The sequence below is a fragment of the Triturus cristatus genome, chromosome 3_2 (genome assembly GCF_964204655.1).
Source record: "Triturus cristatus chromosome 3_2, aTriCri1.1, whole genome shotgun sequence".
Classification (NCBI taxonomy): domain Eukaryota; kingdom Metazoa; phylum Chordata; class Amphibia; order Caudata; family Salamandridae; genus Triturus; species Triturus cristatus.
Window position 1 is genome coordinate 1,098,410,096 of NC_140584.1, and position 72,089 is coordinate 1,098,482,184.

Consider the following 72,089-nt stretch of genomic DNA (forward strand, 5'->3'; position numbering starts at 1 on the left):
CAGCTCCCCGAACATGCTTACTGCGCTCGCGAACAAGAAAAAGCCATCGCGAACAGGTTGCCACAAGCAACTACGCAAGCTCGCGAAGCTTCGCGAAGGTCGCGTAGTGCAATGACATCTTCGCGAAGCTTCGCGAAGCGCGACTACGCGAACTACGACGATGCGGGCCCTTTCCGTTGTCTCAGTTGGAATCGGGATACTCCAGGAATCCTGTGGTCCGGGAAGACTCCCTCATGTTCGTCAGGTGATATGGCTTGGCCTTTCTCTGTATCCAGGATGTCCCGATGGTCGATTAAGGCAGCAGGATCCACCAAGGTAGACGGCACTTTCTTGCAATGGGTGGAGTGCACCCAGTTCCTCCTGTTCGTCACTCGGACCGCAGTTCTCGTTGAAAGGAGCACCTGCTCTGGGCCACGCCACCTCGGTTCCAAGCTGCTCGACCTCTGGAATGATCGGATCAACACCTGGTCTCCAGTTCGAAGTCCATGGCCTTCACCTGCAGACCTATCAGGAAGAGCTTCTCGAACCTGTTGATGAATAGAAACCAAACTGTGAGTCAATTGTGATAGGTAGTCACTCATCAACACACATGGTACATCATGTATGGGGCGTGGTTTAGGAATTCCCCAAATGTTCATATTTTATTTATTTTTATTTCATGTCATTTGTAAAGCGCTTGAATCACCCCGAGTGAGGTATCTCCGCGCTGAGGACGAAGGGGATGAGGGCTAGAAGAAATTAGAAGAGTGTTGTTTTAAGTTTTTTCCTGAAAGACAGGTAGTTGTTACAGAGCCGGATGTCCAAAGGAAGCTGGTTCCAAAGTTGGGGGGCAAGGTAGGAAAATGACTTGCCTCCCAGTCTGGTTTGTTTTATCCTTGGAATGGTAAGGAGACCTTTTCCTTGGGAACGGAGGGTTCGTGAGGGGGAATACCTAACTAGTTTGTCCGCCAGGTATATCGGTCCCATATGATTGAGGCCTTTGAACACCAAACAGCAGATTTTAAACTGGATCCTCTTACGTATGGGTAACCAGTGTAGTTTTCGGAGTAAGGGAAGAGAAGGTGAACGGTAAGGTGCACTGGTTATCAGGCGGGCTGCCGTGTTCTGGACCACCTGTAAGGTGTTTAGGGAGGATTCCTTTGCGGCGATAAGTAGGGCATTGCTATAGTCCAGACGGCTAAGTACTAGAGCATGTATCAATGTTTTCCGAGTGGAAGAAGGGAGAAAATGGAAAACTCTACGAAGTAGGCCCAGGGCATGGAAGCATGCACGTTTAGTTGAATTTATGTGTTCGTCCAGATTAAGTTTGCTGTCAATTAGAACCCCTAGGTTTTTAATCACTGGTTTAGGGGAGGGAGGAGGACCTAGTTCTTCGGGCCACCAGCTCGGTGCCCAGCTAGTAATTGCATCCTTGAATAGCATTATTTCTGTTTTTCCTGCATTGAGCTGTAGGAAATTGTTGCTCATCCATGATGTTATAGCTTTCATGCCTTCTGAAAAAATATTTTTAGTGTTAGGGGAGTCTTTATCAAAAGAAAGAAGAAGCTGAGTATCGTCAGCATAAGAGAGTGGAGTGAAACCAATGTTTCTCAGGAAAGTGGCCAGAGGGGCAACGTACACATTAAAAAGGGAAGGGCTGAGGCAGGAACCCTGAGGAACTCCCTTTGTGACCAACGTGGTCTTGGAGCTAATAGGCCTTCCAAACACCACCTCATATGGTGGAAGACCAGATCGCGAATGTGGCACTGATCTAATGGACAACAGTGCCAAAGGTAATGCGTCTGGCCAATTCAAGGATGTGGAAGCCAGTATTTTCGCCAGTTTCAATTTAAGTGTGGCGTTATACCTTTCCACTAGCCCTGCTGATTGTGGATGGAAAGCAGCGTGGAACTTGTGCTTAATTCCTAATCCCTTCAGGACATAGTCGACAACTTGGCCAACAAAATGGGGTCCGTTATCACTCCATAAAAGCTTACAGACACCAAATCTAGGGAAGAATTCCTTCAAAAGTACCTTTGCTGTAGTGAGAGCTGTATTGTCCTTCGTAGGGTATGCCTCTATCCATTTACTGAAGGCACATACCACTACCAAAACATACTTTAAGTTATTACAGCGCTCAAGCTATATGTAATCCATTTGCAAAACTTCAAAAGGTGCGGTTGGCGTAGCAAACCCTCCTGTAGGAGTTCGTGTCCCTTTACCAGGATTATGCTGAAGACAAATCAGACAACACTGCACCATCTTTTTAGCTGTGCCGGCAATTTCTGGATGCTCCCAAACTTGCGTGAGCAATTTTGTGATCGAGGAGGCTCCAACATGTGCCGGCCCATGTGCCATATGAATCATAGGTTGTAAATAGGCTGTAGGCAGTCTCCACTTGCTCATCTCTTTATTCCTCCAACAGCCCTCATCGTCCAATGTTCCCTCCTTAGACCATTGCTCAATTTCTTCTGCAGAAGCAGATCTCTGCATATCTAGCACTTCCTGTCTGGTATCATGCCAACGTTCAGCCTGTGACTTCACTACGTACATAGACGTGGTGCTTCGCTGCATGGCAGTTTCACGGGCTGTTTGGTCTGCAAAAGCATTGCCTTGTCCTATCTTATCAATTATTTTCTTATGTGCGCTACATTTAACAATTGCTATTTTCTACGGGTATGTTAAAGCAGTCAGGAGATTATGTACTAATTCTCCATGCATTATTTGCATCCCATGGGATGTAAGAATGCCCCTCTCCTTCCAGAGTAGCCCAAGATCATGAGCCACTCCGAAAGCATAGCGGCTATCTGTATAAATGTTCACAGATAAGTCAGTACTAAGTTCACATGCTCATGTTAAAGCTATTAGCTCAGCTGCCTGAGCTGACTTCTGTGGAATACGAGCTGTCTCAACTACCGTCTGAAGTGTTGTAATTGCATATGCAGCTGACGTTGTACCATCTGGTAACTTCAAACAGGACTCATCAACCCATAGTTCCCCATCAACACTTGAAAGGGGCGTGTCTTGCAAATCGACACGACCCTTTGTCTGTTCCTCAGTAAGGAATATACAATCATGAGACTCCTGGGACTGAGACTGAGTTACCGGATTTGGCAACAAAGTGGCTGGGTTTAGTATCGCACATCTCTTTAGTGTAATGTGAGGGGCCAACAATGTCAATTCGTATCCTGTCAGACGAGCACTAGTTAAATGCTGCGTCTTTGTCTGATTTAAAAGGGCATCAATCGCACGGGGTACTAGCACCAACACCTTATGTGACAAAACTATCCCTTCACTCTGACGTATTGACACAGCTGTTGCTGCAACTGAACAGAAGCATCCAGGTAACGCACGAGCAACAGGATCAAGTACTGCTGAAAAATATGCACAGGGACGCTGTTTGTCACCGTGTTTCTGCACTAAAACTGACAATGCGCATCCATCTTTCTCATGTACATAGAGTGTAAAAGGCTTCTTATAATCTGGAGTACCTAACACTGGTGCTGAACAAAGAGTTTGTCGTAACTGTCGGAAAGCAGTCTCACATTCATCTGTCCATCGGAGGGGCATTGGAGTATCTTTAGTCAAAAGTGCTAGAAAGGGTTTAACAATGTGTGAAAACCCTAATATCCATTGCCTACAAAAAGAAGTAAGACCAATGAATGCACGGACATCTTTCTGAGTACGGGGTACTGGTGTGTCTAAAATAACTTGAATACGATCTGGTGTGAGTGCACGGCCCTCCTTAGACAGAAGGGGACCTAAGTAGGTTACCTTCGGTCTATAAATATTGCAATTTCTTTCGTGACACTTTGTGATGATGGGAAGCAAGAAAAGAAAGCAAGTACATTTTCACACTGTTCAGGGGTATCAGCTGCCAACAAGATGTCATCGACATATTGAATGAGAGCCACACCTTCAGGCAAAAGGAAAGAATCAAGTTGTCTTTTTAATGCTTGACTGTAAATACTAGGACTCTCAGTATAGCCTTGAGGAACTCTACAAAATCTATACGATCGAATACTCAAAGTGAAACTGAACAAATATCGGCTATCAGAATGAATAGGGATCGAAAAGAAAGCATTCTTCAAGTCTATCACAGAGAATGTCGGAGGAACCAAAGTAAGAAGTGTCGTTATGTCAGAAACCACGGGGTATTGTGGTACTACAATCTTGTTAACTTCTCGCAAATCAATAATGAATCGGTAAATCCTAGTGTCAGTATCTTTTTTCAGAATTGGAAGAATCGGACTGTTACAAACATTGTAAGGAACTTCCTCAACAACCCCCACTTCAATGAGATCATGGACAATACGTATGAGTGCTTCTTCACCTTCCTGTGAAATTTTGTATTGAGGCAAACGTGGCAGCACAGCGCCCTCCTTGACACTAATATGTACTGGTGGAATAACCATTTGCCCTGCATCAGTGTCTGAAGTAGTCCACAAATTACTAGGGAGTGAAGCTAATGCAATATCCTCTTTAACAAGACAAGCTCTCTCCTTCACAGGATGGTTGTCATTCAAGATAACACGTACACCTTCTGGAGAACATCGTATCGTAGCCCTGAAATACTTGAGCATATCAAGACCCACAATATTGTCTGGTGTATTCGGGGAAAGCAAAAATGGACACGGAGCAGTAAATTTATCCACATGGAATGCAAGTGGGTGTGACAATGGGCAAAGGGAAGGTGTTCCATCGAAACCTATCGATGTAATGGTTAAGCCAGACAGGGGAGCCCTTGGAACCAATTGTTTAGACAAGGTGCTACGAGTAGCTCCTGTATCAACCAGAAACTGATCAGTGGAACCCAAAACATTTGCTGTAACATAGGGACCCCTCTGGTCTACTGGAACTTCAACTGATTCCTTACCCCATCCTAGGCAATCCTATGCATAAGCAGAATCTTGAGAATCAGACGGCACATAGTCGGACATTTGATATTGGTTCCTTCTATCAAAAGTGTTAAACCCATTCTGCCCACGTATATTAGCATCAAACCTAGCACGATCACCTGTGCTTCCTCTAGGCCCTGAATATTCTGAACGATTTCTCATTTGTCCCCGACCACGTGGACACTGCTGAGCACGCAGTGCTGGACAATCGGAAGCCCAATGCCCAAATTTCTTACAGTACGCGCACTGGTCAGCAGACAAATTCGAACGAGTATAAGAAGGGAAAGACGAACCATAAGATCCACGTCCACCTCTATCACTACCTCTAAAAGGTGGACCATAAGCCTGAGCCAACATAACCTTCGTTTTTAATTCTTTAGTCTTCTTATCCTCATTACCCTTTGCTTCTAATTCCTGGCGTTCATAATACTGAGCCATAGTCAAGAGAGAAACCGGAGAAGAGGTAGTTCATGAACTCTCACTGGCTTTTAAGCGACTAGCTATTCCTGGCAACAGGTTTGCGACATATTTATCGACAAACAGATGTCTGCCCTTGTCATCTGTCAATGACTGGCCACTAAAATCGTGGAATGCTTCTTCAAAGCGTGTAAAGAAATCAGAGACCGATTCATCTGCCTTTTGCTTACAAGATAATAAAACAGTCCAATCTATCTTTTTAGGGGGAATAATCGTTTTTAACTTAACTAATATAGCTGCGGGAAGATCTAAAATTAACTGACATGGCTTCTGTGCGGGTTCCCTTTCTACATCCATTTGTTCTAAGTCTTTCCATAACGCCCCAAAAGCTGCACGATCATCAATTTTACAAACAGTTCTCCACATATCAGGCGGTAATATCAATCCGAAAAATAAATCAATATCAGGCAAAGTCATAGTACAAGAGCTAATAGCACCCTCAACTTCCTCATAAAAAGCGGCTGGATTTTTCCGCGGATCAGGCAATGCAGTTTTAAGTGCCATGACATCCGTCCTATTCCAAGGAGTGTAAACCCAATTATAAATAAAATAACCCTTTGCATCGATAGAGGCCTTATCATCACTTGTACCCTGTCCTTTAGGAGGAACATACAAAGGCGCGGCCTCCCGCATAGGTTTCGCATGAACTATCATAGTCTTATCTGTTCCGGAGATAGAAGCTTGTGCCATGCCGGTCTGAGATGTCTGTGCAGCTACGTCTGCAGCCTTTTTCTCCTCTTGCAAACGGACTGCATCAACACGCAGTTTAACAAAAAACGCCTGATTGTATCATTCACCTGGGGGAAAACAAAAAGACCATCACGCATTTGCTTACAATTAACTGCTACATCGTCGGGCTCTAACTCCTCAGAATATATCCTAAACAGCTCAAGGACCTTTGCGGCAAACACCTCAGTAAAATACAGCTGCTCCCTTTCCTACCACCCTTTCATACTATCTAGAAGTTCAGAGGCGGGGGCAATGCTACGAACTGCTTTACGAGCAGCAGATCTAAGCTGGGACGAACGCGCAGCGGCCAACATAGAACGAGTTTCTCGTGCCTTGTGTTCCTCCAAACTACAGTCCTCATCTGACTCATGAGGGGCAGAAGGAACAGTATACAGAGGTGGAGGGTGATCTAATAATAAGGAATCATCTTGTGGTTTATTAAGTATAGGATAAAGGGGCCGCCGAACAGCGTATTGGCCAGTTACCTGTAAATCGAGCCCCCTATCTTCTCTCTCTTTTAACTCTTTTATTTCTTTGTTCTTCAGCTCTAATGCTTTCACATAAATGTTCTTTCGCTGTTCTTTTTCAATCAAGGCTTGCTCACGCTTCATTCGTTCACGCACTTCTTTCTCCCACATTCGTACACAATCAAACATATCTTGCCTAGTCTTTCGCTTAAACATACATTGTTCCACATACTCAATCTTTCGTAAATCAAATGACCCATATATAGGCCAACGCAACTCAGGATCCTTACACGTGTATTTATTCCATAATGTGCTGTACATTATAGAAGAAAGACCATACTTAATATACATATCCCTATTAGGCGTCCCCTCTGGGGGGGCCGGTTGTGCTTTATCGAGTCTCAAACTGGTACCACTACAAAAGCAACACATCCTATAAAGTGTGCTAAAAACAGGCCTGCCAAAAATAGTGCAGAATATGCAGTATTATAATCAAAGTAGCACTTAAGGTACCTTTAGTACGATGTGCCGTTCAAATCAATTCAGATAGAGAAAATTCTCCTCATTACCTGCCTATATAAATTGCAATTTATATATGAATCACATAGAAATCTAAGTTGGCCAACACAAATTCCAAAATACAAAAGCCACATTAAGTGTTACTAAACTATTTTACCAATCCCAGGCATAAAAACCACCAGCAAGTGCCACAGAATGACACTTACCAATCACTTGGTGTCTAGGTTCCAACTGCCAAGTTCTAAAATCGACCAAATGGTCACTGCACGGCGAATCAACAGAAGAGATCTCAGTCGAGGACCGGCACCACCTGGATGGTCAGATCAGAAAGAAAGGAAAAACGCCGTGGTTGCCAAGACTCGGGTCTCATCGGGCAGCGATCGCGTCCAGAGCGAGATTCCAATCCTTCGTCGCGACCAATCCTTTGGGCATCCGAGTCGCCGATGAGCCCCACTGGTTGGGCGCCAATTTGTAGAAGTGGGCCTCAGCTAGGTCTACCAGTGCAAGGGGTTCGCCCTTCTCTGCACAGAGTCCTCAGACCAATAGGAAGAAGTTGGCACAGAAACTGGAATAGAAAATACAAAGTTTAATAAACCTCATGAGGTGGAACTACATTCACACAGCACCCTTTGGTATTGAATGAAGTAGCACACCCAACAGAAGAAGCATGGTCCTTTTATACCCACACAGGGGCTTGAAAGAGGGCGGTACAAGTACAGCAGAAGATTTTATGTACATATAAGGTCATATAGAAATGCACAGTCGAAATGTAGGAGGAGTTAACAGTTTGCCAATGCTAGTAAACACATCCTGACAGTTACATACCACTAACAGCTGCAAGGACAGTTGAAAACTCACTGGGCATGTGCAAAGGTGGAAGATGCTAAATATAGTTCGTTTCTAGGCAGATTACAAGAGCAGTCAACACTGAGGGAGGACAAAGCACATGGTGAGCACATGGCAAACAAAATGGCTGTCAGAAATACGAAATGGATTCCGCAAAATGGACAAGATAGCCTCTAAATACAAGATGGATTCTGCTAATGCTAAGCCAATCACTGCCAATTTACAACAACACGTTCCCCTGTTGTGCCCTCCAGCTCCACGCCATCTCTGAAAGCAGGTTGTATGAAAGAAGCACTCTTGGCTGAACCATGCGTGCCTCTACAACGTGCTCCCAACAGTGAATGTGTCTTAACCATGCAGTCCTTAACCATGCATGCCTTTACAATACGTTGTAAAAGCATGTTTGCTAAAGGAATATGTGAGGTAATTTATCACTACCCGACCCCTCCTCTACACCCTAAAATCCTATCACCCACCCCCCCGCCCTGAGCCCTAAAACCAAACCAAACCCAGTCTGCCCTTAAAACTACCTGAGGCCTAAAACCCTGCCATCCACCCAAAACTACCCCAACCTCAGCCCCCCCAACCTGCGCCCTAAAACGTACCCAGCCTTTAAAACTACCCCTATCCCTGACCCTGCCCTGAGGACTAAAACCCTGCCCCCTTTAAAAAAAAAAAACCTCGCTCTGAGCCCTAAAACTGAACCCCACCCCTAAAAAATCTCCCCCACACCCCAAACCTGGCTCCAGCACCACTTACCTATCCGCGTCCGGAGCTTCCTGTTCCAACACTTCCTGTTGCTGTCCCTGCCCATCCGGACACTGGACTGCTAAGGAGGGTGGTCCTGCACGGCACACAGCACTTGAACGCTGGCACTCCCCCAGAAGGTTCTTCACCATCGCATAGCTCACGGTTACTCTGTGAAATTGGTCCCTCCCGGACACAATGCCTGACTGGTCCTTTCCCTGATAGTCCACGATTAGCAGGAAGGACGGCGACCCACACAGCCAGGTTCCTCTGAGTATCGATTGCAGGGGGACCACTCTCCCTAATTCTGGGGATGACGCCCTGAATTGGCTATTAGCCTAAACTGCAACAGGCATCGTGCTCAGGCACCTATTGTCTAGTCCTGAAGATGATCCCATTAATGTTTTGAAGGAATCGAAACGTCGTCAATTTTTAGCTCTATTAGCACAACCTTATAACTGTATCCGTACGTGCCAGAGCGTATCAATGTATATTGCTTGCTGGCCCAATTGATGTATTTCTTGGCCATGCTCCATGTAATGCCTAAGTTTCTCCTTTCTTGGTTATACATGTCCCTACTTGTATGTTTTTTTAAAATTCTTCCTATAAAATGGATATGTCCAATTGGACAGCAAAGTATAGACATCATTGCATTTGTATATGAATAGCCCTTCCAACACTGATTTCCCGTTAGGGACCACTGTTCTTGTAAAACATTGTCAAGCTCCATCGGTTCTGCTCCCCACCAATACTAATACGTTTATTTGATGAACCTTGAGGTAAGACCTTTTTGTGTGAATTTTAAATCCAGTAACCTTTCTATTCTCACAAATCAAAATGCTTGGGCATGGGTTGCTCTATTGGAAAGGACTGATGTCACTGTTGTGGTAGTGGCTTTCAAAGACTATCATAAGGAGCTACGAGGGCCAAACAGAAAATAATGGGTTATACCAATGAAACTCCAATTACTTTACCATCACAATGAAGGAATTTAGGGGCATATTATCAAGCACGGCGTTAAAATTATCGCCGCTTTAGCGGCAGAAAACTGCCACTAAAGCAGCGATAATGGGCTTGATAATATGCTGCAGAGAATTCCTATAGAAGCCCATGTTGACACCAGAACATGGGCTTCTATGGGAATTCTCAAGGGCATATTCTCAAGCCCATTATCGCCGCTTTAGCGGCAGTTTTCTGCCGCTAAAGCGGCGATAATTTTAACGCCGTTTCTTGATATGAGGGGCATATTAACAAGGGCTTTATCTCCGCTTTTTTGGCTTTAAAAGCCAAAGAAGCAGAGATAAAAATATCGCCCTATCAACAACAGGGTGCAAATCGCATGTTAGCACCCTTTTTCACTACGCTTCCCTTTGCATCTCTAATGAGATGCAAAGTGGGCGTTCCAGAGCAAAATAATAGGAGAAATGTCACTAAGCAACATTTCTCCTATTATCAAGCTTCACGCTAACCCTGTTAGAGACAAAAAAAGCCGCGCTAACCACGGTTAACGTTGCTTTTTTACATCTGCTAATTTTCAGATTTAGCCATGTAATCCAATGGGAGGTGGATTACATGGCTAAATCCACCATGGGCTATCAACAAGGATATCCCTATCTTTGTTGTTTTATCGCTGCATTGCCAGCGATAACCTCCCAAAATGCCGCTATCGCTGGATTTTTTATCGCCTAGACGGTTAGCGTTGTTAATAACGCGATAACCAGATGATATTAGCCAGCGATAACGGGCGTTAAAAAAATTAACGCTAAGCGCCCTTAGCGTTAATTTTCCCTAATCCTTGGTAATATGCCCCTTTATTATTTGTTATGTTCTGTAGTAGATATATTTTTTTGAATTGTACACTTGAATTAAAAATGTAAATATGTGTATGCTGTGTCATGAAGAACCAACAGCACATTACCTTAAAAAAAAGCTTGCAAGGATGTGGAATTTGTCTAGCCTGATGTCCTGGACAAAAAGTTTGTTGCCAGTGCCAATTGTAGATCATTTATGCAACATCTTGGTGGTGCTGAGATAATGTTAGTAACAACTTAGCATGTGCCAGGGGCTGGGCTGCTCTTCTTGCTATTTTCCGGGACGGCTGCAGACTGGGGCGCTTCTTTCAGAGCTGGTTGGGCTTCCATGACCCAAACACGAAAGCCTTCATTTTTTCCAATCTGGTTGTGGCCTCCTCTGGCATGGGCCTGGGTTGAATATTTGTGCCAGAGCTACTTTTGCTTCTAGTACGGACCTGGCGGGTGCTTCTGAACACAGTTTAGCAGTTTGGGCAAAGCAGCCGCTGGGGCAGTGTCACGGATCTGTCAGGGGAACCTGTAGGGCTGAAGCAGTCAGTCTAGAGGGAGGTTTTGAGCACCCAACCGATGGGTCAGTGTTAGGGCAGTCCTTGGAGACCGGTCAGTTTTGTGTCAGTGGGTGCCTCCTTGGCAGTGGTTGGGGCAGTGCCAGGGACATATCTGGCACCCTGCATAGATTGAACAGCCAGTCATGTCCAATCAGAGCCTCTAGGCAGCCGCCCAGGCAGTGAGAGCAAGTCGCTTAGAATTAGTGAGTAACACCGTGGAAGGTTCCCCATAGCCGTCGGAGCGGTGCAGCCGCTGCGGCAGAGGCAGCCACATGTCAGAGAAGGCCTTTGAGCAGTCACTGGGGCAGTATCAGTCACATGTCAGGTGAATATGTAGAGCTGTGGCAGAGTCAGGGTGTGTGCCTCTGTACAAGCGGAGAGAATGAGACCATCTGCCCTGGTGGAGTCCCACACATGCCTGGAACGTGCAGCCACCAGTAGTTGTGGCCCAGTTGCTGAGGTAGTTACATGTCGGAAGGGTGTCTTTAACAGCTAACTGGGTCAGTGTCAGACCAGTCACTGGAGCAGAGTCAATTAAATTTCTGTGGAGGATGTTCTGGTGGTCCCACTTGTCATAGACTGCCTATACCAGTCCCTGGGGCCACTGACCTGACAAGGGATCCATATGTACTAATGCAGGCAATAAAATTGCCCCCAATCCCCTATTTTGGAAGTAAAAACCAACCATTAGTTTGAGTAAGTTGTGCCCCTCATAGCCCTGGGCCCAGACTGGACTGTTCCCGTAAGGAACAGTGTCAAGACTGATTTGCATATGGCTGGGTCCAAACTAGGGTGGCGAAGTGAGCAAAAGAAAAATGTGGGATACAGCACCCCTATATCTGCTTCACTATTGATATCAACGATCCTGGTTGGGTTAGTGTCAGGCCAGTCCCTGTGACAGTCAGTCTATGCTGCAAGGGTGCCTTGGAGTCGCTGAGCAGTATGAGTGATTCATCAAGTGAAATGGTAGGACAGTGTCGGGATAGTGCCTTTGACCAGTCAGACGGGCAGCGTCAGGCCAACCACTGGGGCAGTCACCTGCCGTAAGGGTGCCTCTAACAGTCGACGGGTCGTTGTCGGGCCAGGCACTGGGATAGTCAGCCAGATGTCTGGAGGCTGCCTCTGGGCAGGGGCTGTCACCTCCATGTCAGAGTGTGCCTCTAACCGTCGCTTATGTCACTCAGGCCCGCACCTGCGGCAGTCAGTCTATGCTCCAAGGGGGCCTCTGTCAGTTGTTGAGGCTGCATCAATGACCTGTCAGGTGAACTTGAAGGGCACGGCAGTGTCAGGTATTTGCCTTTGAGTAGTGGGTCAGTATCTGGCCTGCTGCTCAAGTGACACACAGTCGTCAGTCACATGTCACGTTCGAAGGGTTGCTAGGGCAGTGTCTGTATCCCAGTGCCTGATATTTTTGCTATTTGCCTGACGAGCAGGCCCTCTCCTCTGAATGTTGGGTCTGCCCCCAAAACAGGAGAATCAAGCTGTAGACAATGTTTACTGTGTAGGAGAGTCTGCTTCACATGGGTACTCTCACTTTCTGCTGGTGTTTCATTGTTTTTCGACCTTAGTCTGGCTGTGGCCCTGCTAATCAGTACCACAGCCTAGCTGATTCCTCTCTAAAATGGTTTCCATTTACATTAGGTACATATCTAATTGGATTCTGGAGTGCCTTATAAGACCCTAGTATATGGTACACCATGTACCTAGGGCATAGGTACCTCAGAGGCCTACCAGGGGCTGCAGCATATAATATGCCACCCCTGGGAAGCACTCCAAAATGACACCACAGGTCTTCTACTGCAGCCTGGGTAAGGGTGTGCTTGCACCCCTTACAATGTTATAGGCTACCTACATAACTACCTTATACAGACACATATAAACCTATAAGCCACTCCAATGGCAGGCCTTCACAATCCTGAAGGCAGAATGCTTGGTTTTATGTGAGAGGGTGCCCAAGCATGAGCTGAGCCCTTCTGCAGCTTTCGGAAATACTTCCTTATGGCTGTTCTGTGATACAGTCATACCATATACTCTTAAGTGCATTATAACCTCGCGGTAAATGCTAACTTTGGGATGGCTGCTTTAAAACATGTCGTGTTTGGTGTCAAACGCTTTGGAATACTACCCCCCGCCAATTCTGGCGGCGGGGGTAGCATTCCACCCTTCTAGAGGGAGAGACATGTTCACTCTGGCTAAACCCGGTAGGACTTTCCTGAGCCCTGGCATCACAAAATGGATGCCTCTGCCACAGACACGGGTCTGGCCTCCTGCTGCAGACCGAAATTCCGGCAGGGGAGGCCTGGACAATAGGTTTCCTGTCGAGGGGAGGTGTCCCCACCTCCCCAGACAGGCTGATGTGTATTGGGGCTGGGTGGGAGCACTCTCTGGTGCTTTGAAGTCCTGCACTGGGGGCACACTATGGTGCCGATTAGGATCCTGGAAAAAATTTCCCCGTACGACTCGTATCCGGTCTTTTTACCGTACGAATCGTACAATTGCCGTACAAACTGCCAAATACGATTCGCATGGGAAAAAGTCCATACGAATCGCATTGGGAATAATTCCCCACACGTCCTCGGGTCGGAAAATGTGTCCGACACGTCCCCGGACGATTTACCATACAAATGTGAAAAGTGAAGTCCGACCGCGCAAGTACGATCCATCCCGTGCATCCGATGTTACAACCGTATGGAAAATGCACCGTACGGACCGAACTCCCATAGCAACCATGGAGACATGTGCCCGCATACGTGCCGAACACCCCCCCAGCACCCGTGAGTACGCGCCGTACCCCCCCCAGACCCCGTGAGTACGCGCCGTACCCCCCGTGTATGTACACCCGTGTACGTACGAGTCGAACCCCCACCCGTGTATGTACACCCATGTACGTACGAGTCGAACCCCCCGTGTATGTACACCCGTGTACGTACGAGTCGAACCCCCACCCGTGTATGTACACCCATGTACGTACGAGTCGAACCCCCACCCGTGTATGTGCGGTGCGTACCCCCAGCGCTTCGCGCTGGGGGTACGCACCTACACGGGTGGGGGTACGGGTGGGGGTACGACTCGTACGTACACGGGTGTACATACACGGGTGGGGGTTCGACTCGTACGTACACGGGTGTACATACACGGGTGGGGGTTCGACTCGTACGTACACGGGTGTACATACACGGGTGGGGGTTCGACTCGTACGTACACGGGTGGGGGTTCGACTCGTACATACACGGGTGTACATACACGGGTGGGGGTTCGACTCGTACGTACACGGGTGTACATACACGGGGGGGTCGACTCGTACGTACACGGGTGGGGGTTCGACTCGTACGTACACGGGTGGGGATTCGACTCGTACATACACGGGTGTACATACACGGGTGGGGGTTCGGCGCGTATGTACATGGGTGTACATACACGGGGGGTTCGGCGCGTACTCCCGGGGGCTGGGGGGGTAGGGTACGGCGCGTACCGGGCCCCCTAATCTGGTCGTTTTGCGGCGTACTTCGCTTTTCCGGCACTTTTTGGGTGCCATAAAAATATTGCCGTCCGGACTGCTGTCGGTTCGATTCGTACTTCCTGGGTCGTGAAACGCTGCCTGAAAGCATCCCGACGTCACGTCTGAGCATTCCCGGATCACATTCGTATGTATATTTTCGTCGGTCAGTGTTTTGTACGACTCGTACGGAAATGGTGTTTCCGTGCGAATCGTACTTCCATGTTTGTAATGTTTTTGTCCCGGGCACGAGTCGGACGGAGAAAACGCTCCGACCGACGGTTCGTACCCGGTTTTTCCAGGATCCTAATCGGCACCTTAGTGTCCCAGTGCATACTCCAGCTCAAACCAGTTGCAGGGGCTACCTGCCCCTGCTCTGGCGCGAAACTGGACAAAGGAAATGGGTGTAACCACCCCTCTTTCCTGGCCCACCCATAGGTGGGGACTTAGAGTTAGTCCATCTCATAAACTTAGTATAAGTATAGGAATCCAGTCCCTAGGACTTTAGATTACCCTGGAAGAAAATCTGAAACGTACATCCTGGACCTTCGATGTTCTATCCTGACTAGAAGACTGAAGAAATCTCCCTTGGGGTCAAGGAGTGACTCCCCTGCTTGGTAGGCACCAAAGAAGCAACTGACCGGTCTGCAATTCTGAAGCTCCCGCCGGACGCCGAAGTCGCTGCACCCCCAGAGGGGGATTTCCAGACTTCCCCGAGGCTACCCTGAGTCCACAGCAAAGCTGAGGCCCGTGGCTATCGTGGGTGACGTGGAACCGTGACCCCTGGACACGTGAACTTTTGCAGCAACACTATCTTCCTTGTCCTCCTTGAAGTTGTGCTTTGGGCTCCGAGTAGCCCCAGCCTTGAACACCTCCTGCACTGAAGATTGTTGGCCTCCACTCCACGAGTGACCCGTGGGCCAGCTTCAAGGCGACTCCTTTTCTGATTGGGCTTACCTGGTTGCTCCAGAGGTGCCCTGACTTACCCTCGCTGGGTGAGTCTCTCAGACCTTGCTGGTCTGCACTGCAGTCCTTTCTCTGATTTCCAGTGACTTGCCGTTGCCAAGGCATGTTGGGTCCATTTGGTCACCGACACCGCAGCACTCGACAGACTTCGTGGGACAGCTGGAATCCGGCACGTGGACTTCGTCGACGCCTCCTGGACCTCGTGGCTGAAGAGTCAAGACACCAATCAACTCACCTGAGACTCCCGACATCTGTGGGCATTGGCCCATCTTGCCCTCGGTCACTGGTTAGTGACCCAGACTCTGTCCCCTCTGCTTTCAGGTTCCTTACATCCTAGATCCAGGCTTGGATCTCTCCGGACACTTCTCCTCTTCCCGGCAGCAGCAGTTCTTTGCAGGCTTCCATAGAAATCGACGACGCGACCCGACACCAAAAGACACCTATGCACCCGGCTTCCCTGGGTGAGGTAACTCGAGTACTCTGGTGCTCTCATGGGTGCTAGCCCTAGAACTTCTTAAGTCCAAAAGGGTTTGGTCCAGACTTGATTAGAAGTGTCCCTAATCTTTACATTTCCAACTGCGACATTGCCCATAGAAGATAATAGGAACCCGCGGTTGTGTTTTCACACTGCAGACAGCTCCTGTGGGTCCCCTGTGTCACTACCTTGGGTGGTTCCTTGGAGTCCCAGCCATTCTAGAGGCAATAGGCCTAGTGCCTATTCCAGTCGCGGTTCTTATACCACTTTTTTGGTATATGGTTTGGTACGCCCATAGGGCCCAAACGTGTATTTGTGCTTTTACTGATGCTTGATCACTTATAACTAAAGTACTTCGAACTCCAGTCTCATAAAGAGACTAGAGGGGTGTGTGTTAACCTAAATACATATATTTTAAATATATACCTGGTGTTACATGTAGAGCTGGGTGCTCTGCCAAAAGCTCTAACACAAACAAATGCGAGACCAATTGCATTTTCAATGCTTGTTTAAACTTCTAACGGCATATTTTCTAGGTTTTCCACAGGGTGGTGCGAGTACCCACCAGTTGGTTTTCAAAGAGATCTATGAGTTAAGAGTGCTGGAATTACCATAGACAATAAGGTGCCGATCACGATCCGGTAAAAAATTCCCCCGTGCGACTCGTATCGGGTCTTTTTACCGTACGAATCGTACAAGTGCCGTACGAACTGGCAATCACGATTCGCATGGTAAAAAGTCCATACGAACCGCACCGGGAATCATTCCCCACACGTCCTCGGGTCGGAAAATGTGTCCGACACGTCCTCGGACGATTTACCTTACAAACGTAAAAATCCAAGTCCGACCGAGGAATCACGATCCATCCCGTGCGTCCGAGCCTACAACCGTATGGAAAAAACACCGTCCGCACCGAACACCAATAGCAACCATGGAGACATGTGCCCGCATACGCGCCCAACACTCCCCCCAGCCCCCGTACGTCCGACACGTACCCCCCGTATATGTATACCCCCACCCGTCTATGTACACCCCAGTACGTACCAGTCGTACCCCCACCCCAGTACGTGTCGTACCACCGTCAATGTACACCCCCCCACCCCTGTACGTGTCGTACCACCGTCTATGTACACCCCAGTACGTTCCAGTCGCACCCCTACCCCAGTACGTGTCGTACCCCCCGTGTACCTACACCCCAGTACGTTCGAGCCACACCCCCACCCCAGTACGTGTCACAGCCCCGTCTACCTACACCCCAGTACGTTCCAGTCGTACCCCCACCCCAGTACGTGTCGTACCACCGTCAATGTACACCCCCCCACCCCTGTACGTGTCGTACCACCGTCTATGTACACCCCAGTACGTTCCAGTCGTACCCCCACCCCAGTACGTTCCTGGCGCACCCCCAACACAACCTCCTAAGTACGGAGCGCACCCCATGCCCCAACATCACAACCGCATGTACGAGTCGTACAAAGCCACACACAAGGACCAAATCGTACAACCAAATGGCCCATGTACACACCGTACACACGCACAAAACGCACGTACCCAACAAGGACAAAACAAAACAACTCAACAATACACCATTCGAAAGGCACACAGCCACTAAACATGGCCAACAACCACTAAAATAACACAATCACTGACCTGCAACTGTCAAAAACAAACAGAGGCCCAATACACCACCACTCCTTATAACACACCCACCCAAAATTCAAACACTGCCACACCCACCCATGGACCAATAAAAAGGGCCCACACACACAAACCATGAGCCTTTGCAACAGACCCACTGCTGCCAGACACCACAGAACCAGACTACAAGCGACACCACATCTTACACTTGCACACCTTCACACGACCACCCTCACAAACACCCTCTCATCACATTCACACACACACACAACCATCCACACCCCCCCCCAACATCCACACACCCCCCACACCCACACCATCCCCACCCACACCCCTCACCATGCCCACTACCAAGAATCCAAAGTTCAGTCACCGAGAGTTGGAGGTCCTTGTTGATCAAATCCTCAGAGTCGAGCCACAGATCTTTGGAACATTGGTCAGAAGCACCAGCCAGGCAGCCAAAACAGCCATGTGGCAGACCATCGTCGATGCTGTGAATGCTGTTGCGGACACCAGGAGGACCAAGCAGGATTGCCAGAACAGGTGGTACGATCTGCGGAGGAGGGTCAGAGCCAAGAGACAGGAGGAACACGACCAGGCCAACGCCACCGGAGGAGGGCCCTCCCGCAGACCCGTACAGTACCATCCCTGGGAGGAGAGGGTGATGGCCATACTGCCGGTGGAGGCAGTTGAAGGAGTAGAAGGACTCCGAGACCCGGGTGAGTACACAAACAACGCACCTCACATGGGGGGAACTGCAACCACAACCAAAATTAATAACAGGCACGCAACCACCACAAGCCATCGCATTACTCAACCACACTCCATGAGCAGGCACATGCCACTGCTGCCACCATGCCCCATGCACCCAGCTGGACAATGTCAAGTCACAGGCCACAGAAGACAACAACACATGACACGGTAACCCGGATGGCGGGAGGCTGGGCACCAAGAATCACATAGTGCGACTCCAAAGCAGACAACAATGCCCTCTGCCCATATGGCCTAGGTCACAGCCAGACAAACACTGTGTCCCAACACAGGAATGACTTGCCAGCAAATGGCGGATGCCTTGCATCAACACATGGGGGTGAAGGCACTGTTTTGCACATGCCAGCAGCTAATGAACAGCCAACAGTGTGAAAGAGTGGCAGCACACACCACCACAGCAGCAGCGCACAGACACACAGCAGACAAAATGGGTGCCTGGAGATCAGAAACAAACTCACATCAACAGGCCAAGGGCCACTCAAAGATCTGTAACAGTGTGTGCCCAGGAAGCTGGGCCAAGGTGACAGAGGGTGACACACGGAGGGAGGGAGAGGGGGACACAGAGGGAGGGAGAGGGGGACACAGAGGGAGGGAGAGGGGGACAGAGAGGGAGGGAGAGGGGGACAGAGAAGGAGGGAGACACAGGGAGAGCAAATCAGTCCTGTGGTGTGTGGGAATGTCTGCTCGTCAGCAGGTGGACTGCGTGCATGTAGACAAGGGTGGCCAGTGCCAGAACCCCCCCTCTTCATCATGGCAAAACGCAGGGCCATGTCACAACCTGTACACGAGCACAAGGACAGCCACCTGCATCATATGAGTGTGTGGATCCACTCCATGTGCACATGTACAGTGCTACAAGGAAGGCGCAAATGCATAGCTCGGCACACATGCACACTCCACTGCTGACTGCAGTCACACTTGACGCAGCAAGTAAGACTGTGCCACACATAGTTAAAGGGGCCAAATTGGTGCCCAAGGGACACACACATGCACAAGTGCACTGTGAGTGGAATGCAAGACAGATCCTAATTCCAAGAGGAAATGTGCCAACTTTGTAACGGATGAAACATGGATGTTGCATGGATCAAAATTAACATTTTCTCTCTCACACACAGGTCAACGTCGTGCTGCACCCCCCAACACTGGGGGGGAACACTCACAGGACCCGGATCTGCAGGAGACCGATCCCACCGGCAGCGACCACTCTCACCACTCTGCGGACGACCCCGACCGACCTGGCCCCTCTGGTGTCCAACCACCTGCAGCACCTGCGTCAGGTACAACCGTGCCAACCACCACCCCCACTCCTGCCACATCCCAGGAGACACCCAGGATCCCTGCCCCAACACCACAATGCAGCCAGGCTCGCCAGGAGGGACACGGTGTCCCGGGCACCCAGGAGGAGGCAGGCGACAACGCCAATGCCACCCCTCAGGGGTCCCGGAGACCCGATGTGCCCACAAGTGCAGGCCAGACGCAAGTGGGCAAGGGTGGTGGGAGTGGAGGACGGCGGAGGCGCGAGCCTGACCAGTTGGCTGGGGAGCCGGTATTTTCACATGTCCGTAACATCCTGGACTCATACCGGCAGGACACCACGGGCATGGCCCAGGTTGTGTCCGTCCTCGAGGGGATCAAGGTCCAGCAGGCCCAGCAACATGCGGAGCTAATAGCCTGTCTACAGCTACACCAACGGAGGATGGAGGACAGACAGGCTGAGCAAGTGACGGCGTCCCAGGGGATTCACGCTGAACTCCGTCGGATGGCCGACACCATGGCCGACCCTCCCTGTGCCAGAAGGCGGAGAACATCACCACCCACAGGGAGGGATCATGAGGAGGAGGAGGAAACATCCGACGGAGCATCCCAGACGTCGTCACGGCCTGCTGCTGAGGTTCCCCGCAGGAAGCCGGGTCGTCCACGGAAAGGACCGTGAGGGTGGCTGCTACATCACCATCGCCCAGGACACCTGGCCTGGCACCTGGCCCACTGGAGCAACAGCATCACAGCATCAAGAGACATTCTCTGCCACATGGCCCTGCTGGTCACTGGCTGACCAATGTTGACAAAGACTGTGGCATGGACTCTGAGGATTTCCAATGGCAAGGACACCAACTCCCCTACTGAACTTTGGATTCCCTAATCCCGGAAAGCCCCCCACTTTCCCCCCCCCCCTAATAAATCACACTATTAAGAGTAGATGCCTGCTGGTAGCATTATTACCTAACATGTGTCTTGTACAGTCTAAACATGCCTGAGTCATCTGTTCACTTCAACCATCCACACCCTGGGGCCTGAGTCTGGCACAGGACACATAGGTCACAGTTTATTAGGCAAGACAGACATGGAGCACCATACACACCCGTGATGTGCAGAACCAGCTGAGGGGGTGGCCGAACAACCGTGCTGACAGACACATTGAGTACAGCAACAGTCATGCGCAGAGGTCAGGGAACCTGGCCCGTGTCCTGGGGGGCACCCAGGTACGTGTAGACAGGTGGCAGAACCATGTCCTGCAAGCTTGAGTCCGGTGGATGCAGAGAATGGGGGCCTGGACAACGTTGGATGCATGGGGATGGCACATGTCACACTACCCACACAGTCATGGACATCATGCCCAATACACAGTCTCAGCACACACACACAGCTTGCATCTTGCCACTCGACACATTGACACATAGCCACAATCTGGGAATACCATGCCAGACATGCAGGATGCACCGTGCCAACACACCAGCATTGACTGAGCAGAGGCACCTTGGAGGCATAGGGACACCTTTAATAGTCATGTTTTTGGGATTGCAGAGGCAACTTGAAGTACACATGAACACATCATGTGGAGTAACATGTGGCTCAAACACTGGCACCCCCCTTCTGCAGCACAAATGCGTGATAGCCATGGTACTGGCACACAAGCGTCGGCTAACAGCTAAATACCCACAGCTGCACACGGAGAGCCTGCCATACACCATAGATCCGCTGATGTGGAAGTCCCACGCCATGTCAAGCCAATGTCAACCGTATGTGTCCGAGGGCAGTGTCACACACATTGATGCCATCATCACAATCCACCATCCCATCACTGATGACTGACAACCAGGCAGCCCATCTATTCTGGTGTACCCAGCTGCATGTCGTGTCCCATGGGGATGCCACATGACTGCAGAGGAACCAAACCCCGACCTGGGCAGTGTGCACACATCGTGAACAACTGCCACACCCAATACACCCCAGATGCATCCCTTACCCCATGGAGACTTCCAAACGTGTCCGTGCCTGTAACGCTGAGTCAGCCCACGATGCCATGTCCATGAGGAATAGCAGTGCCACAACAATGCAACCAGCAGATGGCATGCGCAGGTACCTGGGGAAGAGAGACACACAAGAAGTCAGCCACAAAAAGCACAGCCACTTGCATGTGCATTGACTCGACACATGTATGGATGACAACATGCTAGGTCACAATTATGACTGGGGAAATACTACCATCACTGCCACCATCACTCCAGTGACACACCCACACACACCTCTGACTCACGTGCCATACATGCAGGTGGACACACACATCACAACACATGCCACACGGGGACCAAGGCGTGCACACTCAGACACTGGTACTCACCACTAAGCAAAGAAGTCGCGTATGAGCCGAGTCCGCATCCTCCACATCACTAGCCCCATTGCCAAGCCCTTCGTCCTCCACGGGTGGATGGTCCTCGTCATGTTGATTCAGGATGAGTGGCACAGCTCTTTCAACTGCCATGTTGTGCAGCATGCAGCAGACCATGAAGATCTTGCAAACCTTTGCCGGGGCATATGGGAGTGCGCCGCCGGTCTTGTGGAGGCACCGGAATCGGCTCTTCAGCATGCCAAACGTCCTCTCTATCACTCGCCTTGTCCGGCCATGGGCGGTGTTGTAGCGGAGCTGGGCCGGCGTGATGGGGTTGCGGAGAGGTGTCAGCAGCCAAGGCATGTTGGGATAGCCAGCGTCCCCTAAATGGAAAGCACATGGATATCGTTAGAACTGGCGAAGCGGTAGTGCTGCTCGGTCAAACAGAATACAGGACAGACAGACTGTACCCACCAACAACACATGCTCGTTCGTTGCGCAGCTACATCATCATATCAGGCATCCCGCTACGCCTCATGATGTAGGCATCGTGTGCTGATCCTGGGAAACGAGCACAGACATGTGAAATCACCATGTTGGACAGACACACCACAAGGGCATTGATGGAGTGGTAGTGCTTCCGATTGCGGTACGCCACCTCCCGTGCGTGTGGTGGTACCAAACCTACATGTGTCCCATCTATGGACCCAATGACATGGGGCATCCCTCCCAGGGCATAGAAACCACGCTTGACCTCAGTCATCTGTTCAGGGGTTGGGAACTTGATGAAGTCATCCAGGTGAATCAACATGGCCTCCAAGAAATCATGCAGCACACCGCTGAACATGCTCTGGGACATGCCACCAACATGAGCTATGGTATTTTGGAAGGTACCCGTGGCAAGGAAATGTAGGGCAGCCATTACCTTCAGCTGGGGTGTCAGTGCCGTAGGATACCTGTGCTGCGGTTGCAGGTGTGGTGCCAGTCTCGCCGTCAGCTCCAGAATCAACGGTTGGGTGAAGCGGTAGAGCCGGATCCTGTCATTCTCCTGCATGGTGGCCAAGTCTGGAATTCTTCGGGCAACAGGAGGCGCTCTGCAGTAATTTGGAAGTGACAAGGAAGAGTGAGTGCACTACGAGAACAACTCATGTCTACTGAGCACATGTAAATCTGGCAATACACACATGCCACATAGGGAGTCAGGCATGTGCTACATGCCCAGGACACGTATGGATGCAAGGTGACACTCCTTCCAAGACCCAGCTACACACGGTGATTGAGAACCTCCCCATGCCACGCCATGGAAATAGCTGTGTCCCAGTGCAAGTGCACTGCCCGACGCAAGACAGGATTGACATACACCCACACATCAGCAGAAGTGTGATGCCGATTGCAGAGACTGGCAGCGGAACACTTGAGCCACAGGTCACATGACATTACACTAGTCCAGCCCACACACCTTGCCATGAAGGTGCACATGTCATGACTCACCACACATTCCTTGTGAGTTTGCTGACATGGCCTTGTCACGCTACTCCGTGTCCCTTGCATACATGTGCACCTCACATCCGAGAACACATGTGGCATGGTGTTGGGAACAGTGTGCAATGACAATCTACACACAGCCACATGTTGGTTGCTGCAACGGCTGCAGCTTTTGAGGGTGCTACAACATCAACCTGATGTAAATTCCGGACACATATATGGCATAGTCACATTGTGCACTGTGGGTAGTGATAAGTCATGTGTCATGACCCCTGTACCTGGCATCATGGGACACTTCCGTGTGTTGGTGTCGGTGCCATGCCAGTGACGCTCACCCCAAGTGCGCAGTCCCACATGCACACATGTCAAAGGAGTCAAGGGCATGCCTGGCACACATTGCACCCTCACACAGTGCACATGTACACATCTCATCATACATCTGGTGCCTTCTCCACTCAGGAGGCATGTTCCACATCACAGCCTGTGACACCTGTGCCCCACACATGTGGTAATGCACAGACGATGCCTTGATGTCCATTCCTGGACAAGTATGTCCATCCATGGACAAGTATGTCCGCCCTATTCCTACATGTGTGTCGCCTATCACCACAGTGATGTGTAAAATCCGCCGTACTGCTGCTGAGAGGGCCTGTGCATGTTCCCAAATCACTGTGGGAGTGCTGCCGTATGTGTACCCATCGTGATGGCGAGCGTAGATGCGAGTGTACGGTCCGTACCACTACGGGTACGCATACGCGTGCAGACCCATAGTGATGGAGAGCGTAAATGTGAGTGTACGGTCCGTACCACTACGGGTACGCATACGCGTGCAGACCCATAGTGATAGAGAGCGTAGATGCGAGTGTACGGCCCTATCACTATGGGTCTGCACGCGTATGCGTACCCGTAGTGGTACGGACCGTACACTCGCATCTACGCTCACTATCACTATGGGTCTGCACGCGTATGCGTACCCGTAGTGGTACGGACCGTACACTCGCATCTACGCTCACTATCACTATGGGTCTGCACGCGTATGCGTACCCGTAGTGGTACGGACCGTACACTCGCATCTACGCTCACTATCACTATGGGTCTGCACGCGTATGCGTACCCGTAGTGGTACGGACCGTACACTCGCATCTACGCTCACTGTCACTATGGGTCTGCACGCGTATGCGTACCCGTAGTGGTACGGACCGTACACTCGCATCTACGCTCACTGTCACTATGGGTCTGCACGCGTATGCGTACCCGTAGTGGTACGGACCGTACACTCGCATCTACGCTCACTGTCACTACGAGTACGCATACGCGTGCAGACCCATATTGATGGAGAGCGTAGATGCGAGTGTACGGTCCGTACCACTACGGGTACGCATACGCGTGCAGACCCATAGTGATGGAGAGCGTAAATGTGAGTGTACGGTCCGTACCACTACGGGTACGCATACGCGTGCAGACCCATAGTGATAGAGAGCGTAGATGCGAGTGTACGGTCCGTACCACTACGGGTACGCATACGCGTGCAGACCCATAGTGATGGAGAGGGTAGGCATGCATGTACGGGCCGTTGCCATGCATTTGGGGTGCCCTAGGGCCCCCACACGCACCGTACCTGTGTGTGATGCTCCAAATTACATAGGGGACAAGTATTAAGGCCTACATGCATGCTGGTTGTCATGGAGACCAAGTTCAAAATTCGAAATTGTTCTGGAAGGTGCACAGCAGAAGTCAGTTGGAATTTGTCTACTTTGTTGCAATGTGTTTGTGGGGCTGACATCATGCAGGAGAATGAAACCGATAGAGAACACACAGACTGCTAGGTTTGTAGGGATTGGTGGAAACATAGGATGCAAATGTGAGTGACCAATCTCTCTGTACTCCTGTGCATGAGACTGGGCAGAAGGGCACATATAAGGCAGCCAGGTCCCATGAGGGAGCACTTGCCTGCACATCTTTGCATTCGTCGACCCAGCTGCTGCTACTGATTCCCTGGAACCATGTCAAGGGCTGTGGAGAGGACACAGCCATTCACCCTGGAGGAGAACATGGCTCTGCTGGATGTGATCCTCCCACAGTACCCCATGCTGTATGGGCGACCAGGGTATCAGGTGAGTGCATAGGCCACTGCCACAGACTGTCCCTATGTTGTGACTGTGACTTCTGCCATTGCGTCCAGGTGTAACACACATGCCATGTACTGTCGGGGGGGTCCCAGGGGGGGGGTGCCTGATGTCTCCCAGCAGTGCCCTGAGACAGGAGGGGTGGGGGCCTATCACTCACAGCAGTGCCCTGAGACAGGAGGGGTGGGTACAGAGTGCTCCCAGCAGTGCCCTGAGACAGGAGGGGTGGGTACAGTGTGCTCCCAGCAGTGCCCTGAGACAGGAGGGGTGTGTGCCTATCACTAACAGCAGTGCCCTGAGACAGGAGGGGTGGGTACAGAGTGCTCCCAGCAGTGCCCTGAGACAGGAGGGGTGGGTGTGATGCACAGTGTGAGCCTTGTTCATTGATTGTGACATTGCCATCATTCCACCTGTGTACCCACTGTGGCACGTAGTGCTTTTTCCCCTCAACAGGGGATGATGTCCCTATGACAAAGGTGCAATGCGTTGGCTGCATGACATGCCTTGTTGTAACCAGCTAATTTGTACCCATATGTCTCTCTGTGACATGTGGCTGGTGTATTGATGTTGTGTCACTTGTTCTACCTCACAGGTGGGCGCCACTGCCAAGGAGCAGATCTGGCTGACCGCCGTCAGTGCCGTGAGGCGTGTGGATGGTCGGAGGCGGAGCCTGCCCCAGGTGAGGAAACGCTGGCAGGATATCCGGTGCTGGACGCGGAGGATTGCACGGCTCCTGCTGGGGGACTCACCTGAGAGCCACAAGAACCGCGGCCGCCGCCGTCTGAGCCACCTCCACAGGCGTGTGCTGCCGGTGGTCTTTCCAGACCTGGAGAGGCGCTTACAGGCGATGCAGCAGCCGGAAGGGGGTAGGTACATGTGTGTTTGTTGTGTGTCACCGGCATTTGTAAGGGCACAGTAGCATGAATTCACTGGCAGGGTTTAAAGGTGCTGTGCAGATCCTGTTTGCCCCAGTATAGCGCTGTGCCCCTGCCACCCTTTCCCTCCTTGCAATGTGTTCCCTGGTCTGTGTGTAGTCACTCCTCCACAGGGTAATGTAGGCTGGCGCTTTGTCCACGGGAACAATGTCTGTAGCATCATGTGTGGGGGTGGTGTGTAACAGGTTGTGGGACATTGCCTGTGCACTGTCAAGTTCACTGCATGTGGGTTCCATATCAGTTGGCACTGATGCTGACTCCAGACATGGGAGTTGGTCTCTCATGTGTCATGCCTTACAGCGCGCATGTCCCATGTAGTGGCCTGTGACATGATGTGCATGAGTGTGCGATACACATAGTGCAGGGATGGTGACGTGTGTTGCAGTCATTACCATTCAGTAGCATGTAGTTGCGTGCCCACTACTGTCCCCTGGGGCACCTTTTCCTCAGTGGTGTATGTGTCATCATAAACGTGGCCACTGTCAGTGTCTACAGCGTAAGTTGTGCTCTCTGCCATTGTCCCCTGTCACCATGTATATAGACGTGCTATTTTGTACAGGTGTCCACTGTGCAGCCTGACCTGATTGTCCTTCTTCATACTCACAGTTGCCAGTGCCTGTGTGTCTTGCTATACTCATCTGAGGATGGGCACTGGTACCACATTATTTGTACAGGCGCACCTTGGCTGTTTGGCGTTCAATCTCGCTTTTTGCCTGCCCCTGTGTGTATCACCCAGACTATGAGATGTTGGTGCCACCTGTGTCTCAACAATTTGCCTCGTGTAGGGTCTTGTTGGGGCGGGCAATGCCTATGTGTTAAATCCTGATTACCACTTGCTGGGTCTGGGCAGTGTGTGATGTGTCTGGACACACACGCAATGTGCAGTGACAGAGTCATGTTGTGCATGTTTTCAGCATTACCTATGCAGCATGTGTCTCAAGTTCATGGATATGGTCCCTGGTCATCGGTATTTTCGCCAACGCTGTGTGGTGCAGATGCAGTGCTGGATTGTCCCCAGGGCCTGGGTGCTATGTCAGACTCCTTTTCCTGTGTTTAGCTATTGTCTCATGCTCTCCATGGTATTTCAGTGGCATGGTGGCTCAACCAACTGTGTGTTTCATGCCCTACATCGGTACCCTGTTCAGTAGATGTTAGGGATCTTCCTTTTCAGGCCATGCAATGTTACCTATGTGGATTGGACTCATGTGACAGATGTGTACAGATGTCTGATTATTTCTGTCTCTCCACCCTGCCCACAGCATCGTCGGGGGACACAGAGGGAGACATGGACACAGACCAGGCGGAGGGACCGAGCACCAGTGCCAGCCGTGACATCGGGTCTGGCACATCGAGTGGTACAGAGGCGGAGGAGAGTGTGGCCGAGGACCTGTCGACTGGCACATCAGACTACGAAGCTGACAGGTCCGGGGACGATGTCTCCGAGTGGGCGGAGGCTGCACCAGCAGCTGACAGCGGAACAACACCTCGCACCGCCCCCTCAGTTTCCACCAGCCGCCTCCCACTTGCTCGTGTCCCTTCCCAGCGTGCCCGGTCACAGCATGTCTCCTTCCTGCCAGGCACCGCACCCCCTGCCCCTGTCTCCACTGCTGCCGCCAATGCAGAGTCTGTGGACATCCAGCGGCAACTGCAGGTTGGTCAGGCTGCGATCCTTAATGTCCTCCATGCCCACGGCAAAACCCTCACCAACATCGAGGCTTTCTTGGAGGGCATTCATTCATCGCAGGCTGACCAACGCAACTTGCTGAGGTCCATCGACTCCACACTGACTGCAGCAGTGGGTCTCCTGCAGCGCGACCTCCCCCCACCTACCCCTGCCCCATCCACACTTCCCACTCCCATGCCTGTCACACGTACACCCAGACGTCGGCATGCACCCACATCAACAGACACGGGCACCACACCAGCAGGGAAGGTCCACCGCACTCCTCCTGACACGCACACACAGGGTGAGGTAGGCACACCCACTGGGTCGGGGGGCAAACGTGTGACACGCAGCCATAGTGGGAGTCCGCATTCCACCCAGTCCACTCCCTCCAAATCCCCTCCCCTCAGCTCTCCTGGCCACATCTCCCCCAAGGACACCTTCATGGCCGCTCTGTCCCTGAGCCCCACAGTTACACCACCACGCAAGCGGTCAAGGAGGTCCCCGGTCAGGGTGGTTGAGTCTCCCCCCCTGTCTCCACCCTCCCCCGGTGGCGCTGCGACCCATCCCTCTGACCCCCCCCCCCTCCTTGGGGCCTGAGGTCCCTTCGGGTGCAGGGGACTCCCTGGAGGACCTTGCAAAGGTGTGTAGTGCCATCCTGGCCTCCGCCTTTGGCACTGACCCACCCCCTGTGGTGGAGTCCTCCATCCCTGCACCCACAACGCCGCCCCTTTGCCCTGATGTCCCTGCGGTGCCTGTTGCTTCCCCCCCCCCTGATGCCCTCACCAGTGTGGAAGACGATGCCATTTGACTGTGCAGGCAATGTAGGGGACACGCATCCCACTGTGTCCCCCATCCAGCTGAGAATCATTGACTGCCCTATGGGCTTTGTGAAGATTGAACTGCCTGCGATCCACGGACATTGTGCTCATGCTGAATAAAGCTTAATTTTGTTTTCATTATCACACTACTGCTATGCTGGTATTGGTGTTGGTGGGGCTGCTACATGGTTTTGGGTGGTGTGTAAGGGTTTGGGTGTGTGGGATGTGTAGTAGTGTACTGCCCATTGGTGGGACCCTGTGATCTGTGTGCCATCACAAGGTGTTGGCTAACTTTCTTTGTTCATGTAAGCAGTTACTGCATGGTGCACTTGTCCCAGGGTGTATTCCTTCCTCTGTGTACCCAGCTTTCTTCCCTGCAGGGTGTTCCCAATGTTTAGCGCAGAGCTGTGTCTACATGAGCTGTGTGTGTGACGGAGCCCTTCTACTTTGGCCATGCATGCAGGGCCATGTCTCCACCTGCGACAATCGTGGCATCCTTGGTGATCACTGTACTTGTGTGTGGAGTCTGTTGACATGAGTTCATGGGGACATGTTCCCTTGTAGCCAGTATGCATGTGGATAATTCTGGCCTCACACACATGTGTTACATCCCTCCTGTATCAGGGCACTGCTGGGAGTGATGGGCACCCACCCCTCCTGTCTCAGGGCACTGCTGGGAGGGCTCTGCACACACCCCTCCTGGGTCTGGACACTGCTGGGGGGACTCTGCACACACCCCTCCTGGGTCTGGACACTGCTGGGAGGACTCTGCACCCACCCCTCCTGTCTCAGGGCACTGCTGGGAGGACTCTGCACACACCCCTCCTGGGTCTGGACACTGCTGGGAGGACTCTGCACCCACCCCTCCTGTCTCAGGGCACTGCTGGGAGGACTCTGCACACACCCCTCCTGGGTCTGGACACTGCTGGGAGGACTCCACACCCACCCCTCCTGTCTCAGGGCACTGCTGGGAGGGCTCTGCACACACACCTCCTGTCTCAGGGCACTGCTGGGAGGACTCCACACCCACCCCTCCTGTCTCAGGGCACTGCTGGGAGGACTCTGCACACACCCCTCCTGGGTCTGGACACTGCTGGGGGGACTCTGCACACACCCCTCCTGGGTCTGGACACTGCTGGGAGGACTCTGCACCCACCCCTCCTGTCTCAGGGCACTGCTGGGAGGACTCTGCACACACCCCTCCTGGGTCTGGACACTGCTGGGAGGACTCTGCACCCACCCCTCCTGTCTCAGGGCACTGCTGGGAGGACTCTGCACACACCCCTCCTGGGTCTGGACACTGCTGGGAGGACTCCACACCCACCCCTCCTGTCTCAGGGCACTGCTGGGAGGACTCTGCACCCACCCCTCCTGTCTCAGGGCACTGCTGGGAGGACTCCACACCCACCCCTCCTGTCTCTGGGCACTGCTGGGAGGACTCTGCACACACCCCTCCTGGGTCTGGACACTGCTGGGAGGACTCTGCACCCACCCCTCCTGTCTCAGGGCACTGCTGGGAGGACTCTGCACACACCCTCCTGTCTCTGGGCACTGCTGGGAGGACTCTGCACACACACCTTCAATTTCTGGATATGTACGCTTGGGACATACACGGTGTGGGTGCGCTCCATGCATTCGAGGTGAGGGTACGGGTCGTACTTACACTGTTGGGGTGGGGGGTACGCTCCATGCATACGCGGGTGAGGGTTCGTGTCGTACTTACACTGGTGGGGGTGGGGGTACGGTCCGTACGTCCGCGGGTGAGGGTTCGAGTCGTACTTACACTGTTGGGGTGGGGGGCACGCTCCATGCATACGCGGGTGGGGGTACGGGTCGTACTTACACTGTTGGCATGGGGGTTACGCTCCATGCATACGCGGGTGAGGGTACGGGTCGTACTTACACTGTTGGCATGGGGGGTACGCTCCATGCATACGCGGGTGGGGGTTCGGGTCGTACTTACACTGGTGGGGGTGGGGGTACGGCCCGTACGTCCGCGGGTGAGGGTTCGAGTCGTACTTACACTGTAGGGGTGGGGGGTACGCTCCATGCATACGCGGGTGGGGGTACGGGTCGTACTTACACTGTTGGCATGGGGGGTACGCTCCATGCATACGCGGGTGGGGGTACGGGTCGTACTTACACTGTTGGCATGGGGGGTACGCTCCATGCATACGCGGGTGGGGGTACGGGTCGTACTTCCAATGTTGGCATGGGGGGTACGGTCCGTACGTCCGCGGGTGAGGGTTCGAGTCGTACTTACACTGTTGGGGTGGGGGTACGCTCCATGCATACGCGGGTGGGGGTAGGGTCCGTACATATCCGTCCCCACGCTATGTGATGCTTGTGCGGGCCGTACCCAGGCCTTTGCCACGTGGGTACGATCCGTCCCGCCATTGTTGGGGTGACGTGTGTGTGGGCGTGGTACGACTCATACCCACGCTCTTGAGGCGTGGGTACGGGACGTACCTGTCTGGTTGTGTTGCCGGTTCGCGTGGTGACGGACTTCCGTTGTGGCGGTCGCTGGCTTATCAGGACACACCCCCACCCCCTCGTGGTGACCAGGGCATGGGAGTCAGGTATGTCCAGGCCATGTGTGACTTATGTGGTTGTTTTGTGGTCTGCCCTGGTCGTGCCACCCCCACCCCACCCCACTTTCCCCCCTCCCTTAGTTATTCTGACCTTCTGCGGCGTCTGCGTCGGTGCCTGTAGAGCAGGTGGACTGCTATGAGGGCAGGGATGACTCGTAGGTTCGGGTCCATGTCTGTCCGTCGCGTACTGGTACTCCAATCGCGTCGTCCTGTCGCGTACGGGTCCTCCTTGGTGGCGTCGTCCTGTGTGTCCGTCACGTACTGGTCCTCCTTGTTCGCGTCGTCGTCTGTCCGTCGCGTACTGGTGGTCCTTGTTCGCGTCGTCCTGATTTCCCGGCAGTTTTTGGCTGCCGCAAAATATTCACCGTGCGGGGTGACGTCGGTGCGAATCGTGATTCCTGGGTCGTGAATGGCTGGCTGCGAGCGTCCCGACGTCAGGTCGGCACTTTCCCGGATCGCATTGGTAGGTGTTTTTTTGTTCGGTCGGACTTTTTTACGAATCGTACGGTCATGGTGTACCCGTGCGAATCGTAATTCCTTGTTTGTAGAAATTGACGACCGGGTACGCGTTGGACGGAGAATATGCTCCGTCCGACGGTTCGTACCCGGTTTTTACCGGATCGTGATCGGCACCTAAATGTTGCTACTATTACTTAGCTGGGATGAAAGAGCCTTCTGTGGCTGACTGGCTTCCAAGGCATTTCTGACACATCCATCTTACTGAACAAGTGAGAATTCAGAAATATTTACCTGACAACGTTATTGACCTTCATTAGAAACTTTGTCATGGCCCCATCTTTCAATATTTGTTTAAAAACAAAGGGCACGTGTTAAATGACCAACCAGTGCATACAATACCACCATCCATGCCCTGATCCCCTCTCACAGCTGAGACAGAAGACATAATCATATAATAAGATGATTTTAATGGCCAGTCATTTGCCATAACTGCCTTTATCCAAATATTCATGTACCATATGGTCCTGGAGTCCAAATATCTCCGCTGCAACCCCAACATTCCGGTTATCTAAACCATACATGCCTATTGTGGCTGTTTAGGCAGCTGACTTGCGACTTTTAAAGCTTGAAGTGTGACAGCTTGAGCTCTCGTCTACCTAAACATCCCCCACCCAATGATATTGGGGATAATATGCCCTCGAGAATTGCCATAGAAGCCCATGTTGACACCAGAACATGGGCTTCCATGGGAATTCTCTGCGGCATATTATCAAGCCCATTATCGCCGCTTTAGTGGCAATAATTTTAACGCCGTTTCTTGATAATATGCCCCTGAGTCTCTGAGTGACATGCTTGCTACCAATATCGCCCTTTAATCATCTCTTCACAAATGCACTCACCTGGATGTCCATCATCCAGAGAGTGAATTTTGTGTCTTCTCAATGAGAACATGTCTAATTGACAGTGGCTGGAACACCCATGGCTGTACTAGGACGGGCTGCTTCGACAATGCAGAGGAAAAATATTTACACTTAATTAAGGTTTTCTTATCTAACCCCTTCTGTGCCTATGACGAGCTGGACTCGTCATGGAGCACAGTCGCGCTGTGCCCATGACGAGTCCAGCTCGTCATGAGGCATTCCCTAGGGAATCCCTCTGGTGCGGACACCGGAGGGATTCCCTTTAAACCAAAAATAGCCTCGGGAGCTGGGGAAGAGCTTCCCCAGCTCCCGAGGCCCCCCCCCCCTTTCACTGTAATGACGATTGGCGCGCACGTCATTACAGTGAAAGTGAAAGTGAAATGAGCCAAGAGGCTCATTTCAGGTTTGACTTTGTACGTGCTCAGGGGGCTATCTCAGCCCCCTGAGCACGTAGAAAGACGGGAGAGGTATCGTTGGAAAGGGGAGAATCTCCCCTTTCCAATGGTATCCCTTCCCAGTGGATCCGTGCTTGGGGATCGCCACAGGAGGGCGATCCCCAAGCAGGGATCCACCCACTAGACACCAGGGAGGGGGGAGCGGCCCCTTGGGCAAGGGCCTTTGCTCCCCCCAAATTATTTTGGGCACATTTAGTCTTTTTGCCCCCCCTGGGGGGCAGATGGGGGCAGTAGCCCCTAATCTGCCCCCCCCGGGGGGGCAAAAAGCCCACTAGACACCAGGGAATTTTTTTGACAATCAAAATAGGGGTGGGGGCTGCCCAAAACGGGCAGGCCCATGCCCCCACCCCACCCCCAAATTATCACAGTCTTTCTGCCCCCCCGGGGGGCAGATGGGGCATTGGCCCCTAATCTGCCCCTTCGGGGGGCAGAAAGCCCACTATACACCAGGGATTTGTTTTCAGTTTTTTTTTAGGGTGGGGGCTGCCCGAAACGGGCACCCCAATGCCCCTACCCACCCGCCAGCATTACAGCCTTTCTGCCCCCCCTGGGAGGCAGATGGGGCATTGGCCCCCAATCTGCCCCCGGGGGGGACAAAAAGACCACTGGACACCAGGGAATTGTAAAAAAAAATAGGGGTGGGGACTGCCCAAAACGGGCTGGCCCATGCCATGCAGGCCAAAAACCCAGGTGACCCCCCTTGCAAAACCAGGTTATTAAGAGGGAGGCAATTTTCATGTCGTCTCAATACGTTTTGGGCCCTTGCCTGTCACGGGTACTTGGGCCTCCCACACGAGTGAGGCACCATTTTTATCGGGAGACCCGGGGGAACGCTGGGTGGTAGGAAATTTGTGTCAGCCCGGTGATGCCACAACTTTCCCACACAAAAATATGTGAAAAAGGTGATTTTTTCAGCTACATTTGAGGTTTACAGGGCATTCTGGGTAAGGAAACGTTGGGGGATCCACGCAAGCCATACCTCCCTGGAATTCCCCGGGTGTCTAGTTTTCAGAAATGTGTGGGTTTGGTAGGTTCCCCTAGGTGGACGCCGAGCACCGGGCCAAAAACACAGGTGACCCCCTTGCAAAACCAGGTCGTTTTGAGGTAGCCAATTTTCATGTCGCCTCACTACGTTGTGGGCCCTTGCCTGTCGCGTGTACTTGGGCCTCCCACACGAGTGAGGCACCGTTTTTATCGTGAGACCCGGGGGAACGCTGGGTGGTAGGAAATTTGTGTCAGCCCGCTGATGCCACAACTTTCCCACACAAAAATGTGTGAAAAACTTGATTTTTTTCAGCTAAATTTGAGGTTTGCAGGGCATTCTGGGTAGGGAAACATTGGGGAACTACGCAAGCCATACCTCCCTGGAATCCCCCGGGTGTCTAGTTTTCAGAAATGTGTGGGTTTGGTAGGTTACCCTAGGTGGCCGCCGAGCACCGGGCCAAAAACCCAGGTGACCCCCCTTGCAAAACCAGGTCGTTTTGAGGTAGGCACTTTTCATGTCGCCTCAATACGTTTTGGGCCCTCGCCTGTCGCGGGTACTTGGGCCTCCCACACGAGTGAGGCACCGTTTTTATCGGGAGACCTGGGGGAACGCTGGGTGGTAGGAAATTTGTGTCAGCCCGGTGATGCCACAACTTTCCCACTCAAAAATGTGTGAAAAAGGGGATTTTTTCAGCTACATTTGAGGTTTACAGGGCATTCTGGGTAAGGAAACGTTGGGGGATCCACGCAAGCCATACCTCCCTGGAATTCCCCGGGTGTCTAGTTTTCAGAAATGTGGGGTTTGGTAGGTTCCCCTAGGTGGACGCCGAGCACCAGGCCAAAAACACAGGTGACCCCCTTGCAAAACCAGGTCGTTTTGAGGTAGGCAATTTTCATGTCGCCTCACTATGTTGTGGGCCCTTCCCTGTTGCGGGTACTTGGGCCTCCCACACGAGTGAGGCACTGTTTTTATCGGGAGACCCGGGGGAACGCTGGGTGGTAGGAAATTTGTGTCAGCCCGGTGATGCCACAACTTTCCCACACAAAAATGTGTGAAAAAGGTGATTTTTTCAGCTAAATTGGAGGTTTGTAGGGCATTCTGGGTAAGGAAACGTTGGGGGATCCACGCAAGCCATACCTCCCTGGAATACCCCGGGTGTCTAGTTTTCCTAAATGTGTGGGTTTGGTAGGTTCCCCTAGGTGGCCGCCGAACACCGGGCCAAAAACCCAGTTGACCCCCTTGCAAAACCAGGTCGTTTTGAGGTAGGCAATTTTCATGTCGCCTCACTACGTTGTGGGCCCTTGCCTGTTGTGGGTACTTGTGCCTCCCACACGAGTGAGGCACCGTTTTTATCAGGAGACCCGGGGGAATGCTGGGTGGTAGGAAATTTGTGTCAGCCCGGTGATGCCACAACTTTCCCACACAAAAATGTGTGAAAAAGGTGATTTTTTCAGCTACATTTGAGGTTTGCAGGGCATTCTGGGTAAGGAAACGTTGGGGGATCCATGCAAGCCATACCTCCCTGGAATCCCCTGGGTGTCTAGTTTTCAGAAATGTGTGGGTTTGGTAGGTTCCCCTGGTGTCCGCCGAACACCGGGCCAAAAACCCAGGTGACCCCCTTGCAAAACAAGGTTGTTTTGAGGCAGGCAATTTTCATGTCGCCTCACTACGTTGTGGGCCCTTGCCTGTCGCGGGTACTTTGGCCTCCCACACAAGGGAGGCACCGTTTTTATCGGGAGACCCAGGGGAACGCTGGGTGGGAGGAAATTTGTGTCAGCCCGCTGATGCCACAACTTTCCTACACAAAAATATGTGAAAAAGGTGAATTTTTTCAGCTAAATTTGAGGTTTGCAGGGCATTCTGGGTAAGGAAACTTTGGGGGATCCACGCAAGCCGTACCTCCCTGGAATCCCCAGGGTGTCTAGTTTTCAGAAATGTGTGGCTTTGGTAGGTTCCCCTAGGTGGCCGCCGAGCACCGGGCCAAAAACCCAGGTGACCCCCTTGCAAAACCAGGTCGTTTTGAGGTAGGCAATTTTCATGTCGCCTCACTACGTTGTGGGCCCTTGCCTGTCGCGGGTACTTGGGCCTCCCACACAAGGGAGGCACCGTTTTTATCGGGAGACCCGGGGGAACGCTGGGTGGGAGGAAATTTGTGTCAGCTCGCTGATGCCACAACTTTCCCACACAAAAATGTGTGAAAAAGGTGATTTTTGCTGCTAAATTTGAGGTTTGCAGGGCATTCTGGGTAAGGAAACATTGGGGGATCCACGCAAGCCATACCTCCATGGGTGTCTAGTTTTCAGAAATGTGTGGGTTTGGTAGGTTTCCCTAGGTGCCGGCAGAGCTAGGGTTCAAAATCTACAGCTAGGCACTTTGCCAAAAAAAGGTTCATTTTTCACTGCGAAATTGAGGTGTGTCCACGATGCGTTTTGCGCCGTTTCCTGTCGCGGGCACTAGGCCGACCCACACAAGTGAGGTACCATTTTTATCAGAAGACGTTGGGGAACGCGGGGTGGGTGGAAATTTGTGGGTCCACGCAGATTCCAGAACTTTCCACCACAGAAATGCAGGACAAATGTGTTTTGTTTGGCAATTATTTAGGTTTGCAAGGGATTCTGGGTAGCAGAACCTGGTGGGAGGCAGTCAAGTCACCCCATCCTGGATTCCCCTGGGTGTCTAGTTTTCACAAATGTATAGGTTTGCTAGGTTTCCCTAGGTGCCGGCAGAGCTATGGTTAAAAAACTACAGCTAGGCACTTTGCCAAAAAAGGGTCATTTTTCACAGCGAAATTGAGGTGTTTCCACGTTGCGTTTTGCGCCGTTTCCTTTTGCGGGCACTAGGCCGACCCACACAAGTGAGGTACCATTTTTCTCGGAAGACGTTGGGGAACGCGGGGTGGGTGGAAATTTGTGGATCCACGCAGATTCCAGAACCTTCCACCACAGAAATGCAGGAAAAATGTGTTTTGTTTGGCAATTTTTTAGGTTTACAAGGGATTCTGGTAACAGAACCTGGTGGGAGGCAGTCAAGTCACCCCATCCTGGATTCCCCTGGGTGTCTAGTTTTCAAAAATGTAAAGGTTTGCTAGGTTTCCCTAGGTGACGGCAGAGCTATGGTTAAAAAACTACAGCTAGGCACTTTGCCAAAAAAGGGTCATTTTTCGCTGTGAAATTGAGGTGTGTCCACGTTACTTTTTGCGCCGTTTCCTGTCGCGGGCACTAGGTCGACCCACACAAGTGAGGTACCATTTTTCTCGGAAGACTTTGGGGTGGGTGGAAATTTGTGGATCCACGCAGATTCTAGAACTTTCCACCAGAGAAATGTGGGGGAAAAGTCTTTTTTTTGGCAATTTTTTAGGTTTTCAAGGGATTCTGGGTAACAGAACGTGGTGGGAGGCAGTCAAGTCACCCCATCATGCATTCCCCTGGGTGTCTAGTTTTAAAAAATGTATAGGTTTGCTAGGTTACCCTGGGTGCCGGCAGAGCTAGGGTTAAAAAACTACAGCTAGGCACTTTGCTAAAAAAAGGTAATTTTGCATTGTGAAAATGTGGTGTGTTCACGTTGGGTTTTGAGCCATTTCCTGTCGTGGGCACTATGCCTACCCCTACAAGTGAGGTACCATTTTTATCGGGAGACTTAGGGTAATTCAGATTTGTAAAGGAACTGTTATTACCTATTGACTTTCGATGCATTTCTGCCTTCCAAATGAAAGACATTGTGTAAAAAAGAGGTCATTCGAAAAAATGACTGATAATTCTCATGCTAGTATGAGTATTCCCAATTTCGGAAATGTGCAAATATCTACTGTTTCTAAACTCTATATTTTGTTCCCATTTCAGAAATACATAGGTGTCTTTCATAACGATTTTTCCATGTACACATTTTTACAGAATAATTACTATATACCCGGTACATAATAAAAAACCATTGCAAGTTGCTGCTCAGTTTTTGGCTCTGGGTTCATCGGGTTCTTGGTGAACCTACAAGTCCTATATATCCCCACAACCAGACATGTCCAGCGGATGTAACGGTATATTGCTTTCAAAGAGCTGTCAAAATTAGAAGAAGTTACAGGTGAAAACGTTGACACAAAAGGTGCTTTTTTTCAACAAATTTTCAATTTATCCTATATTTAACTGTTAGTTTCTATAAAGAAACCTTGATGGATCTACACAAATGACCCCTTGCTGAATTCAGAATTTTGTCTACTTCTCCAAAATGTATAGCTTTCCAGGATCCATTATTGCTTTTGTACCCATTTCTACCATTAAATAGCAAAAATAGGCTATGTCCCAGAAAAATGCCAAAACTGTGTAAAAAATGTTGGGTTTCTGACAAAAGTCTGATATCCCCTAAAAGCTGGGAAAATGGCGATTTCAGCCCCACAAACCCTTTTTTGATAACACTTGCAGGGAAAAACCCAGATGCTTTCATTTGCAGCCCGTTTTTCCCATTTCCCCCCCAAAAAACTAAATTGTGCTGTATTTTGGCTCATTTCTGTGACCCCTCCAGGGGAATCCACAAACCCTGAGTACCCTCAGAATCCCCATGATGTTGGAAGAAAAGGACGTAAATTTGACGTGGATACCTTATGTGGTCAAAAAGTTACAGGGGCCTCAGCGCGCACTACCCTAAATAGCCAAAAAAGGACGTGGCACAGGAGGGGGAAAAGGCCTGGCAGCGAAGGGGTTAAAAAACCTTTTAGACGAAAACGTTGTTCAGCATGGAAGCGGTTGTTTATCTGGCGAATGGCCAAATAATACATATTCTCTGGCTTAAAATCTCCCCATTTATCTGGCTGCTGCCTAAGTAAAGGTTATGTGCTATTTGAGTGGAACCGAATAAAGAACGTGAAGAAGGGCATTTTTTTGTAAGATGAGCTTTCAAACTACAACAACAAAGGCTCTCCTGGCTATGGCAAAGTAGTGGCCACCTTAGACTAGGGGTTTTGGGAAGGAGGGTGAAACATTTAAAGCAAGTGACTATAATTTCCAAAAGTATAAATAAAAGCGCATGAATAAAACAAATTTGTTCATAGATACATATTACAATGTGTAGAATTTAAAGATAATGGCAGTATACATTTAAAATAAGAAATGCGGAAATTCAGTGACGCAAACTGATGCTTCAGGAGCCTCTGTTTATGGTATCACTGATCTACAGTCTGGGTGTTTTGGTATTAGTATGTCACTCACTAACGGTATACATGCAAAGATACTGAGTACATTTTTAGTGCATGGTAAATGTTTGCTTTCATAATTCATGATAATTCATTACTTTTTACTGCTTACAATATGCTTTTTAAATTTTGTTTTAGGATGTTCGAGAGATGGGGGTCATTTTGGTCTTCCAAAGGAAGGGATGGCGCCTGTCTTAGTCTTTTTTTAAGGGAGCTTAAACATGTTTTGGATTTCATACCAGGAACCAGAAGCAGTAGGAAACCAGCAGTAGTAAACAGGAAGCATAAAAAGACAGGGTATCAGTGCCTCAGTGGTAGGGGACAAAGTGCTTTGAGAACACTTGTAGATGGTATATTGGGTGGGGTAGAGAGAGGGAGCTTCTGTGGTGCAAATGGAGGGAGACCTAGGGGACAGGTATGGTAAACAACTGGAGAATTCACAGATGCATAGAGTGAAGGGAACTGGGAGTATGGAGCCCTTGAGGGGTGTCTAGCAGCATGCACAAACTTGGGATCAATTGAGGGGTGGGGAGCATGTGAAACATGGGCTAGGAGAGGACTGGTGGCAATTAAAGGGGGCATTTTTGGCTCTGAGTAAGGCTTCACTTGGAATACTTAGAGATGGTATTTGGAGGTTGCAGAGAGGTGTTATATTGAGGAAAATGTGATGGAGTGTTTGTGGCTAAATAGAATGGAGAGGACAACTAGACATTAGAGAGTTGGTGCCTTGGACATTAACGGGGGAATTTGTGTCAACAAAAAGAGAGGGGGCATGTGAGACATAGGTGAAATGGTGACACTTAATGGGAACACATAGAACGGAACAAGGAGAAAAGGCATCTGAGGACACTTTTAGAGGACATCTTGGTGAAGGAAATGGAGAGGTGGCATTTGGGATACAGAGGAGGATGTACCAGCAGCAGTCTACAACACCGAACCCTCCACCTCCAAACACCCTCCGACCAACACCATCACTAATCATCTCCACTGCCTGCTAATCAACACCTGCTCACTCCACAAACACACCAGCAAAATCTGGGACATTATCTCCTCTTTCACGTCGGACATCGTCTTTCTCACTGAGACATGGCTCAACCCATCATCAGCACTCGTCATTGCCACCGGTGTACCTCACAGATACAAGATAATCCACTGTGACAACAAGCAAGGTGGTGGAATAGCTATCATCATCTATAAAGAGGGCATCAACTGCACAGCCACCACAGACCGCAAAACCACTTTCATAGGCACCCTTACCTACAGACCCCCTGGTCCCTGACCCGCCTTCATGCAACCATTCACAGACCCACTCAGACACCCACACACCCACTGACAGATCCACCCAGACACTCATGCACCTACTCACAGACCAATCTAAATACTCATGCATCCACTAACCAACCTACTCAGATGCTCATGGACTCACTCACAGACCCACTCATACACTCACACACCCACTGACAGGTCCAGTCAGACTCTCATGCACCCACTCACAGACTCACACATCCACGCACCGACCCAGTCAGACTCTCATGCACCCACTCACAGACCCACTCAGAGACCTATGCACCCACTCACAGAATCACTCAGTCATGCACCCACTCACAGACCCAAACAGATACTCATGCACCCACTCATAGAACCAGTGAGAGAATCACACACCTATTCACAGACCCACTCTGACAGTCACACACCCGCTCATAGACCCATAGACTCATGCACCCACGCACAGTCCCACTCTGACAGTCATGCACCCACTCACAGACTCACTCATACACTCACACACCCACAGAAAGACCCACTCAGACACGCATTCACCCACTCACAGACCCACTTAGATGCTCATACACCCACTCACAGACCCACTCAAATACTCATAAAACCAGAAACAGATGCACTCACACATTCACACACCCACTCTCAGACTGACTGAAATACTCATGCACCCACTCAAAGACCCATTTAGACACTGTAGTAGCCACACATACACTCATGCACCCAGTCACAGATTCACTCAGAGACTCATACACACTCACAGAGTCACTTAGATGGTTACACACGCTCTCAAAGATGTTCTTAAACTGTTACGCAGCCACTCACAGAGCTTGTGAAACAGTTATGCACCTACTAACAGATCCATTTAAAGGCTCATATATGAACTCACAGACTCATGCAGACACTTTTATCTTCAGGACAAGATGTTCATGTTGTGAACTGAAGACCCTTGATTTATAGCACGAATATAATCTGATGGTGTTTAAAATTGTAAAGCGGTCAATTTTATCGAGTCAATTTGGTATACGCTGCACTCGTAATGATTTAAGTTTAACGAGTCATGTGATACCCACTCTACAGAGTTCTCGGGTGTGGTGTCTGGGCCGGTTAATGGACTACTTTTGTCGTTTAGATTAATTTTGCCAAATGGAGAAACCGTCACGGATCGGGTCTCGCTCCCAAATCATTCATCGTAAATCAATACGAGTGCAGCGTATACCAAATTGACTCAATAAAATTGATCGCTTTACAATTTTAAACACCATTAGATTATATTCATGCTATAAATCCAGGGTCTTCAGTTCACAACATGAACATCTCGTCCTGAAGATGGTCAGAGAGATGAGAACAAATAGACCAAAACGTCGACAAGCACTCCCAATTCCATATACAAATGAATTGCTAAACAATGTTCATGGTATCTCCAACAATGTCTTCCATTCTGTTAAAGATCCGGAATTGGTGTCAACCAAAGTGTTGATGAGAAACAAACTATTGTGTAAAGAATTTATCTCATTCACTTTTGTATACTTGTGATTGGTTTTTTTCTTCCCTGAATGAATTTTTCTATATACATTTATATTTTTCTAAAAAAGTATACACCCACCTTGTTTTCTTTCAAGATACATTCATGTTTAAAAAATATGTTTGATTCTAAAGATTTGTTTCTTTGAATTCACTATTCAGGACTATATGACAATCATAATAACAATTTACACAGGGAGCACTTGCACTTGCACTTTGACACTGAACAGCAGTGGCAAAATGCCCAAAGCATCTAAGCCGGCAAAAACAAAATCCAGCACATAGTCAAAAAAGCAGGAGGTAGAAGCAAAAATCCGGGGCAAACCACGCCAAGGATGCCAAGTCTAACAGATGCCAAATCCTCCAGCATGGTACCGATTCTCCTGACTCCGAGAAGACTCTCTCAGGATAATTCCTCTGCTGGCGCTGTGCCCTCCAATGCACCCATGTTCTTGTGCCCTGCGCCCCAGATAATCCAATGAGGGGTCTGGAGCAGATTACCCTGGGTGAAGGATTGAGGGGTCTAGTGGAATGGTCTCCCTATAGGGTACACTGGATCGGGGACCTTTGTACAGATGGGAAACTACTAATGTTTGACGATGGTATTTACCAAGTTGCTTCTTCATTTGTGTATGGGTGTGGAGGAGCCCCCGCAACACAGTGCTCTCCAGGTGTTGTGCACCACATCAGGCCGTTTTAGGGCAGTGACATGCCTTTATCAAGCCTTACAACATGATATTGTTACACTGTTACTGGGACTTTGTGAACAAAGGGAAGAAGACTTGGCACTTCCAATTTCAGAAGCATACTGGGGTAAGATACTTGCTTGCACCTATACAGTATCTAGAAATGCTAGATTTAAGTTGATTAACTTTTATTATCTACACAGGGCGTATCTAACCCCAGGTAAAATTTCTCGGATCTTCCATGCTGTAATTTTGAGACACCGGGACACATTTAGCAGCTCCTGTACGTTGTCTGCTTTCCATTCCCAGCAGCAATGTGGAGGCAGCGAGGGAGCTTTTTTTTCACCTCCACCGGGGCTGAAGTTAAGGGGCCATCAGGCCTCCTTTAGATCAAGTATTGGACTGGAGGCGGCCTGGAACCTCGCAAATGCAACGGAGAGGAAACAAAAGCACACAGCTTGTTATCTCTTCACAGGTACTTCAGAGACAATCTTTTGACTTTGTTCAGCCCCTATTTATAAGAGATGCATGCACTGTAAGAAAGTCAGATGGGGTGGTCTGTCCCAGTCTTTACACAAATAAAAATTTAAATAGCACTATTTTATTTCTTTTATAGCGCTACTCGTCCCAATGCAGAGTTTTAGAGCACTTTACATAACATATACATTATCCATTCCAAATAAATCATGAAGTGTGTAAATCAATGTCCAAGATGTGTTACAGGAGACAGTCAGGGTTACACGGTGTAGGAGTCAAATACCCTTCATAGCTCACTGTGGTCTACTAGAGAGATTACAATTGATTAACTGCAGGTAACAAAATAATCTCTGTGTTCAAAGCAGTAATCCGCTTACCTATCTACATAAAATAAAAATCTGCGATCTGCATGTTACATGATATGCTTTGCAGGAGACAACTTTAAAAAAAAAACATATTTAATGCATTTTCTGTTGGCACATGTTATAACAGGTAAGCAGTCAAAATATCGAAAATAAAATTTCGACCTACACTAATATCGAGTTTTAAATATCGAAGGGACAGAATATCGATGTCAATAATAACTATGGACAGAATATCGACCCTAAGGTAAGCATTTTTATATCGATGTCAGTAATATCGAAGTTAGTAATATTGATATCAAATATATCGATTTTACTAATATTGATGTTACTAATATCGATATTTATATTATTGTTATGTATTTTATTATGTATTTAATATGCATGTGTTATTTGTTTTTTGTTTAGTGTTTTACTGGTTTTAACATATATGTATACAATTTTTATATGTTAATAATGGATTTTTAAGTCAATTTTGTGTTTTAGTACTGTAGCGGGTTGTGGGTTTATAGGGGAATAGGGTGGGAAGTAATTTAATTATATGAAATTAATTATACATTTTTAGGAATTATAAATTAATTTTAATTAATTTTTGCGTGTAAGTTCTGTAGCGGGTTGTGGGTTTATAGGGGAATAGGGTGGGAAGTAATTTAATTGTAATTAAGTAATAATTTATTTTCATTTATTGGTATTGATAATTATATTTTTGTTAATTAAGTATTCATTGGTAATTATTTTTTATTAATTGGTAATTAGTTTTTATTAATTGATTAATTGATAATTATGTTAAGTGTATTATTTTATTATTGGAGTGTGTTGTGCGTTTATAGGGGAATAGTCTTGGAAGTAATTGAAATCTTATTAAGTAATTATTAAATTTGTTGTTGGGTGTTGATAATTAATTAATTGGACATTAATTATTCATTGGTAAATATTTTAAATTATAAAATTTTGGTTATGAAAAATAATTTGTTGTTGATCAATCATTAATTGTGAATTAAATATGATTAAATAGTATGTATTGATTTTTCTAATTAATATATTAATAAGTAATTATTAATTGGTAATTAATGTTTCATTATAATTTTGTGGTATACATTTTGTTAATTGTTCAATATTTTTTAATTGGTAATTACTTTTTAATAATTCATATGTTTTTGGTTATGAAAAATATTTTATTGTTTAATATGAGTATTTGGTAATTAATATTTATTAATTATTTTTTATTGGTATTTATTATTAATTTATTATTAATTTATTGTTAATTAATTATTAATTGGCAGTTATGCTTGTAATAATTATTTATTGGTATTTGTAAATAATTGTGAGTTATTTAATAATTACATCACTAATTATTTTAAATAATTATTTTATTTATAAGTATGTTATTTTTAACTTCTACGCTATCCAACACTTTCCCTACTGTTGCACTCTCTGGAGTGGCAATAGTAATTTTTACCCCTTCGCTATCCAACACTTTCCCTACTGTTGCACTCTCTGGAGTTGGAATAGTAATTTTTACCCCTACACTATCGAACACTTTCCCTACTGTTGCACTCTCTGGAGTGGGAATAGTAATTTGTACCCCTACTCTATCCAACACTTTCCCTACTGTTGCACTCTCTGGAGTTGGAATAGTAATTTTTATCCCTACGCTATCCAACACTTTCCCTAATGTTGCACTCTCTGGAGTGGGAATAGTAATTTTTACCCCTACGCTATCGAACACTTTCTCTACTGTTGCAGTCTCTGGAGTTGGAATAGTAATTTTTACCCCAACGCTATCCAACACTTTCCCTATTGTTGCACCATCTGGAGTGGGAATTGTAATTTTTACCCCTACGCTATCCAACACTTTCCCTACTGTTGCACTCTCTCGAGTGGGAATAGTAATTTTTACCCCTACGCTATCCAACACTTTCCCTACTGTTGCGCTCTCTGGAGTTGGAATAGTAATTTTTACCCCTACGCTAGCCAACACTTTTCCTAATGTTGCACTCTCTGGAGTGGGAATAGTAATTTTTACCCCTATGCTATCCAACACTTTCTCTACTGTTGCACTGTCTGGAGTTGGAATAGTAATTTTTCCCCCTACGCTAGCCAACATTTTCCTTACTGTTGGTTTTTTTGGAGCTGAAGTAGTAGTTTTATTGTCTGTGCTATTTAATATTTTTTGTATTATTGTAGCTAATGTAATATATAATTCATTTTAACAATATTCAAATTAAATGTCATTTTTTAAATGTGTTATATATAATTATTTAATTTTTATTCATGTTATTGTTTTATGTGTATGATGTATTTGTAATTTATAATAATTTTTAATAATTTATAAGTTATTTAAAGAATTATTAAAACTTATTAAGTAAGTATATATATTATATATATTGGTGCCGATTCCGATCCTGTAAAAATTTTCCCCGTACGAATCGTATCCAGATTTTTGTCCGTACGAATCGTACAAGTAGCGTACAAACTGCCAAGTACGATTCGTATGGGAAAAAGTCCATACGAATCGCATTGGGAAAATTTCCCCACACGTCCTCGGGTCGGAAAATGTGTCCGATACATCCCCGGACGATTTAACGTACGAATCGGAAAAATGAAGTCCGACCGCGCAAGTACGATCCGTCCCGTCCTTCCGATTTTACAACCATATGGAAAAAACACCGCACGGACCGAACTCCTATAGCAACCATGGATACATGTGCCCGCATACGCACCGAACACCCCACACCAGACCCCATATGTACGCGCAGAACCCCCCCCCAACCCTCGTATGAACGCGCCGAACACCCCCCCGCCCCCGAATGTACGCGCCAAACGCCCCCCCGGCCACGGATGTACGCGCCGAACCCCCACCAGTGTATGTACGGAGCGTACCCCCACCCGTGTATGTATGGAGCGTACCAACACCCCACCAATGTATGTACGGAGCGTACCCCCACCCGTGTATGTATGGAGCGTACCAACACCCCACCAGTGTATGTACGGAGCGTACCCCCACCCGTGTATGTATGGAGCGTACCAACACCCCACCAGTGTATGTACGGAGCGTACCCCCACCCGTGTATGTATGGAGCGTACCCCCACCTGTGTATGAATGGAGCGTACCCACACCCCACCAGTGTATGTACGGAGCGTACCCCCACCCGTGTATGTATGGAGCGTACCAACACCCCACCAGTGTATGTACGGAGCGTACCCCCACCCGTGTATGTATGGAGCGTACCAACACCCCACCAGTGTATGTACGGAGCGTACCCCCACCCATGTATGTATGGAGCATACCAACACCCCACCAGTGTATGTACGGAGCATACCCCCACCCGTGTATGTATGGAGCATACCCCCACCCGTGTATGTATGGAGCGTACCCCCACCCGTGTATGTACGGAGTGTACACCCAGCCCCCCCTGTATGTACGGTGCGAAACACCACCACCTATGGACGGTGCGGACCAACACCCTGCCCGTGTCTGTACGCACCCTACCCCAGGCCCCTACACCAGCACCCTCACCCAACATCGCGCATGTACGAGTCGTACTAACCATAGCAAAGGTCAGCACTGTACAACAACATGGCCCATGTACGCACCGTACAGACGCCAAAAACACTCGTACTGAACCAGGACAAAGCAAAACAACACAAGGTGAGTCAATTCGATTCGCACAACACCACAAAACATGTCCAACAAGCCCAAATACATCCTATACACTGACCTGCAACTGCCAAACAGCTAAACAGAGGCCCAAAACACAACCACTCCTTATAACACACCCACCCAAAGTTCAAACACAGCCACACCCACAAATGGACCAATAAAAAGGCCCAACACACACAAACCATGATCCTTTGCAACAGATCCACTACTGCCAGACCACAGAGACAACGCACTGCACCATACTACATCCATCAATACACCTTACACTTGCACTCCTTCACACAACCACCATCACAAACACCCCCTCATCACATTCACACACACACACCTTCACAACCACACTCACACACCCACAACCATCCACACCCACACCCCCACAACCATCCACACCCACACCCCACACCATGCCCACTAACAAGAATCCAAAGTTCACAAAGGGTGAGCTGGAGATCCTTGTCGACGAAATCATCCACAGCTCTTTGGAACATTGGTCAGACAGACCAGCATAGCCGAAAAATCAGCCATGTGGCAGAGTATTGTCAATTCTGTGAATGCTGTTGGGGCCACCAGAAGGACCAGGCATGAGTGCCAAGCCAGGTGGTACGATCTGCGGAGGACGGTCCGCCGCAAAATGACGGACGATCACAACCAGGGGAACATCACTGGAGGAGGGCCGCCCCGCAGACGGGTACAATACCATCCCTGGGAGGAGAAGGTGATGGCCACGCTGCCGCCGGTGGGAGTACACGGAGTAGAAGGAGTCCGAGACCCTGGTGAGTACACAAACAACTCACCTCACATGGGGGGAACGCCATACACAACCAAAATCCCAATCATGCACGCAACCCCCCCAAATCCAGCACCGGACACAACCACACTCCAAAAACACACACATGCCACTAGCACCTCCATGCCCCATGCACCAAGCAATGCCATGCCAAGTCACAGGCCACACAAAACACCAACAAAAGACAGGATGTCCCCGATGCCGGGAGGGTGGGCCTCAAAACTAACATTGAGCAACTCAGAAGCACACAACAATGCCCTCAGCCCATATGGCCTAGGGCACAGCCATACAAACAGTGTGTCCCCACACAGTACTGTGTTGCCTGCAAATGGTGGCCGCGTTGCAGGATGACATGGGTATGAAGGCACAATTTGCACATAAGAGCAGCTAATGAAGACGCATCACTCTGAAAGAGTGTCAGCACACACCGCCACAGCAGCAGCGCAGACTCAGACACTCCGCCCAATGGGTGCCCAGAGATTAGAAACAAACCCACATGAACAATCCAATGGCCTTTGAAAGACCTGCAAACTGTGTGTGCCCAGGAAGCTGGGCTGAGGTGACAGAGGGTGACACACAGAGGGAGGGAGAGGGGGAGAGAGAGGGAGACAGAGGGGGACACAGGGAGACAGACAGAGGGTGGGAGGAGGGGGAGGGAGAAAGGGAGACAGAGGGAGACGGACAGAGGGAGGAGGCTGACAGAGGGAGGGAGAAAGGGAGACAGAGGGAGACGGACAGAGGGAGGGAGAAAGGGAGACAGAGGGAGACGAACAGAGGGAGGAGGGTGACAGAGGGAGGGAGAAAGGGAGACAGAGGTAGACGGACAGAGGGAGGAGGGTGACAGAGGGAGGGAGAAAGGGAGACAGAGGGTGACGGACAGAGGGAGGAGGCTGACAGAGGGAGGGAGAAAGGGAGACAGAGGGAGACGGCTGACAGAGGGAGGGAGAAAGGGAGACAGAGGGAGACGGACAGAGGGAGGAGGCTGACAGAGGGAGGGAGAAAGGGAGACAGAGGGAGACCAAACCACCCTTGGGTGGTGTGGCCATGTCCGCTCGTCAGCAGGTGGACTGTGTACATGTAGACAAGGTTTGGCAGTGCCTTAACCCCCCCTTTTTCCTTTGATAAACACTGGGCCATGTGTCAATCTGTGCACGAGTACATCCGTGCTGCAGGCACAAACCTAACCTTACACCCAGTATACCCACCCACTGTGTTTGTTAGAACCCTGTCACAAATGCTTAAGTTACCTACCTGCATTCTCAAATAGCATGGAAAAAAGACCATTTGGCCACGTACAGTGCAACACGTAAGGCGGCTCTGCATGGCTCGCTACGCCCGCTCACTACACAGCTGACTGCGTTCCAAAAAGATGGATCAACTAAGATTGTGTCACACATAGGTAAAGTGTCGAAAGCTGTGGCCAAGGGACATACCCATGCACAAGTGCACTGTGAGAGGAATGCAAGACATATCCAACTACCCAGAGGAACTGTGCCAACTCAAAAATGAATGAAACATGAATGTCGCATGTAACACAATTAACATTGTCTCTCTCACACACAGGTCAACGTCGTCGATCTTCCCCCAACACTGGGGGGGAAGACTCACAGGACCAGGCTCTACGTGAAGAGGACCCCACCGGCAGCGACGACTCTCACCACTCCGTGGATGACCCAGACCAACCTGGCCCCTCTGGTGTCCAACCACCTGCAGCACCTGCGTCAGGTACAACTGTGCCAACCACCACCCCCATTCCTGCCACATCCCAGGAGACACCCAGAAGCCCTGCCCTCACACGACAACACAGCCAGGCTAACCAGGAGGGACAAGGTTCTCCGGGCACCCAGGAGGAGGCAGGCGACACCGCAAATGCCATCCCTCAGGGGTCCCGGAGACCCGATGTGCCCACAACGGCAGGCCAGGCGCAAGTGGGCAGGGGTGGTGGGAGTGGAGGACGGCGGAGGCGCGAACCTGACCAGTTGGCTCAGGAACTGGTAATGTCACACATCAGCAACATCCTGGACACATACCGGCGTGACACCAGGGGCATGGGCCAGGTTGCGTCTAGCCTCACAGACATCAAGGGGACCCTCGAGGAGATGAAGACCCTGCAGGCCGAGGAATATGCCTGTCAACAGCGACACCAAGGATGGATGGAGGTAAGACTGGCTGAGCTCGTGGCGGTGCAAACGGATATGACCCATGTACTCCGTCAGATTGCCGAAAACATGGGCAACCCTCCTTGTGCCATCAGGCGAAGAACATCACCAGCCACAGGGAGGGATCAGGAGGAGGAGGATTCATCCGACGGAGAATCACAAGCATCGTCACGGCCTGCTTCTGAGGGTCCCCGCAGGAAGGTGGGTCGTCCACGCAAAAGACCGTGAGAGTCAGCGGAACATCACCATCTCCCAGGTCACCTGGCCTGGCACCTGGCCCTCTGGCCCAACAGCAGCACATCATCACATGACATTCTCTGGCACATGGACTTGCTGGTCACTGTCTGACCAATGTTGACAATGACTGTGGCATAGACTCTGATGACTTCCAATGGCAAGGATACCAACTCCCCCAGTGAACTTTGGATTCTACACTCCCACCAAGCACCTCTTGTCATCCCCACAAACACGTTCCCCACCACAAATAAAAATCATCACAATCACGAGATGATGCCGTCATTTTGCATTATTCCACTACATGTGTGTGTTGTAAAGTCAAACCATGCCTGATTTTAGAAGTAACTCCAACCATCCATACCCTGGGGTCTGAGTCTGGCACAGGACACACATGGGTCACAATGTATCATCCAATACAGACATGGAGCACCATACTCACCCGTGATGGGCCCAACCAGTTGAGGGGGTGCCCGCACAACTGTGCCTACAGACCTATTTAGAAGAGCAACAGTCATGCGCAGAGGTCAGGGATCATGTGGAGTGTCCTGGGGTGCTACTCCCAGGTATGTGTAGACAGGTGGCAGAACCATGTCCTGCATGCTTGAGTCAGGTGGATGTGGAGAATGGTGGACCGGCCAAGGTTGAATGCATGGAGATGGCACCATGGCGTCTTGGATCACAGTGCCACAAGGTTGTGTTGGGGTTGTGGGCTGCATCCTGAGTGTGTGCGTGGATTGAGAGGGTCATCCTGCAGCTGGCAGTGATCCATTCCCCCCATCTCTGTTGGACGTTGATGTGGCCTGGTCGCCGGATGTAGAAGCAGAGCTGTGCAGATGCACCCTGGATGTGGACAAGTATCATGGGAGTTGTAACGCACATGTCCGTAGAGTGCAGGGTAGGATTAGACACAGATGTTGTAGTTGACCTGGGGGATGGTCTCTCTTGCCTTGAGGTGGATGGAACTGGGGATCTTGTGCATAATGCAGGGTGTGCTGCAGCATGAGGCACAGATGCTGCTGATCAGCATAGCACATGTCAGCAAGCACTCCATGATGCACACCAGCTCGTTTACGTGGACACTGGGTGCCCTTGCTGCAGGGCCTGCAGCAGCATGCGCCATGTCAAGAAAACAATGCCACAAGTTGCACACAAAGACAAGGATCTCAGGAAGGAACTATGCAAAAGGTGTATGTCAAGGAAGGAATGTCTGGTTCAACATGGCACACACACACACACAATGGATGCACATGCAGCACAGTGGCCATCGTGGAGACTGACATGCCACAATACCTACACAGCCATGGACATCATGCACAATACAGATTCTAATCCCTGACAAACAGCTTGCATCTTGCTACTCTACACAGACTCATATGCACTATCTCTGATAACTATGCCAGACATGCCGCATGCACAGTGGCAACAGACTACCATTGACAGAGATGAGGCACCTTGGAGGCAGAGGGACACCTTTATTAGTCATGTGTGTCGGAATGCTAATGCAACTCTGTCAACACATACACAGGTCATGTGGATGAAAATGTAGGACCGACACTGGCACCCCCCTTTGCACCACAGATGCTGGAAATCCATAGAACTGGCACACAAGTGACGGGTTACAGCTAAACACCCCCTGCTGCTCACGGAGAGGCTGCTATACACCATTGAGCCTCTAATGGAGAATTCACACACCATGTCAACCCGGTGCAACCTGTATGTTTCCGAGGGCAGTGTTACACACATTGATGGCTTCATCACAATCCACAATCCCATTACAGATGACTGTCACCAAGTCTGACCATCAATTCAGGTGAATTCAGGTCCATGTCATGTGCCCCATGGTGATTCTACATGTATGCAAAGTAACCAAACATGAACAGGAGCAGTGCACACACATTCAAAACAAATACCACACCCAAAAAGCTGTGCTGCATCCCTTACCCTAAGGAGATATTCAAACTTGTCCGTGCATGTAACGCTGATTCAGCACATGTTGCTGTGTTCATGAGGAATAGCAGGAGCACAACAATGCCACCAGCATTCAGCATGCACAAGTACCTGTGGATGAGACACACACAAGAAGTCAGCCAAAAGAAGCACATCCGCATGCATGTGCATGTACTCGACGCGTATAAGGTTGTCAACATGCTAGGTGACAATGATGACTCTGGAAAAACATTCTTCTATTGCACCATCACTCGAGTGACACATCCAAACACACCTCTGACTCACTTGGCAGACATGCAGATGGACACACACATTGCAACACATGCCACACACGGCCCAATGCGTGCACACTCAGACACTGGAACTCACCACTAAGCAAAGAAGTCGCGTATGTGCCGACTCCGGATGTCCTCTCCCGCCTCCTCCTCCTCCACATCACTTGCCTTGTCACCAAGCCCTTCATCCTCCACGGGTGGATGGTCCTGCTCATCCGGATCCAGGATGAGTGGCACAGCTTTCTCCACTGCCATGTTGTGCAGCATGCAGCACACGAGGAAGATCTTGCAGACCTTCACTGTTAGAAATGGGGATTTCTGGTTGGCTAAGGCTTGCGCCAAAGCCAGGCAGAAACCACCACTCTAGTCAGGGCAAGGAAGTTACACGCCAAAGATAACCCCTGCTCACCCCCTTGGTAGCTTGGCACGAGCAGTCAGGCTTATCTCTGAGGCGATGTGTAAAGCGTTTGCGCGCGCACCCAGCAACAACACCCAAGGCCCACCACAAAGGAAACTCCACACAAGGTATTCTATAAAAATAACCTTTGTATTATACACAACACATTAGATAAAAACACACACTTTACAAGGTGCCAACAGGCACGGGCAGAATTTACAAGGGATTATGTACAAGACAGGGCCACCTGGACCACTGTCAGGAATTAGCACTTTTTAGATATTTAGCACACAAAATATATAAAATCACTGTAGCACAAAAATAATATGTATAGCACACAACCAGTACTTACTGGTATCGGGGAAGTACCACCTACGTAACCCTAACTACTTTAGGAGGCTGTCACGCAGGGAACTAGAACCTCACTAGCACCACCTGTACTAGGAGAAAGCAACAACCACCTACGTATCACAACACCTGTAGGGGTAATAGAACGTTACACATGATGCATCACATTCAGAGGTGTAGAGCAATGGCACATGATGCATCAGCACACATTCAGAGGTGCAAGGAAAGAACACACATGATGCATAAAACATTCAGAGGTGTAAGAGCAATGGCACATGATGCATCAACACACATTCAGAGGTGCAAGGAAGGAACACAATTGCGCAGAACTCCTATGCCACCACCTGTGGCAGTCCCTGGGCCAACTGGCCTGGAAGGGGCTAGGACGCCCTGCGTTCAACAAAGTCAGGCTGCGCCAGCTGCGCAGACTAGAACAAGAATGGTCCCCCACCTAAACGTGGCAGCTGCCCACTAAGTGCTGGGCAGCTGGAAAACGAACTTCAGGCACTCTGCGTGCCTCTGGAGCCCTCTCTGGACTCTGACCATTTAAAATATGCCCCCTAGAGCCTTCGCGGCTCAGCACCACGTTGGAGCCTCACTGGGCTCGAGAAGCGATACTTTGCCCCTCCGGTGGAGCCTCACGGGGCTCGTAGATACCGCACCGACTGCCTTTGAGAGCCTCACAGGCTCGGGAAATACTGTCTCCCCGGGTTGGAGCCTCACTGGGCTCGTGAGCACTGCCACCCGTTGGAGCCTCACTGGGCTCGTGAGCACTGCCTCTGCCCTCCCCAGCAAGTGCGCGGAGTCCCCCAGCCCTCGCAATCACTCACCAGGCTGTCTGCAGGGGACTCCCGCGTTGGCTGCTTTCTCTCTCTGCTCCGGCGGACTCCGGGGCTGCTTCTCGACACGGAGGGGGGCAGGCACCGACAATGTGCCTCGCGCCCTCCTCCGCTCCAGCTCCGGCCGTCCTCGTCACTCTCCTAAGTACCCCGGGGCGCAGGGTAGGCTCCTGCCTGCTCCGGGGGTTAAGCAGCCGCGCCGCTTCGGTAGGAGGCGGGGTAGGCTCCCGCCCTCCTCTTCTCAGTTCCGGTTGTCCCGGAGGCCCGCCCACAGCCCGCCTGACTTCCGGTCTGGGCTGCGGCGGTGATTCTCGTCCACAGCGGCAATGAGGGGTCGGCTCCCTCGTAACGAACACAACGGCGGGGTGGGCACCCGCCGACCTGGTCAAAACACGGCAGAATCGCGGGGTGGGCACCCGCTACCAGAATCACAGCGCTCCTAGCGCTATAAAGTAAACCAGCGCTCCCAGCGCTACAAAGGTAGCTAAGTTCAGGAAGACAGCGCGCCCAGCGCTATAAAGTCCAGAAAGCACTCCCAGGCGCTACAAGCAATGTCCAGCCACCAAAAAGGTCCTTCAGAGAGCAGGGGGCAAAGGCTGGGCCCAGAGCCAGCTCACAGGGCCCTCCAGCAGGGAGGCAGTCCCCAGTGGCGGTCTCTCCTGGCGCCCAGCAGCAGCAGGCCCCCCCTCGAGTGGATCCTGCAAGAGAAAAACTTCTGTGGGGACACAGCCCCATTTTTATACAGTCAAATCCTTTGTTCTGGGTTCAGGGTGAGGGGGAAAACCAGTCGCAGCTGGTTGGGGAGCACCCTTGATGTGCTCAGCCCCTCACTCTATTCACTGGCAGGGCTAGGGTCATTAGACGCACCACAGGGGCCGGCGCCAGCATTGTGTGGGGGAAGCCCTGTCCTATTCAGGACCCAGGTACACTCCTCCCCAGCCATCAACATGCTAACTCCCCATTCACCACTGGGTGACTCCTCCTGACTCTGGGGAATTCCCTAGTCCGTCACCTGACCTCACCAGCCAATCGCCAGACAAGCCACACATTTCAGACTGCACACTGAAGTGCCCACTTCTAGAAGTGGCACTTCCACACCAGGTACATGCACGCTGCACACATCAACGCGCAGCATTCACTCCCACGAGTCCGCACATACCAAACACGGGCCTGCACACCCCACGCATCAGGAACTACCGGGACACATACATTCCCCCATGCATTCCTATGGGAGGGCAGGCCAACCTCAACACACGCACGCACTTTACCCTGGGACACAGCGGTAAAGTGCGCCAAAGTCAATAAAATCACTAAACCAAGTCACCATATTAAGCAAAAAGTTTCGGGGTGAACCGGCCAGAAGGGCCAAGTCCAACATTCACCGGTGCATATGGGAGTGCGCTGCCGGCTTTGTGGAGGCAACGGAATCGGCTCTTCAGGAGGCCAAACGTCCTCTCTATCACTTGCCTGGTCCGCCCATGGGCGTTGTTGTAGCGGTGCTCGGTAGCCGTGCTGGGGTTGCGGAGAGGCGTGATCAGCCATGGCATGTTGGGATAGCCAGCGTCCCCTACATGGAAACATCATGGACAAAAGTGGGTCAGGAGAAGCTGTAAGACAGGAAGATGACGCTAAATACAGGACTGCCAGAGTATACCCACCAACAATACATGCTCGTTTGTTGCGCAGCTGCAGCATCATTTCAGGCACCCTGCTACGCCTCATGATGTAGGCATCGTGTGCTGATCCTGGAAAACGAGCACAGACATGTGAAATCACCATGTTGGCAAGACACACCACAAGGGCATTAATGGAGTGGTAATGCTTGCGGTTCCTATACGCTACCTCCTGTGCCTGTGGTGGTACCAAAGCCACATGTGTTCCATCCATGGACCCAATGACATGGGGCATCCCTCCCAGGGCATAGAACTCACGCTTGACACATGTCAACTGCTCAGGAGTTGGGAATTTAATTAACTCATCCAGGTGATCCAACATGGCCTCTAAAAAATCATGCAGAACACGGCTGAACATGGTTTGGGACATGCCACCAACATGAGCAATGGTATATTGAAAGGTACCCGTGGCAAAGAAATGTAGGGCTGCCATCACCTTCATCTTGGGTGTCAGTGCAGTAGGATACCTGTGTAGCGGTTGGAGGTGTGCTTCCAGCCGGGCGGTCAAGTCCCAAATCAACGGTTGGCTGAAGCGGTAGCGGCGTATACAGTCACGTTCCCTCAGGGCAGCCAAGTCTGGCATTGGTGGGGGGAGAGGCGGAGCCCTGCAGTAATTTGGAGGGGACAACGAAGAATGAGTACAGTACAACAACAATGTCAATGTACTGAGCACATGTTAAACAGCCAATACACATATGCTACATACAGAGTCAGGTCTGTGCAACATATCCTGGACACGTATGCCAGGCAGATGACACTCCTACCAAGAGCCAGCCACAAACGTGGATTCTCAAACTCAACATGACATGGCATGAAACTAGCTGTGGGCCAGTGTAAGTGAACAGGCAGACGCATCACGGGAGTTACAGACATCCACATATGTGCAGAAGAAGCATGTTTATCGTACAGACAGGTTGCGGAACACTAGATGCACAGGTCACATGTCATAGAAAAAGGACAGACCACACACCTTGCCATGAAGGAGTACATGTCAAGACTGATCACACATACATTGAGAGTATGCAGATATGTCCTTGTTTTGAAACTCCGTGCCGATGCATACATACACAACTTACGTCGGATTACACATGTGGGCTGGTGTGTGTAACAGTGTGCCATGCCCATCTACACACAGACACATGTTGGTTGCAGCAACTGCAGATGCATTTGACCAAACACCTACAGCAAACCTATGGGAACACATGACACACACATGACATAGTTACAGCGTGCAACGCGGGCATTCACATGTCAGGTGTAATATTCCGTGTACCTGGCATCAGGGGACAGTTGCGGGTGTTGGTGACTGTGCCATGCCAGTGACGCATGGCTCAACAAGTCTGTACTACATGCACACATGTCAAAGGAGTGAAGGGGATGTGTGGCACATAGTGCACCATCACACATGACATGTGTACACAGCTCATAATACATTTATTTGCTTCACACCTCAGGAGTAATGTGCCACATCAAAGCCTGACACACCTGTGCCCGACACATGTAGTACTGCACAGACAATGCCTTGATGTCCAGCCTTGGCCAAGTATGACAGCTCTATTCCTGTCTGTGTGCCGCCTGTCACCACTGTCAGGTGTGAAACGCACCGTACATACGCTCTGAGGGCGTGTGTAGGGTCCCTATCACAATGGGAGTGCTGGCATATGCATACGCCATAGTAATACGGACCGTACACGCATGTGTAGGGTCCCTATCACAATGGGAGTGCTGGCGTATGCGTATGCCATAGTAATACGGACCGTACACGCGTGTGTAGGGTCCCTATCACTATGGAAGTGCTGGCGTATGCGTACGCCATAGTAATACGGACCGTACACACGTGTGTAGGGTCCCTATCACTATGGGAGTGCTGGCGTATGCGTACGCCATAGTAATATGACCCGTACACGCGTGTGTACGGTCCGTATTACTATGGCGTACGCATACGCCAGCACTCCCATAGTGATAGGGACCGTACACACGCCTGTACGGTCCGTTTCACTGCATTTGGGGTGCCCTAGGGCCGTGGAACGCACCGTACCTGTGTGTAAATATTGAAATAACATAGGGGACACATGAGGGACAAGTATAAGGGCCTAAATGCAAGCTGGTTGTCATGGAGACCGAGTTTAAAGTTTGAATTTTTGCATCAGGTGGCCAGCAGAAGTCGGTTGGAAACAATATACTTTGTTGCAAAGTGGTTGTTGACTTGACATCATGCTCAATTTTTAAACCATGCAAAGCCACTCACTGGGGTAGGTTTAAAGGGATTGGAGGAAACGTAGGATGCTAATGTGACTGACCAATCACTCTGTACTCCTGTAAATGAAACAGGCCAGCAAGGCAGATATAAGGCAGCCAGGTCCCATGAGAGAGCACTTGCCTGCACATCCTTTCATTCCACAACACTGCTGCTGCTCGTGATTCCTCTGGCACCATGTCCAGGTCTGTGGTGAGGGCCCAGCCATTCACCATGGAGGAGAATATGGCGTTGGTGGATGTGATCCTCCCATAGTACACCATGCTGTATGGTCGACCAGGGGAGCAGGTGAGTGCTGACTCCACTAGCTTAGACTGTGCCCCTTTTTTGGGACTGTGACTTCTGGCATTGTGTCCATGTGTGACAGACATGCAATGTTGTTTAGAAAGGGTTCCAGGGTGGGGAAGGCCTCATGTCTCCCATGCAGAGCATGCTGTAGTTCCTGTGTGCACTCCTCACTTGCATAGTGCTTACTGTGACAATCAATGCATGGTGCATGCCACATTCTGCCTGGCTACTCCTCCTGGGAATGTTGTTTCTACAGTCCTGATGTGATTCTGTGGTCCCTCCAGTGCGACAGGTGACAGTACCCATAGATGTGTGTTTGTTTAGTGTACCTGTGCTGTGAGTGTCCAAATGATGTGTTCGTCCCCTGGACATTGGTGTGTGTGTAAGTCCCCTGTCATGTGGGTGAGTGCATATGGGGAGTGTTGCACACCAGCTGCATGAGTGATGGATATACCCTGCCCATCTGATGTGAGCAGGGAGCAGTGCTGTGTGACTGCCGTGCTGAGCCAGCCCCACACCTGTGACACCCCCAGTCTAGTGGCACATGGGCAGAGTGAGGTTTGTACCCGCAGTTGGCAATGGCAGGTGATTGTCCTGTGCCTGTGTGTGTCTGTGTACTCTGCTGAGGTTGCGTCAGTGGGCTGGGGCATGTGACTGCTTTGAGGTGCTGTACATAATCCTGGTGTAGCTTGTGATGCACAGTGTGATCCAGGATCATTGATTGTGTGGCACCCCTAATGCCACCTGTGTACTTTCAATGCCACGTAGTGCATTTTGCCTTCCCCAGAGGATAATGTCCCTATGACAAAGGTGCAATGAGTTGCCTGCATACCATGGCCTGTTCAAACAAGACACATTATTAATATGTGTGTCTCTGTGTCATTGCTCAGGTGCATTAAAGTATTCTCACTTTTGCATCCTCACAGGTAGGCGTCCATGCCAAGGGGGAGATATGGAAGCAAGCCGTCAGTGCCGTGAGGAAGACGGAGGGTCGGAAGCGGCGCCTAGCCCAGGTGAGGAAACGCTGGCAGGATATCCAGTGCTGGACGAGGAGGATCGCACGGGTCCTGCTGGGGGACTCACCTGAGAGCCACAAGAACCGTGGGCGCTGGCGTCTGACCCACATCCATAAGCTTGTGCTGGCGGTGGTCTTCCCCGACTTGGTTAGGCGCTTACGGGAGAAGCAGCAGCAGGAAGGGGGTAGGTACATGTGTGTTTGTTGTGTGTCACCAGCTTTTGGAAGTGCGCAGTTGCATGGATACACTGCCAGGGTTTAAATGTGCAGTGCATAACCTGTTCCCCAAAGTAAACCGGTGCTGTTCTTCCTACCTTCCCCTCCTTGCCATGGGTTCCCTGGTCTGTGTGTAGTCACTCTTGCACAAGGTTATCTAGGCTGGCAGTTAATCCAAGTGCCCAATGCTTGCAGCATCATGTGTGGGGGTGGTGTGTAACAGGTTTTGGGACCTTGCCTGTACCCTGGCCAGTTCAGTCATTGTGGGGTCCATGTCAGTTGGCACTGATGGTGAGTCCCGACATAGGAGTGTGTCTTAAAAGTGTACTGCCTTACTGCATGTCCAATGTTGTGCCCTCTGACATGATGTGCATGAGTGGGAGTAATGCATAGTGCAGGGACGGTTGCTTCAGTTGCAGTCATATCCATCCAGGACCATGGAGGAGTGTGGCCACTACCGTGCCCTGGGGCACCTTTTCCTAGGTATCATGTGTGTCATCCAACAATGTAGACATTCTCTGTGTCTTCGGCATAGGTTGGGCTCTGTGGCATTGTACCATGGCCTCATCTGTATTTACGTAAACTGTGCTACATGTGTCCACTGTACAGTGTGACCCAATTTTGCTTGTGCATACTCACAGTGGGCAGTGCCTGTGTGTCTTGGTACGACAATCTGATGATGGTTGATTGTCAATGATATATGTGGACAGGCGCACCAGGGGTAGTTTGTGTACAATCAGGATTTAGTGCAGGCCATGTGTTTTTATCCCAGAGTAAGAGGTGTAAGTACTTCCTCTGTCTCAATGACATTGTCTCAGGTAGGGGGTGGTTTTTGCGGGCAAGGCCTACATGTCAAAATCTGAAGTCTCCTTGCTAGGTCTGGCCTGTGTGTGATGTTTGTCTGGACATACACTCAAGGTGCAGTGACCCAGTCATGTTGGGCATGGTGTAATGTATTAGCTTTGCAGCATGTGCAAAAAGTTAATAGACATGGTTCCTGCTCATCCCTTTTTTGGCAACGCTGTGTGGTGCAGATGCTGTGCACGATTGTCCCCAGAGCCTGGCTCCTCTGTCCAATTTGATATCAAGTAATTTGCTGTTGTGTCATGCTCTCCATTGTTTCTCAGTGGCATGGTGGGTCAACCAACTGTGTGTTGCAGGGCCTACATATGTACCTTGTATTGTAGATGTTACTCATGTTGCTTTTCAGGCTATGCACAGTGACCAATGTAGATTTGACTCATGTGACATATGTATACAGGTGTCTGATTATTTCCTGTCTCTTCACCTTGCCCACAGCATCGTCGGGGGACTCCGAGGGAGACACTGGCACGGACCGTGAGGAGGGAACGAGCACCAGTGGTGTCTTGTCTGGCGCATCGAGTGGCACGGAGGCCAAGGGGAGTGAGGCGGAGGACCTGTCCAGTCCCACCACCGACTATGACGCTGACAGGTCCGAGGCTGAGCTCCCAGAGGGGACGGAGGCTGCTCCCACAGCTGAAAGCAGCACTACATCTCTACCCGCCCCCTCCATTCCCATCACCGGCCTCCCACTTGCTCGGGTCCCTTCCCGCCGTGCTAGGTCACCACGTGTCTCCTTCTTCCCAGGCACCGCACCCCCTGCCCCTGTCTCCACTGCTGCCGTGAATGCCGAGTCTGTGGACATCCTGCGCCAGTTGCAGGTTGGTCAGACTGCGATGCTTAATGTCCTCCATGGCCACACCCGAGTGCTCACCCAGATGGAGGCATACATGGAGGGCATCTCAGCTGCGCAGTCTGACCAACGCCAGTTGCTGAGGACCATAGACTCGACACTGACTGCAGCAGTGGGTCTCCTGCAGCGCTGCGTCCCCCCCTACCCCTGCACCATCCACACTTCCCACTCCCATGCCTGTCCCAGGCACACCCAGACATACCCATGCACGCACCCCACCAGACACAGGCACCACACCACGAGGGAAGGCCAAGCGCACACCTCCTGTCACGCACACACAGGGTGAAGTAGGCACACCCACTGGGTCGGGGGGCAAACGGAAGACACGCAGTCACAGTGGGAGTCCACATTCCTCACAACCCCCTCCCTTCAAATCCACTCCCCTCAGCTCTCCTAGCCAAGATTCCAACAAAGATTCCTTCATGGGCGCTCTGTCCCTGAGCCCCAGTGTGACACCACCCCGCAAGCAGTCAAAGGAGTCCCCGGTCAGGGTAGTTGAGTCCCCCCCCTGTCCACACCCTCCCCCAGTAGCGCTGCGACCCTTCCCTCCGACCCCCCCCCCCCTCCTTGGGGCCTGTGGTTCCTTCAGGTGCAGGGGAGACGCTGGGGGACCTTGCAACCGTGTGTAGCGCCATTCTCACCACCACCTTTGGCGCTGCCCCACCCCCTGTGGTGGAGTCCTCCGTCCCTGCACCCACAACACCTACCCTTGCCCCTCCTGTCCCTGCGGTGCCTGGTCCTTCCCCCCCACATGATGCCCCCCCCTGTGGAAGCAAAGGAGGTATGAACTGTGCAGGCAAGCTAGGGGACACGTGTCCCTATGTGTCCCCCACCAGGAATTGGACTATAGATTGCCCTATGGGCCTTGTACATATTGGACTTTTATTAACCAAATGTTTTTTCATGCTGAATAAAGCAATGTTTTTTTTCCTTTGAACACTACTGCTTTTCTGGTATTGCTGTTGGTGGTGCTGCTCCATGATTTGGGGTGGTGATAATGTGTTAGGTGTCTGGGAAATGTAGTAGTGTGCTGCTCATGGGGTGGACCCTGGTATCTGTGTGCCATCACAAGGTATTTGCGAAATTTCTTTGTTCATGGAAGCTCTTACTGCATGGTGACATTGTCCCAAGGTGTGTTCCTTCCTCTGTGGACCCTGACATCTTCCCTGCAGGGTGTTTCCTAAATGTTGTGCTGAGCTGTGTCTACATTTCCTTGGTGTGTGACGGATCCGTTCAACTTTGCCCATGCATGCTGGGCAATGTCTCCACCTGCATCATTAGTGGCCTCCTTGGTGGTCACTGTACTTGTGTATGGCGTATATTGACATGACTTCATGTGGACATGTTCCCTTTTACACACTATGCATGTGTGTACTCCCAGCCTCGCACACATGTGTTACGTGTTCTGCAGGGTCTTTGAGCAGCTGACTGACAATTGTGGGCATTGTATCTGTGGGTACTGCACCCTTTTCTTTCCATGGGCACTGCTGGGGGGACTCTGCACCCACCCCTCCTGTGTCTGGGCACTGCTGGGAGTGATAGGCACCCACCCCTCCTGTGTCTGGGCACTGCTGGGTGTGATAGGCACCCACCCCTCCTATGTCTGGGCACTGCTGGGAGGACTCTGCACCCACCCCTCCTATGGCTGGGCACTGCTGGGAGTGATAGGCACCCACCCCTCCTGTGTCTGGGCACTGCTGGGAGTGATAGGCACCCACCCCTCCTATGTCTGGGCACTGCTGGGTGGATTCTGCACCCACCCCTCCTATGTCTGGGCACTGCTGGGAGTGATAGGCACCCACCCCTCCTGTGTCTGGGCACTTCTGGGAGTGATAGGCACCCACCCCTCCTGTGTCTGGGCACTGCTGGGAGTGAAAGGCACCCACCCCTCCTATGTCTGGGCACTGCTGGGTGGACTCTGCACCCACCCCTCCTATGTCTGGGCACTGCTGGGAGTGATAAGCACCCACCCCTCCTGTGTCTGGGCACTGCTAGGAGTGCTAGGCACCCACCCCTCCTGTGTCTGGGCACTGCTGGGAGTGATAGGCACCCACCCCTCCTATGTCTGGGCACTGCTGGGAGAACTCTGCACCCACCCCTCCTATGTCTGGGCACTGCTGGGAGGACTCTGCACCCACCCCTCCTATGTCTGGGCACTGCTGGGAGTGATAGGCACCCACCCCTCCTATGTCTGGGCACTGCTGGGTGGACTCTGCACCCACCCCTCCTGTGTCTGGGCACTGCTGGGAGGACTCTGCACCCACCCCTCCTATGTCTGGGCACTGCTGGGAGGACTCTGCACCCACCCCTCCTATGTCTGGGCACTGCTGGGAGGACTCTGTACCCACCCCTCCTATGTCTGGGCACTGCTGGGAGTGATAGGCACCCACCCCTCCTATGTCTGGGTACTGCTGGGTGAACTCTGCACCCACCCCTCCTGTGTCTGGGCACTGCTGGGAGTGATAGGCACCCACCCCTCCTGTGTCTGGGCACTGCTGGGAGTGATAGGCACCCACCCTTCCTATGTCTGGGCACTGCTGGGGGGACTCTGCACCTCCCCTCCTGTGTCTGGGCACTGCTGGGATGACTCTGCACCCACCCCTCCTATGTCTGGGCACTGCTGGGAGGACTCTGCACCGACCCCTTTCATGTCTGGGCACTGCTGGGGGGACTCTGCACCCACCCCTGTCTGGCCATGTACGCTCGGGACATACACGGGTGGGGGTCCGCTCCGAACATACACTGGTGGGGTGTGGGTACGCTCCATACATACATGGGTGGGGGTACGCTCCGTACATACCCGTACCCACGCTCTGCAGGCCTGGGTACGGCACGTACCCATGCCTTTGGAACGTGGGTACGGTGCGTACCCCCATTGTTGGGGTGCCGTAGAGGTCCGCATCGTACCCAGGCCTTCTGAGCGTGGGTACGGGTCGTACCACGCGTACCCCTACGTCACTCCAACAATGGCGGTACGGCCTGTACCCACGCTCTTAAGGCCTGGGTACGGTGCGGACCCCCAATGGGGTGCCGTAGGGGTACGCACCGTACCCAGGCCTTCAGAGCGGGGGTACGGGTCGTACCACGCGTACCCCTACATCACCCCAACAATGCTGGTACGGCCCGTACCCAGGCCTTTAGAACGTGGGTACGGGCCGTACCGCCATTGTTGGGGTGACATAGGGGTGGGCGTGGTACAACCCGTACCCACGCTCTTAAGGCGTGGGTACGGTACGTACCAGAATTGTTGTGTTGCCGGTTCGCGTCAACATCCACTTCCGTTGTGGCAGGCGCATGCGTTGCTGGACACGCCCCCACCCCCTCGAAGTGACCAGGCCCTGAAGGTCAGGTATGTCCAGGCCATGTATGATTTGTGACTTGGGTGGGGGTTATGTGTCCTGCCCCCCCTTTGCCCCTGGGTGTTTTTCTGACCTTCTGCGGCATCTGCGTCGGTTCCTGTAGGGCAGGTGGACTGCTATGAGGGCTGGGATGACACGTAGGTTCGGGTCCATGGCTGTCCGTCGCGTACAGTTGCTCCTTGTGCGCGTCATCCTGATTTCCCGGCAGTTTTTGGCAGCCGGAAAATATAATCCGTGCGGGGTGACGTCGGTACGGATCGTACTTCCTGGTTCGTGAAACGCAGCCTGAATGCGTCCCGACGTCACGTCGGCGCTTTCCCGGATCACATTTGTATGTATATTTTCGTCGGTCGGTGTTTTGTACGAATCGTACGGAAATAGTGTTTCCATACGAATCGTACTTGCATTTTTGTAATGTTTTTTAACCGGGTACGAGTCGGACGGAGAAAATGCTCCGTCCAACGGTTCGTACCCGGTTTCTCCAGGATCCGAATCGACGCCATACTATCCGAAAAGGAGTCAACATCTGGAACAGCTAACTCTGTATGAAGTACTTCAACATTACAGCTTCAAAAAGAAATGTTAAAGAGAATTTAAAAGAAGGAAAGTTTGCAGTAGTTGGATGTCATGGTTGTTTAGTAAAACATGCAAAGGCTAATCTTATAAACCACAAGAAACTTAGTTGTGAAACTCCAGATAAGCGAGAATTTTACTATTTAGCACTTCTGCAGCTGTTTAAACCATGGCGTAGCGAAAGTGAATTACTTGGAGAGTTTGACTGCTACGAAGATTCTTTTAATGCTTGTAAAGATAGCATTCGATGTCCAATTTTCCCTACATATTTAAAAATGTTTAATGATGAAGTTGAACAGGAAAAGACTATTATAGCTGAAATAGCTCATGAAAGTTCTCAAGATAGTCAAAGTAGTGGTCCATGCAGTCAAGATTCTCTTGGACAACCAATGTTGGAAAATGAAGCAGCGATTGCTATGCATGAAGTCGAAATTGCAATGCAACAAGCACACGAGGAGAATATAACATTGGAAAAGTTAGAAGAACAAGTAAATGTTGAACAGAAAGAAATATATGTGCAAGTGAGAGAACGGAAAGAACATGGTTTGTTGCATGAAAAAAAAGAATTTCTGTGGTCATCTTTTAAACCTCTTCTGATGTACATCAGTGGTCAAGCTGGGACAGATAAAGGTTTTTTAATTAAAGTTTTGATCAGTTATCTTCCAAAAACAACTGGTTCGCATGTATGTTGTGTGGTAACAGCTCCAACTGGATTAGCTGCACACAATGCTAAAGGAGTTACTTTGCATAGGTTATTGATGTTACCGGTGGAGCATGATAATACATTACAACATCAGAAGTTGTCTGGAGAAGCTTCTTATGAAGTGTCAAGAGTGCTGAAGAAAATTAAACTTTTAATTATTGATGAGGTGAGCATGGTCTCAAACTTAATGCTTGCTTTTGTACACTCAAGAACGCAACAGGTATTAAAAACAGATTACGACGTTCTCTTTGGGGGAAAGCATTTAATTGTATTTGGAGATCTGCTACAACTAACCACTGTAAAAGGAGAACCAGTGTTTAAAACTCTTCTACATGAAGACACTAAGAAATCTTTGGGAAGTATTGGAAATGTGAATCTGTGGTTGCATTTTGAATATAAAGAACTCACTCAGAATATGCGACAAGCAAGTGATGAAGATTATGGAAATATTCTAAAAGATGTAAGAATTGGTGTTCTAAGCAAACATGGTAAACAAGCTTTTCAAAGTCGTCTACTAAAGAACTTGTTTACAAATGAAAACACACCAGCAGAAGTAATGTACAAGAAAATGAAATAAAAAAAGTCTATAGTTTGCTTAATGCCTACAGTGGAAGAGTGTTATACATTTAATAGAGAGCTTATGAAATTGGAAAATCAAGAAATAGTTCACATTGAAGCTATTGATAAAATAGAGCATCAAGGAATAACAATTGTTCTTTCAGAACAACTACAGACTAAATTGGATTCTTTGGAAAAGTCTTTATCAAATACTGCTGGCTTAGAAAAAAATGTAGATGTATGTTTAAACTGTCGGGTAATTTTGAAGCGTAATCTGAATGTAGAAGAAGGTTTAGTGAATGGAGCAATGGGGAAAGTTGTTGATTTTGTGAAATATCAAAATAGAAATGGAATTGAATTTTTGAAAGTTAAATTTGATCAGATTGCAGACGTAAGACAGATTGCACGTTCGGCCGCACGTTTTTTGCTTGTAAGAGACTTGTATGTTCGTAGAAAACAGTTTCCCTTCTGTTTAGCATATGCAATAACTATTCACAAATCAGAAGGTTTAAGTGTAGATAATGCTTTGGTAAATGTTGGAAAAACTGGGGCAGATTTATGAGCCCCTTGCACCTCATTTACGCCGCCGTTGCGTCACTTTTGTGACGCAGCGGCGGCGCAAATCCTGCGCCATGCTGCGGGGTATTTACAACGTGACGCATCTGGCAGATGCGTCACGTTGTAAAGCCCTGTGCCACATGTAGGTGTTCTGGAGCGGGGGGGGCGTTCCGGCGCAGGAACGCCTCCTAAAAGTGGCTGAGTGAAATCTACAAGATTTCACTCAGTCACTTTTAAGGCCATGCTGCGTCAAAACCCTGCTCCTGCTTGAAGCAGGCGTAAGGATTGACGCAGCACGTAAGGGATAGGGCACCCCCGAGCCTTGCTGGAGCTGCGTCGCGCTTGCGACGCAACTCCAGCAATGCGCCGCCTTTCCGACAGGAGATGCGTCACACATCTGCGCATCCGAGTGCCACGGTGTGCTGCATTGTAAATGCGGCGCATCAATGGTGGCGCACGGGTGGGCAGATGCGTCGCAACTCTTCTGGCGCATCTCTGCTGATTAGCAGTGATGCGCCAGATGTCATAAATCTGCCCCACTGTGTTTAAAGAGGGAATGGTATATGTTGCATTATCTCGAGTTAGAACGTTGTCTGGTTTGTATTTAAATGATTTTGATCCGAACAAGGTTAGTGCTGATGTTAATTGTGTAAGAGAATATAATCATTTGAGAAGGCTTTATGCTCCCCATTTAGGTGAATATCCTATTTATGAGAAACGTGTTGTGTGTTCAAAATGCAAATATGTTGAAGATTTAACTATGGTTGAAAAGCAGAAAGAAAATTAACAAAAAAGAAAAGATGTAAAGAAGCAGAAAATACAAACAAGTGATGATGTTGTTGGATACCAATTAGAAAATGCTTCTGGTGTCAACTGCTATGGTAATGTCATTCTAAATGTTATATTTTATCTTGAAGATGTTTGTGGTGAAATTATGGAAAGTCAGGAAAAAACTTTATGTTCTGCAATCTACACTTTATTTCAAGAATTGAGAACTGATAGAAGTAAGATTCATTCTGCTTCTGGTATTCGCCAACTGTTGGATACATGTACTGGATCTTTAACGTTCAGTGCTAATATACAGCAAGATGCACAAGAATTTATGATGGTTATACTTGGAGTACAAGAAGATGAAGGAATTCAGATTGAGAGTTTATTTGGACTCAGTTACAAATGGGAACATAAATGCGAAGAGTGTTCGTTAACTTCAAGCACTATAGTTGACAGAGAACGATTTTTATATTTAATAATACCTGACAGCAAATCTGTACCATTTTCCAAATTAGTAAAAGAAGCTGATCATGAGATGATGTGTTCTCGTTGTAAATCAAGAATGCTATCTGCATTATGCCTATAAAGATATGGAAAATATTTGATTATAATGCTGCAACGCTGTCGACCAAATGGAAGAAAAGTGGAAACTAAAATTAAAATTGTTGTTGCTAATCAAGTATCTATTTCTGGAAGAACTTTTGCAACAGTTGCTATTGTTTTCCATGCTGAAAGTACTACTACAAGTGGACATTATACAGTTTATTTAAAGTGTAATAATGGTTGGAGTCACTGTAATGATACACACTTGGAAATGAAACCGAGATTGCCTTATGAATTACCCAACTCATACTTAATTTTTCTGAAACAAAGATTTTAGATACACTATTCGGCTTTAATGGGAAGGTTTATAGATCTTTAAGGAATTCACACTGGATGCTTTCAAAGTGAAATTTTTGATACATTATCTGGCATATTGGGAACATGTGCAGAGAAACTACGTAAGATCTTTAAGGAATTCATACTGGATGCTTTCAAAGCGCAATTTTTGATACATTATCTGGTGTATTGGAAAAATTGTGCAGAGAAACTACGTAAGATCTTTAAGGAATTCATACTGGATGCTTTCAAAGTGAAATTTTTGATACATTATGTGGTGTATTGGAAAGATTGTGCAGAGAAACTACGTAAGATCCTTAAGGAATTCATACTGGATGCTTTCAAAGCAAAAATATTGATATATTATCTTGCGTATTGGGAAAATGTGCAGAGAAACTACGTAAGATCTTGAAGGAATTCATACTGGATGCTTTCAAAGCCAAATTTTTGATACATTATCTGGCGTATTGGGTAAATTTCCAGACATTCTACGAAGTAAAGGTAAGCTTTGAACATTTGAAGTACTATTGGATGTGTTATTTGTGTTGATTTTGTATTATATTTGAGAGAATTTTTAACAATCTAGTTGATTGTTTTTTTTTCCCTGCTGTTTATGATGAATCTACACTGGCATCACTGTGAATAGTGAAGTTAAGTAGTAGCTGATGACTGCAAAAAAAGGGAGAATTTTTTTTATCTGAATGTTAAATTGTTTTGTATTATTTAAAAACTCATTGTAATTTGTGAAATGTATTACGTTACATAGTACTTTTGCAGTTTATTTTATGTTGTTGAAAAGTTAGAAAAAATAGTATTAATGACAAATACACAATAGTAGTTCGATATTTAAAAAACTTTTGAAATTCATTGAAAAAACCATAGGTGTCAGAGACGTAATACTTAGAAATTAGCATTTCAAAAACCTTCGAAATTTACTGAAAAAACCATAGGGCCCGATTCACAGAACTAACTTAAGACAAAATCCTAAATTTACTACTTATGGTATTCACAGAAGTTAGGATTTTGTCCTAAGTTTGACTTAAGACAAACTTAAGACAGACTTAAGACAAACTTAAGACTAGGGGTGGGCGGAATTTGCGGAATTAACCTTCGCAAATTATCGCGAGAATGTTTAAAATTATCGCAAACAAGCAGAAATATCGCGAAGATGCGGAAGTTTTTTTCCGGCATGTTCGCGAGATTTTCTGCATGGTTGCGGGTCGCCAACTTACCCATGTGGTTGCTTGCGGGCGCGGCCATCTTGTTTTGAGTTGTTCTCGCGGTGCATGATCGCGAGAAGAAAGACGTGATCGCGCGACGCATGACGTCACTGCGGGCGCGAACTGTCGCGAGACAGCGCAAATGGCTAAAAACAATACAACATCTCATGGAGAACGCGACCGGATCAAGAAAACTTGTCGGCGAACGCAGGGATTCAGGTAAGGCGATCGCGCGCGCGCGAGAATGTATCATTTTACAGCGCGAGCAAGAAACAAATTATCGCCAAGCTGCGGAAACCGGAATTTTTGACATTTTTGCGCTCTCCGCGGAACGCAAAAATGTCAAATTATCGCAATTTCCGCGAACGGAACGAAATTTTTGCCCAGGCCTACTTAAGACAAACTTAAGACAAACTTAAGACAAACTTAAGACAAACTTAAGGCAAACTTAAGACAAACTTAAGACAAACTTAAGACAGACTTAAGACAGACTTAAGACAAAATCCTAACTTCTGTGAATACCAAAAGTAGTAAGTTTAGGATTTTGTCTTAAGTCAGTTCTATGAATCGGGCCCATAGGTTTCAGGCACATTATAGTTAGAAATTAGCATTTAAAACACCTTTTAAATTCACTGAAAAAACCCTAGGTTTCAGGCATGTTATAGTTAGAAATTAGCAATTAAAAAACCTTACAAATTCACTGAAAAATCCATAGGTTTCAGGGACGTTATAGTTAGGAATTAGCATTTAAAAAAACCTTAGATATTCACTGAAAAAACCATAGGTTTCAGGGACGTTATATTTAGTTGGACATTTGACTTATATAAAACCAGAGAAATTCACCTGTTATAGTTAGTTGAGCTAACTATAACTTGCGCCCCCGCAATGCACTGCTGATGACGTCACATATTACATCACTCATGACATGGTCAGTGATATCACTGATGACATCTCAAAGGACATCACTGATGACATCATCCACGTGAAAATCAGATGCACCTCATCAGACCCTAATATAACACTTGATACACCCAGTCTAAAATACAGACTATAATTTTCAAAACCGTGAACACACCAATACCAGTTAGTACAAATCCACTGTCTAATTTGTAGGTCTACACACATCCATTCATTCACCTATACACTCACTCATGCATACAGTCATCCATCAATACAGCATTATCATATCCAGTTACATATCTATACAGACACTCACACACTGCCTCTGATTCTTAGAGTTATTCACACACCTAGTCAGTAATGGAAATAATCAATAACACTTTCATTTACTCACCTGTACAGTTATACACATACCACATCACTTATTTAAACATATACTAACACATACTTACAATCTAATACAATAACTAATACAAGGACACACTGATCCATACAGGCACTCTCACAATCACTCATTCTCACATATAGTCATTTATATAGTCCAACACTCATATAAACTGCCTTTCACATATGGAGTTACTCACATGTACCACTGAGGCATCCATTCACTCACAGAGACACTCATACACACACTCACTCAGCCATACAGACCTTCACAGATACAGACTTGAACACATATACCTAGTGAATTAGCCACTCACACATCTATGCAGAGAGTCACACCCCCCCACCCACCCACGCAGACACTCAGGTACTCATACAGGTACTCAGACAAGCAATGAATAGCTCATATAGATCCTCATTTAGTTGCTAACCAAACCATGGAACTGCTTAC